Below are 54,067 nucleotides of genomic sequence, written 5' to 3'. Positions count from 1 at the left end.
GAGGCTGTGGCTGAGGCTGTGGCTGAGGCTGAGGCTGAGGCTGTGGCTGAGGCTGAGGCTGAGGCTGTGGCTGTGGCTGAGGCTGTGGCTGTGGCTGTGGCGATGGCTGAGGTGGTCCCAAAAGGCGTCAGGAGCTCCCCGTCTGTCATTACCACTGTAGTCTAAGTTGTTTTAGCTTCTAAACTAAAAGTGGGGTATAGGGTGATGCAGTTGGGAACAAGTCCCCAGAGAATTGAAACCCTCCAGAAAGACTGGGTCTCCTACAGCCTGGGACCAAGAAAGGAGAGCACGCTCTTCATTCTCCTCCTCCCTCCCAGATGTAACCTTGAGTCCTTGGAGCAGTGACAGCAAATGCCACCAGCGCAGAGTCCTGACCTACACCATCCCCATTAGCAACCAGCTAGGCCCCAAGAGCGCCTCTGTGGTGGAGACACAGGTAGGCTTGGGGAGGTGGTTGGCGGGTGGGCTGGCCCCATGGAGCGGCCCTGACCTCTGGCTGTTCCTTCTGTACCCTGCAGACGCTGTTCCGGCGCGGCCCACAGGCGGGCGGGTGCGTGGTGGACTCTGAGGTGCTCACCCAGGGCATCCCGTACCAGGACTACTTCTACACTGCCCACCGATACTGTATCCTGGGTCTGGCCCGGAACAAGGCCCGGCTTCGGTGATCCCGAGTGTGCCCTATCTCTACCTCACCTCAGTGGTCAGGGCTGCCTCCACCCAGCATTGGAAGAGGTCATTGTGAATAGAATAGTTGATGTGCTCAGCTGTTCGTTGAACATCTGAGCACACGCTGAACATAGATATTCTAGGTCTCAGGTACAAAGATTCTCCTGTGAGGGACCTTAAACTTCACTGGGGAAATTCCAGTGAATTAAGTGATTGAAGAATGTTCTTCAGCTCACTACCTCACCTGGCTTTGGAGAAATTCACAAGAGGCTGGAGTGAGAGAGCAGGAGGTTGTACTATGATGATCAAGGGTGGGCCTTCCGAGAAAGGAATATTTCGTAGTAGCCAGAGGAAGGGGCCTCCATTCAGAATGGCCAGTACAGAGGCTCTGAAGAGGGAGAATGGGAGTAGCTGGAGTAGAGAAGCAGGAGCATGGGAGTAGCTGGAGTAGAGAAGCAGGAGCATGGGAGTAGCTGGAGTAGAGAAGCAGGAGCATGGGAGTAGCTGGAGTAGAGAAGCAGGACCATGGGAATAGCTGGAATGGAGAAGTAGGAGTGAGGCACATCCAGGCAGTCAGTCTAAACACAGAGGACCCTGAATGAACTCCACAGACAGGCTGCTTCTGTCCACAAATGGGGACAAGGTGGGAGACCAAGAAGAGCCCTTCCACTCTGCTGTCTAGGTGTAGAGGTAGGAGCTAGGACCAGTTTGGAGTGGCAAAAAGGACAATAGTTGGATTCTGGATAGGTTTTGTCAGGAGCAGGTCCTATAATGTCAGCACTGCAGAGGCCAGGACCAGGGGATCTCAGGTTCAAGGCTGCAGTGAGTTCAAATTTGTAAGACCCTGTTACAGGATCATATATATATATATATAAAAGGACTGGTGTAGAATCCACCGGGGAGGGGCCAAGAGTAGAGTTCAACCATAGAACTCTTGCTTAACAGGTAGGAATTTCAATCCCTAGTACAGCCAAAAACCAAAGGCAGTTATAGATAGACCCCTAAAGTGTGTTTTAAATGTAAATGTGGATGGAGGAAGCCAAAGAGGCCAAGGCCTAGGTTTGAAGTGACAAAGACCCTTCTCTGGATTAGAAGTCTGGGGTTCATAGGTTCCCCCTACAAACCTGACCTAGGTTCTCTCTTGTCCGCCTCCTAGTGTATCCTCAGAGATCCGCTACCGAAAGCAACCGTGGAGCCTCGTGAAGTCTCTCATTGAGAAGAACTCGTGGAGTGGCATCGAAGATTATTTCCACCACTTGGGTAGGGGACTGAAGGCTGGTGGTGTAGGGACGGCTGTGGCCCAGGGGGTACAGACATACGGAACCATCTCTTGTCCCTCAGATCGAGAACTCGCCAAGGCGGAGAAGCTGTCCCTGGAGGAAGGAGGGAAAGACGCTCGTGGCTTACTGTCAGGCCTGCGGAGGAGGAAGCGGCCCCTGAGCTGGAGGGGCCACAGAGATGGGCCTCAGCACCCAGATCCGGACCCCTGCACCCAGACCAGCATGCACACCTCAGGTGCGTTCCCTCGAGATAGGCAGCTGGAGGAGGAGATGGGCCCTGGGGTGCTCCTGGCTCACCCCAAGTTGCTATTTACAGGTTCCCTCAGCTCTCGCTTCTCGGAACCATCCGTGGATCAGGGCCCCGGGGCAGGCATCCCCAGCGCCCTGGTTCTCATCAGCATTGTGTGAGTAAGGAGACAGGCATGGGTTAGCAGCCTGGCTGTGTGATGTGGGTCACGTGGTTGGCCTCTCTGGGCCTCTGCTTGTGTTGGGATGTGGGTTCGACCCTGAGCAAGGATTGCATATGGGGATATGTCCGGCAGAGTTCCCACATGCCCCTCAGTTTAACTTAGAGGAGTCTTTCTTGCTGGGGCAGCAGCTACCCTGGGCCCCAAAGGAGATCAGAGGGGAGAACTGTCTGGAAGAAGGGACAAAGTGCGTGAAGTTAGCCACTCAAAAGAAGTCGGGTTGTGGATACATTGTTTTTCTGCCCCCATTCCTGAGCTGAATGAAGCGGTGACCAAGAGTCCCATGGGAATAGCAGAGAAGTTGGAGAGTTGTTGCCAGATCCGAGGGAGGGGGCTGAGCTGGGATGGGAGGTCGTGGCAGCCAAAGATGAGAAGCCATTACAGAATCGGGGGAGCCAAGGACAGCTCAGTTTCCCAAGATCACCCAGGAAGAACCCTATGGTCTTCAGGCTCAGAGCTAGACGCCCTGGGTGGAGGAGGTCCAGGTACCAGCCCTATCCTGGGCACTTCTCACAACTCTGTCTTCCCCTCACTGCCTCCGCAGGATCTGTGTGAGGTAGGGCATCCTCTCTCTGCCATTCCCCCTATATGGTAGCTCATCCCCCTGCAGCATTCTCTCCCTGTTCAGTGTCCCCGGCTTCTCCAGGGAAGATGGCTTAGTGTGGCCAGCAAGCATGTAGGCATGACAGAGGTCAGAGCACGAACCCTGTCTTTCCTGCTTTTGGGCTGTGTGACCCTAGGCATATCCATCACGCTCTCTGAGCCCCTTTTCTCTGAAAAGGGTGGGTAATCACGGTGCCCTTTAAGGTATGGTTATGCTAGTGTGCTGGGGGGCGGAGGGGGGTGTGTGTGCAGAGCTCCAAGCCTGACTGGAGGGGGCAGCCATTGAGATCGCAGGGGCCTGATTTCAGACTCTGTCCCCAGCCTCATCGTTCTCATCGCCCTCAACGCCCTCCTCTTCTACCGTCTCTGGTCTCTGGAGAGAACGGCCCATACCTTCGAGTCCTGGCACAGCCTAGCACTGGCCAAGGGGTAAGAGAAGAGAGCCTGAGGGCACGGTTTGGGTGCGGGGCTCAAGCACGTTGAGACGCCCAGGACCATTCACTCAGATTCTTCATCTCCACAGAAAGTTCCCCCAGACAGCCACGGAGTGGGCGGAGATCTTGGCTCTGCAGAAGCACTTCCACAGCGTTGAGGTGCACAAGTGGAGGCAGATCCTTCGCGCATCCGTGGAGCTCCTAGATGAGGTGCGCGGCAGCCACGCGGGGCTGTGGGGCCTTGGGTCAGGATGCCATCACTACCAAGAGGTTCAGTTTCCTCCGTCATAAAATGAGGAAGCCGATCCTGGTACTCACCTCTTAGCCTGCTAGGGAAGTCCGTGGAACAGGGAAAAACATCCTTCAGGCATGGCTGGATCCAGCCACTTGGTTGTAGTGAGAATCCCCTCTTTCTGTTCTGCTAGTAGCAGGATGGTTTTGGGGGACATGCAGAGGATAGTCCTCTCTGTCGTTTAGCTGCTGGGGTCACATGTCCATCCTTCCCCAAGCCGAGTAGCCAGGCCATACTAGGCTTGGTTCCCTGCCTGCTAACTTGGGCCTAGGTTAGCTGATAGGAGAATGACTCTCCCAAGGGCATTTGGTTCTCATCTCCAAAAAGGGATTGATGAAGTCACCCGGTGTAGTTCAGGGGACACTCAAGGTCAGACTGCTTTGTGACCTTATGTAAGTGACTGTCATTTGGGCCTTGGCCGTATCTTCTGAACAGTAGAGAGTAATGCCATCCATCCTTCATAAGCGGAGAGTGCACTGACATTTGGAGTAATGCCAAGCACACTGGAAACACTTAATGTTCTTGCTGTTGGTGAGCCTTGCCCAGGCTTATGGTAGGTGCTGAATAAGTACACTGTCACCATATAGTGTTCCTCTCAGATCCCAGAGGACTGCAGCCAGCAGCTGAGGAAGACCAAGGAAAATGTGTGGTACTGGGATGGGTGCCTATGATATGGAGGGCAATGAGGAAAAGACTCCAGCTTTGATCCCTGAGGGTATCCAGACTGAACTGAAGGAATTTATGGAAATACTGTTTAGTGGGACTGGGGGTGAGGGGATGTGGCTCAGTGGTAGAGCCCCTACCTGGAATCCTCCAGTGAGGGCCTGGGGGCGTGGCACAGTGGTAGAGCCCCTGCCTAGAATCCCCCAGTGAGGGGCTAGGGGCATGGCTCAGTGGTAGAGCCCCTGTCTAGAATCCCCCAGTGAGGGGCTGAGGGTGTGACTCAGTGGAGAGTCCCTGCCTAGAATCCCACAGTGAGGGGCTGGGGCGTGGCACATTAATGACAGCAAGAGCCCTTAGCATAGCTGGGCTGTCCTGCCACTAGCCAGAAGTGACTAGTCCTCCAGCCAGCCTTGCAGCAGGAAGCCCTGTGGATTAATTGCTCTTTCTGTGTCCATTGTATGTGGCAGACACAAAGAGGGTGAACTGGTTGATCTTCCTCCTGTAGCAACACTGAGGCCCAACTGAGGGAAGGCTTATTTTGGCTCATGGCTTAGAGATGTAGTCCATAAGGTCACTGGGAAGGGTCTGTCCAAAAGTAGAGATGATACAGAGACAGGAAGAAAGGCCAGGCTATAATCAACAAGACGCATCTGTAGTGGCCTGGGTCTGCCAGCTAGACTCATCCTGTAAGCCCTCCAACCTCCCCCAGACCTGCTGAGGATTAAGTGTTCAAGGGTATGAGAGCAGAGTGGGGGACATTTCACAGTGGAACCTGGAAAGGAGGAAATGTTTATTAGGCTCCTGATGTGCTGGCCATCCTGGGGGGTGTCCTGGGAGCATGAGAAGACCAGCCAACCAGGAAGCAGAGCTAGGGTGGGTGGGCTCTGATCCTCACAGGCCTCTAGTAACCTAAGTCAGTGAGGCACTGTTTCCTGAAGGGGGAGCAGCCTTCCGCTATAGTGCCATCTAGTGGGCACCAGTGACACACCAGCCTGTGGGAGATGGTTCAGATTTAAGTGGTAATGTCTTGTCCCCAGTTTGTGTTTAGTCAGGAAGGTATGTGGGTGGAGGTACTCAGTCAAGGTCCCCTGGTATACTCACTGCAGATCAGGCTCTAGCATCCCTCAAATCTCTGACATAATTCTATGAAGCTGGGATATTAATCAGGTGATTATATTAATCACCTGTATTTCAAGCAAGGAAATAGGTCTATAGCAATAAAGGGATTTCCTCTTATACTGTTAGTAATAGCAAAGTCTGGATTTGAACCCGGACCACCTGAGTCCCACCTTGAGAAGTTACCAGGTGGTGAGGCAGCATGACTGTGCAGAATAGCATGGAGAGTGTGCTCATCCTGCCTCCCCCACCTCTTCCGGCAGATGAAGTTCTCCTTGGAGAAGCTACATCAAGGAATTACTGTCCCGGATCCTCCCCTGGACACTCAGCCACAACCTGATGACAGTTTTCCCTGAGGACTCCTGATTGAAAAGCCACACCCCCTAAATGGACAGAAGGACACGCAGAACCCTGGCAGTCACTGCTGGCACGGTGTGAATGCCGCCAGGAGGTTCCTGCCTGCCCCTCACAGTGGCCCTGCCAAGAGCCACACAGACCTGGGGACCATAGAACCAAGATGCACTTTAGATCTGTGTGAGCGAGTCCAGCTGCCACTGCCTGCTCAGCCAAGGAGCTGGCCTGGTCTTTGGCAGGCTCCCCCTCCAACTAACTTATTTTGCCCAGCTGGGGTCGTGGGGGGCACCTTTTGGGGTACACAAGACCCTCTGGGTTTAATGTATTATATTTATTTGGGAATAACAACCCCAATAAAGGGTTGGAAATGGCTATGGCTGTGCCTATGGGGTCCTGGGAAGAGATGGGGCTTCTCACTCACCCTGCCATCATGATCCAGGTCCTGGAGTCCTGTTCCTGTCACCAAAGCCAGCTCTGCCTTATCCAAGCCCAAAGCAGCTGCCCCAGTGGCCTGCATACCTAGCAACCCCTTAGTGGGAGCACATGAACATGAGAGAGTCACATTGAGAACCTCCATCAAAGAGACTTGAGTCAATCAATACATGTGGCCTTTGGGTATTGGGGATTCAAACTAAGGCCCTCACATTTGCTAGGTAAACACTATACCACTGAGTACCACTCACGCCCAGGCTTTTCACATCTTGTCTTGTTTCTTAATTTAAAATTTTATGTTTGTTTGTTTTGAGTGAAATTCTACTATGAAGGTCCAGCTGTCCTAGAACTCACTATGTTGGCCAGGCAGACCTTGAATTCACAGGGATCACCTACCACTCCCCGGGATGTGGGCCTCCTTGAGTTAGATTTAAGACTTAGATGTCTAATTTCCTTTCTGTTGTGAGATAGGGTTTCACTAAATTGCCTGCTGGCCTCAGGCCTGTACCACCAGGCTCAGCATTTATGTGGCTCCCAATTAGGCTTGGTACAGAGTAAGTCAAAACTACTGCCGGGCAGTGATGGCGCAGGCCTTTAATCCCAGCACTTGGGAAGCAGAGGCAAAAGGACTTCTGGATTCGATCTACAGAGTGAGTTCCAGGACATCCAGGGCTACATAGAGAAACTCTGTCTGGAAACTCGTCCCCCCCCCCAAAAAAAAATATATATATTTACCACAGAAGAAAAAAATGAAACTCGTGTAAAAAGGCGTGCACCACCAAGCCAGGCTCTGTGACAAAATCCGAACACCCTCAAGGCCAGCATCTAGGCATTTCCCCTCCCCCTGACATCTCCAGATTTAACTTTTTGTTTTAGATGTATTATTTGTTCTCTCTGTGTATGAATGAGTGTTTTGCCTGCACTGGTATATGTGCACCATGTCCTCAGAACTGGATCCCCTAGAACTGAAGTTCTGAGTGCTGGGAACCAAACCTGGGTCCTCTGCAAGAGCAGCAAATGCTCTTAACCACTGAGCCATCTTTCTGCCCCCGATGTTCCAGATTTATACACAGGATGCCAAACTAGGTGCCTCCCATCAAACATCTGTGGTGCTGATAGAGCCCAGCCACGTCGGCCTCCAAACCCTGGGCTGAGAAAGAAGTCTGTCTGGGTAGAAAGACCTTTGGAGGGGCACATGCCAAGCTGTGGGGTAGAAGGATTAGGTGGGAGCAGGAACGAGCGAGTGAGCGAGCGAGCAAGTGAGCGAGCGAAGGGCAAAGCCTGCCCCTTCTCCACCGAGGCTGTGTGATTAGGCCGCCATCCATGCTGCCGATTGCTCCTCATACCTGCAAACGGGGCAGAAGGACAGACAGCACCTCAGAGTAAGAAATCAGTTCATTAGAGTAAAAGGCTGCTCTGCCTCTACCACAGCAGGGCTCCTCAGAAAATGGTCTTGTAGGGCTGTGAGGAGGTACCCCTGTGTCCATTACTAAGGTCTGTCCTCCCAGCCCCCACCAGGGCCACTGAAGCTGCGAAAGGGTTATTTTCTGCACAAGGAATCTTGCAGCTTAGGTGCTGGCTTCTGCACAAGGAATCTTGCAGCTTAGGTGCTGGCGCAAAAGCCCAGACCACAAAGGTGTCTGGTGTCCCTGGCTCCTTGCCTCTAGGTCCCGGACCTGCCCCACACTGTGGCTTCACTGGGACTTTATTTCATGCCGAACTGGAAGCTAGGATAAGGCCAGCCAACCCCTGCTAAGAGTCTCTCTCCTACCTTGGTCCTGGTGAGTCAGAGCCCTTGAATGAACCTAGCAGAAGTTAAGGTGCTGGGGACTTGTTTGGGACACAGGACAGTGCCCTCATCCAGGAGGAGAGGCACAGACAACAAACAGACAAATCATATAAAAGAATACAAACGTGGTGCGGTGGTACATACTGAAGCAGGAGACCACCAGTTAGAAGTCAGCATGGTCTACATAAGCGAGATCCTGTCTCCAAAGTTCAACATACAAGACTCACATAGTGAAGAAGAAAGAGGACCCACTCCACCAAGTTGTCCTCTGACCTTCACATGTATGCCTCAGAATTAGTGTGTGGTCTCCCATATACAGAGTAAATAAAATATAATAAAAATCAAAACACACACCCCCGTAATGTTAGGTACTGACTACTGTTCTGACAAAGTAAGAACCCAGATGATCTAGGAAAGAAGCAGATTACTCAAAATGAGCACAGAAAATACTGTGAAGGTGACATTGGAGCCCTGAGTTTCAGCACAATCAGCCCTTCCATCACCTGGGGATAGTAGGCGGGGTTGGGGTGGGGGGTGTCCAGGCAGAATGGAAGTAGGGCAAAAGCCCTGAAGCAGTGATGAGCTGGTATGCTGGGGGTGGAGGAACTGTGGACGATGGAGTGGGAGGAGAGCTGGGAAGATGACGTCAGAGTAGCAGCGGGGGATCGCGGGAACGGCCCCTTTGAAACCCCGAACCTCCGACCCCCAGAGCCGTGGGATGCCAAGGTACCCTTTTGGCTTGGGTAAGGAGTAGAGGTTTCTATATATACCTAGCTTGACCCCTTCACTCCGCCATGCCCTCTTAGGTCCTGGCTCAGAGACCTCCAGTCAGAGGGATCTCAGGTGTCAGAAGTAGGTCTCTGGGATGTCTCAGCCTTATCCCCAAGAACTGGAAAAGGCTGACCTCCATAATTAGGAAGACGGAAATTAGTCCCTTAAACTGTCCTCCAAGTCCTCTTGGGTGTCTGGAGATGACCTTTCTCAGAAGAGGAAGAGGAAAGGGTCCCTCCACCCCAGAGAGTCTGGCGAAGTCGAGTGACCCAGACTACGCAACGGGTGCGCAGAAGCCGCGAAGCCACCTGAGGCCGGTGCCCGGGCGCCTCCCGGGCCGCTGCGGCAAAGGCTGGGCGGCCGCTCCCTCCCCCCGCGGTGATTCATCCCGCCCCCTCCCGCTCCCTCCTCCCTCCTCCGGCTCCCTCCTCCCTCCCGGGCCGCCGCTGCAGTGCGCAGGAGCCCGCGGTCCGCACCCCAGCGCCCGTAGACCGAGCGCAAGCAGCGTCCGGAGCCAGGCAGGGGTCGCCGCTGCCTGGATGCGCCCTGTGGCGCGCGCGCACGCAGCATCCCGAGCCTCCCGCCGCGCGGCGGGGATGCCTGCTCTCCGGGCCCCGGGGCTGGGCCCCCGGCGGTAACCGGAGCGGGGGGGCGCGCCCCCCCAGCAGCAGCTGCCGCGCCAGCGCCCGGGCCAGTCGCCGCCGGGGCCCATCGCGTGTCGCCGCGCTCTGCGCACCCACCGCCTTGCGCGGCCATGGGGACGCTGCTGGCTCTCGTGGTGGGCGCGGCGCTGGGTGAGTGTTGCCGGGGGACACGTGCCATCGGCGCTCGGGACGCCCCCCGCCCGAGTGGCCCGGGCCCCGCCAAGTCCCTGCCTGAGAAGTTGTGCGCGGTGCGAGGTCGTTGGGGTCGCGGGACCCTGGACGACACGGAAGAGTCGTGGAGATGCAGGGGTTTCTTGGTTGTGGGGGGCGGGGGGGGGGAACATTTGGCATAGAGGTGCTGCCGCGGGCGCCGGGCCGGGGGCGAGGAGACGCGGAGTCAGCTGCTCGCAGAGCCCCGCAGGCTGCAATGTGACACCCACAGCCGCGTGAGGGGTGGGGGAAGGCAGCGCCTGGGGACTGGGGACTGGGGCCCGAAACCCAGAGGCATGGATACTGAGTGAGGACTCCGGACAAGCCCTGGATGTAGAGGTAAACTGAGAAACAGACTGAGTCAGACTGGGACATTAGAGGGAGAGAGTTAGGAGCGGGAGCCAGGAACAGAGAAACTTGAGAGCAGCAGAAAGATCTGGAGAGTCCAAGAAGGGATGGACATAGAGAGGCAGTCCCAGGGACAGAATGCCTGCCAGATGGAGTTTAAAACAACAACAGTAATAGTAATGGCAAGACATACAGTGATAGGAAGACGGAGGAATACGGGCTTGCTGGTACCTTCAGAGACCTTTAGGAGGAATAAACATGGGGGAGACCGGGGCCACAGGGAAGGTGAACCAGAAGCCCTGAAGACTAAGAGATCAAGAGGTTTTGGGGGGGACAAGGAAAAGACCCAGAGCTAGAGTTGGAGACATGACTTAATCAGCTAGTGCGTGGTGGGACGCAAGAGGTGGCAGGTAAGAGGGTGAAGGAGGAACCAGAGGCAGCTAACCCCAGTCAGTAGTGACACAAAGACCAGAGGCAACAAAAAGCTTTTAACTTAGAGTGAAGGTCTTGAAGCGAGGGAGTGAGTCTGTTGAAAAGGGGACAGGGCAAGGTGGTGAAGATGGGGAGGGGATGGATTATGCAGAAGCTAGGGGAAGAAGGAAACAGGACTGGAGTGAACCCCTTCACCCAACCTTCCTAGCCCTCAACCCACGGCTGGCTCTGCAGACCTCTTTCATGGTGGGAGTGACAAGTAATGCTAGAGCCACCACTTAGAAGGCTATTGGCTTTTTGAGGACCCCGGGCACTTCAGTGGAGTTACTCACCGCGGTGACATCCTGTTTTTCGGGGCCTCCAGTGTGCATATTCTACCTGGCATCTACCTAGCAACTCCTAGGAATAAAGATAACAAATTCTTCCACCTAACAGGCAGGGGAAAGGCAAGTGGGAAACTGAGGCTTTCAGGAGATGGGTGACTTGTCAAGGTCACACAGCGATCGAGAAGCATGGGCAGGTTTGGCATCCACTGTTTGTAGTACGGGTGGAAAGGAAACAGATGGTTTCCGTGAGGCAGTGAGCCGGCATTGCCTCGGGTGGCAGGTGCCTCACTGACCCGAGCCTACTGTGTCCGCAGTATCCTCAGCCTGGGGGGGTTGCGTGGAGGTGGATTCCGAGACGGAGGCAGTGTATGGGATGACCTTCAAACTCCTGTGCATCTCCTGTAAGCGTCGTAGTGAGACCAACGCCGAGACCTTCACGGAGTGGACCTTCCGCCAGAAGGGGACAGAGGAATTTGTCAAGGTGTGTGGGTGCCTGGGCTGGGCTTGCACCCGGGTGCAGGGTGGGGCCGGCAGCACTGGGTCTCAAGGCTGTTTGTTTGCTTGTGTTTGCTTTTAGTGCTGTTGGGAAAGTGTGTCGTGCAGGGCAGTGGTGGCGCACGCCTTTAATCCCAGCACTTGGGAGGCAGAGGCAGGCGGATTTCTGGGTCCAAGGCCAGCCTGGTATACAAAGTGAGTTCCAGGACAGCCAGGGCTATGCAGAGAAACACTGTCTTGAAAAAAACCAAAGGGGTGGGGGGAGGGTGTTGCTAAATAGCTTGGTCTGGGTTCTAACTCTTGGCAATCCTCTTCCCTCAGCTTCTTGAGTGCTGGGATTACAGGCATGTGATTGGCTTGCTTGAGTGCTTTGCTAATGATGAGGATGTGGATATGGTGGATGACCTGGATTTAGAGCACCACAGACTGATGATCACCTTAGGCAAGTTACTGAGCACATGTCCCCAATGCTGTACCAATGAGGGGCTGTAGTCACTACTCCATATTTCTAGAAAAATTACATGTATTTTTAGTGTGTGTGTGTGTGTGTGTGTGTGTGTGTGTGTATACATGCCATGGCACGTGTGTGGAGGTCAGAGGATAACTTGAAGGAATCCATTCTCTCATTTCACCACAGAGGTTCTAAGGATCAAACTCAGGCTGCCAGCGTGGTGGTAAGCACCTTAACTTGCTAAGCCATCTCGCTGGCTTCAAACCCCTAGATCTGTGTGAGGCCTGAATGAGTTGGTGCAACTGGCATATGGCTTGTAAGGAAAAAAAAAATGCCAAAAAATGTCACTGGAATTATTTGACACCAGCAAAAATGTCTTGGGCAATCATAGAACAAAATCAAAGAGTAAAAGCTTTTGCACTGCGTGCATATTTTGAAATGTGTACGTGGCAGGAGAGGGAGGCTGAGTGATGTGACTGGAGGCTGGGAAAGAAGTGTAGGGAAAGGAGGCTGCAGAAACCAGGCAGGCATCAGCTGGGAAATTGTGTGTATATATGTGTCACAGGGTTAGCAGTCAGGGTCTGCCATGGTCCCAGGCAAGATCTCAACTTCCAAAGTCAAGATGCCTGAGCTTGGGCTGGGGACATGGCTCAATGAAAGAGCCCTTGCCTGAAATCCACCCATAAGAAACTGGGGGCGGGGCTTAGCAATAGAGCCCTTGCCAAAAAATTCAACGTTAAGGAGCTCCGAGTGTGGCTCAGAGTAGAGCCTACTCTACTTTGAGTAGGGTTCTACAGCTCCACTCACCTAAAATCCCCCAGTGAGGGGCTGGGGGCGTGGCTCAGGGGTGGAGCCCCTGCCTAGAATCCCCCAGGGAGGGGCTGGGGGCGTGGCCCAGTGATAAAACACCCAGTAAGGGAATGGGGGTGTGGCTCAATGGCAGGACACCTGCCCCACGTGTACAAAGATTATAATGCCAAAACCACACACACACACACAAAAGAAACCTAAAAACAAAATAAAACAAAAACAAGCTTTAAAAAATGTTGATCCCATATATGCTTCATCTGTCCTTGTGGGGGTCAGGATGGGGAACAGGATGGGAATGGCATATGGAAGACAGGCCCAGAGGGTGACTCATATACCCCACTCATCACTAACCACCCCAAGATCCTACGCTATGAGAATGAGGTGCTGCAGCTGGAGGAAGATGAACGCTTTGAGGGCCGCGTGGTGTGGAACGGTAGTCGGGGCACCAAAGACCTGCAGGACCTGTCCATCTTCATCACCAACGTCACCTACAACCACTCTGGCGACTACGAATGTCACGTCTACCGTCTCCTCTTCTTTGATAATTACGACTACAACACCAGCGTTGTCAAGAAGATCCACCTGGAGGTGGTGGACAAGGGTAAGTCGAGCCTTGTCCCTCTCTAGCAAGCCAGATGGAGGGACAGATGGAAAGAAGGGGACACGCTGGTGCCACACAGAAGCCAGCAAACACCCCGCAGCCATAGGAGGAAGGACACCCCTTTTCTGGCTCGGGAGTCTTTAGCTCTTCAGCCCACAGGAGGTCAGATTAGGCCTTTCCCCTGACAAATGGTATGTGCATCAGACCACACTCATGCTGTGTGCCCTCTGACAGGTGTATTCCTATCTCTGAGCCCCAAGCTTGTACCCAGGGACCAGAGAGAATATTCTATATGACTTAGTGTGTCTCTCAGCTGGGGCCCCATAGTGAAGAGATGGAGGCCTTATTTGGGCCACAGTGGGAATACCAGAGACCTTTGGTATTTCTGAGCAGAGCCAGCATTTTGTTTTCAGCTGCCTTGGACCTCTTCACCAAACCATTTTATTTTTATTTTTTAGTTTTGAGGCAGGGTTTTGCTTTGTAGCCCAGGCTAACCTCCAATTCTTTTTTTTACTTCCCCTTTAATTTATTCATTTTATGTATATGAGTGCTCTATTGGCACATGCCAGAAATGAGCATCAGATCACATTACAGTGATTGTGAGCCACCATGTGATTGCTGGAAATTGAACTCAGGATCTCTGGAAGAGCAGTCAGCGCTCTTTACTGCTGAGCTATCTCTCCAGCCCCTAACCTCCAACTCTTGATCCTCCTGCCTCAGTTTCCCAAGTGCTGGGACTACAGGCATGTCTCACTATCACAGGATAGACCATCTTCTGATCAACATGTACTGGAATTTTCCAGAGTCCTATGTCCTATTGTCTTAGAAAATCAGAGAGCTATTCCAAGCCTGGAGGTAGTGAAGAACTCTGGGAAGTGGGTCACTAGGGGCCGGTGGCAGTGTGCATCTTCCTGAATCTGGTACCTTTACTTCTGGCTTCATTAAAAAAAAAAAAAAAAAGTGCGACCCTCCCACCAGCATCTAAAGGAGGAGCTTCACCACCCCCATCTTATGGACTGAAAGACAAAGACTTAGGGAGTTTAGCTCCTGTGACCAAGTCACCTGACTGGGTTCTGGATTTGAACCCAGCCCTGCCTGGGCTAACACTCCCTCCCCAGTCTGTTTCTCGAGTGTGTCTGTGTTCCGTCAGCCAGAGCATGTGCGATCCTTTTTATAATTAGCTTTTTTATTGTTTCTCATCAAAATGGTACAGAAGGCAAATGAGAGGCACATTCAAGGGAGTCACGGGGACGTCACCAGTGGGCGGTGGCCACAGAAAGTGTTTTGCCTGCATGGACAGGGTTCCACAGAGCTAAGGCCACCCTGATACTGGGCCGCACACACCCCAGCTTGTGAGAGGGGAAGCTGGAGAAAGCAGTCAGTCTCTGTCTCATGGGAGTCCTTGCTCAGAGCATGCCCATGTGCAGAGCAGAGGAGCCAGCTCAGGCCTCCATGACTGTAAAGCCTGCCTTTTATCCACATTCTCTGCCCGGTTATAACTCTCAGAGCCTGCCTGGGCGACTGCGTTCAGAACACAGCCTTTTCTGTTGAGCTCATGTCTCCAGAAGAGTCTCACATTTTCTACTTCTATATTGTAATACTGCTTCTTTACATTTTGTATTACGTTTTCATTTATTTTGTGTGTGTGGGTGGGCATATGGCAGGCACATACCATGGTGCACATGTGGAGTCACACTTCCCTGTGTGAATCCTGGGGATCAAACTCAGGTTGTCAGGCTTGGCGGCCAGTGCCTTAACCTGCTGATCCACCTTAGTGGCAATATCATATCATATTGTAATCATATCATATCATATTCTGGTATTTATTTTCTTACTTATGTGTTTATTTTGAGGCATGTTCTCTATTATGTAGCTCAGACTAACCTCAAATTCACATTCCTGATCCAACAAGTTCTCCTGCCTCAGCCTCCTGAGTTCTGGAACTATATGTGTGAGTTACCACACCTGAAAGGCTAATGTGTATTGTTTTCTCTGAGATAAGGTTTCTCCATGTAGCCCTGACTGTCCTGGAACTCTTTCTGTAGACCAGGCTAGCCTCCAACTCAGAGGCCCACCTGCCTCTGCCTCCCAAGTGCTGGGATTAAAGGCATGCACCACCACTGTCCAGCTGGTCGCGGTTGGGTTTTTTTGTTTTGTTTTTAATTTTATGTATGTGAGTACACTGTCGCTATCTTCAGACACATCAGAAGAGGGCGTCAGAACCCATTACAGATGGTTGCAAGCCACCATGTGGTTACTGGGAATTGAACTCAGGACCTCTGGAAGAGCAATCATTGTCCTTAACCGTTGAGCCATCTCTCCAGCCATCTCTCTCCTTGTTTTGTTTTAAATGTTTTATTTTTTATTTATGTTTTTGAGGGGCTTTCAAAGACAGGGTGTAATGGTATTCTGGCTATATAGCCAAGAATATAGCCAAGGATGACCTTGAACTCTCAATTCTCCTTCCTGTCCCCTCACATGCTAGGATTACAGCTATGTGCCACTTTGCCCATTTTATTGAGTATTGGGATGCAAAGCCAAGGTTTCCTGCATGCTAGGCCAGTAGTCTGTAAACTGAGCCCTTATTTTTGGCTCTTTGATGTAGGTTCTCCCTCTGGGAGGTGTGTGCCATCTTGCCTGGCTCCTACCACATCCAGCTGTTATTCCCACTCTTTCTCTTGCTGTGTTTCTGGCATTGTTCCATCAGCCAATAACCCCGAAACACAATGGAGACTCATCCCAAAGCAGGGTGATGGATGAAGGGCAGAGAAGGCTCCTCCTCAGATAGGACAGGTCTGGAAGGTGGCAGGATGCAACTGGATCACCCAGCAGTGGTGGGGTAGGCAGCTCGGCATCACAGGGAACAGTAGTGCCATGCAGGCAGGCCAGAGGACCTGAACCTCAGAACCTCAGAGATGCTGAGGAATCTGACCCGCAGAGATCTGCGGTGTGTGCCCACAACAGTCTTAGAAGTCCTAGTGCTTTAAGAAGGCAAAGATGGAATCTCTGGTCTGTGATATCAGCTGAGGCTGAGACAGAAACTTGGGCTGTAGAGAGTTCAAGAGTAGCCTGGGAACCATAGCAAACTCCATCATCACATGAAAAACAGTGTAGCTCATTGTGGAGCTCTCGCCCAGCATGTATAAGACGATGTCTGGGTTCAGTCCTCAGGAAAGGGCGGGGATTCAGAGAGCCATCCAGAGGGAGCCATTGACACCCCCACACACACAGTGGGATCTCCTCTGCTTCAACTCCTCCTCTGTAAAGTGGGGAGCCCCACAGACCCTCCTCCTGAGAGGCTTGCTAAAGGCAGCTTGGGTATTTGACAGCTGTTACTGGGGCTTGCCTGGCCACAGGGCTATGGCGGTGCACTGTGAACAGTTATGCTTGGGGTTGAGCCCTAGCTCAGAGCCCATCTTGGCTGTACATGTTTGGCTCAGCACCATGCTGTCTTTGGGTCTTGGAGTCTTTATCTGGAAAGTGGGCTGTAGATATAAAAGACAACCAAACTGAAAATGGTTGTAGTATGCCTTAACTCTCGGCATTTGGAATGCAGAGGCAGGAGGGTTGTGAGTTCAAGGCCAGCTTGGGCTCCATAGAGAGTCCCTTCTCAAACAAAGACTATAATTTAGCACAGAGCCTGAGGAGGGGTCACTCATGGCATGGGTAATCCCTGTTGAATGAATGAATGAATGAATGAATGAATGAATTGGGGAGCGTCCAGCCCTGCATTCTGCCTTCCCTCCTTCCAACTCAGAAACTCACCCTGCACCATCCAGGCAGGGTGGCAAGGCTCATAGGAGGAAGACCTTAGGGACCAGTGGGGGATTGGGGGAATGAGATCCGGGCTCCCATGGGGGCCAGAGGCACAGGGTGGACACCAGCCAAATCCGGCTGAGGACCTGTGCCAAAGTGCCCTTCCCTTCCAGTCCCCTGGCTGGACACGCTCCCTTTACAGTTTAAATTTAGGCCCCATGAAAAGAAGCTGGGGAGGCAGGCCAGCACTGCGGAAGCGGGAGGCTTTCCGCAAACAGCCAATGAAGAGCGAGCAACGCTGGCCGCCAAGCTCTATGTTGTTCTGTAGCCTCTGCCCGGCAACTGGGAGTGTTCTCTCTGACAGAGGGGCTCAGAGACAGAGTCGTTTGCTTGAGCTTGCACAGCTCGTAAGAGCAAAGCCAGTCCAAAGCTCAACAGTAGGCCCAGGGTCCCTGCCTATAGTCATTGTCCTATCTGGCCCCCAACTACCACAGTACTAAGACACCCACTGAGAGTCTGCAGGCTGAGCACTGTCAGGAGAAACTGGTCTTTTGCTTCTTGTTGGTTTTTTTTGTTTGTTTTTTGGCTTTGTTGTTCTTGGTAGTGTTTTGTTTTTGTTTTTTTTTTGTTTGTTGTTTGTTTACTATTTCTGCTGTTGGAGGTAAGGGGGGGAGCACAGAACCTTAGTTATTTTTTCAAAGTCATACAGCTGGCAGAGGTTAGATTTAAACTCAAGGGTTTTGATTTGCAGAATTACAATCTGTAGTTCTCTCTCTCTCTCTCTCTCTCTCTCTCTCTGTGTGTGTGTGTGTGTGTGTGTGTGTGTGTGTGTGTTTGTGTTTCTCCCCTCCCGAATGTGACAGATGCCACATCCGAGGCACTCTCTGGCCCTAGGCCTATCCAAGCACCTTGCCTCTATCAGAGTAACTGTAATACCTCTAGAAACCAACATGGCTACCTTGTTTGTGGCCCAAACTCAGAGGCTGAACCACTTGCCTGAGCTCACACAGCAAGCACACTTCCACACTGGGGGCTTCCCTGTCTTCCTGAGCTAGGTCCTCTGCCACCTCCTTAACCATGCCCGGCCCTGTAGCCAACAGAGATATGGCATCCATCGTGTCGGAGATCATGATGTACGTGCTCATTGTGGTGTTGACCATATGGCTCGTGGCAGAGATGGTGTACTGCTACAAGAAGATTGCTGCTGCCACGGAAGCTGCTGCGCAAGAGAACGCGTGAGTGGGGCTGGTAGGGAGGGCCTAGGTGCCATCTGTCACTCAGAGTATCTGTGTCAGAGGCGAATAGTGTAGTTGCTCACAGATGAGAACAGAAACCCAGAGAACAGGAGGGTGGCACTGCTGCCAGGCAGCAAAGCCGGAGCTTGAACCCAAACCTTCTGGTTGGCAGAGTTACAGCTTGTAGGTCCTGTGCCTCCACAGCTTCCTGAATGTCCCAGAGGTGCCCTGTAGTTAGAGGCCTCTCATTCAAACTCGGGGGAGCCCAGTCCACAGCCCTCTCTAGTCTCAGGAGCCCTGAGTGCCTAAGACAGGGACTCAAGTCTATCCTGTTCTACATTCAGGGTGGGACCCGGAGGGTCACAGTCTGCCTTGCCTTTCCTTGCACAGCTCGGAATACCTGGCCATTACATCCGAGAGCAAAGAAAACTGTACAGGCGTCCAGGTGGCTGAATAGCGCTGGTAAGGTTGATGGACCGACGGGTCTGCGCATCGCCAGCCACGAAGGCTCAGGGACGCACTTAAGTCTCCACTTCTTACCCTGCAGGCTCTGGGCTCCGCCTCAAGGAAGAGCCAGCCCCTGTGGGTACCCTCCCGCCCTGCAGTGGGGACCAGCCCCTGGTGGGTACCCTCCCCCGGCAGTGGGGATCAGCCCTTCGGTCTCCCCAGCCTCACAGTTCTGCAGTGGAGCCACCAGGGTGGGAGCGGGCAGGGACTGATCCCACCTCACCCACCGCCTCCCACCTTCCCTCCCCTCGCCATGCATGATGGGTGAAGCAATATGGCCGCCCCACCCTGCTTTTGCTGCCTGTTTGGGGGAGGGGGCGGTGAGGTGAGGGGGCAGGCCCCGCCCCTTCTTTTTGCTGATTTGCACATAGGCCACTTCCCACAAGCACTGCCAGGCCAGCCGGCCCCACCCCTGCCTGATGGGGTCTGGACAGGGACAGTAGCGGGCAGGAGGTTCTGGGCCTCATCTCCCCTCCGCTTCCTCCGGCTGGACCTGGGGTTCCCTCCCTGTGACACCTCCTAGCCCTGGCCCACCCGCCCTCTCTCACCAGCCTTCAATTGTGGTCTCTTGGGAAGGGCCTCTTCGGCCTCCTCTCTTTACAGAAGTAGTTTTTGTTCATGAAATAAAGATTCTTGGACTCGAGTCTCTATTCTCTCATTAACACCCCCAGCCTCCCACTCTATCCGTCAACCCCAATCACTGGGCCTCATGATGGTGTTTCTTGGTAATCTTCATTCCCAGCAAGCTGTAACGACTCTGCTGCATTTAAGGGTACCTACCACCCGGAGCTGTTGAAGTGGCTTCAAGCTTGGTTAATGCTGTGGACTCTGAGAGTCATTATTTCATGGACTTAAGACTCAGGGCAGGAGTCCAGAAGGTGGCTTTGGGATTCGCAGGGCAGACAACTGGATGTTAGGGTTTCGTGGGTCTTGCTATACTCTGAGAACTGTGAGTACAAGTTTTTTGGGGGGCGGGGTGGAAAGGGCAGTACACTGAGACAGAACAAGGATAGACGGAGGCAGAGAGAAAGAGACAGGAGCAGAGACAGCAAGTGCGAAGGAGACCAAAGAGGAAGAGAAGAGCCAGGCTCCTTGGCCAGGCAGAACCATTGTGACCCCTGCCTGAAAGAGGTCCATGGCTGGAGGAAGCACAGGGACGGACAGAGAGGGCAAGCGGTGGCCTGCTGTGTAGGGACAGCTGTTGTGACTCAGATGCCAGCAGGGCCACAGGCAGGTGTAGATGGCCTTCGGGGCTGTTTATCTGGCTCAGGTCTGGGGTCTGACGCTAATGGCCCTTGGCTTCTGGTGGGACCGGATGCACTGGCGTCTAGCCGCTTCCGGCCACTTGGCCGGGGCCTGGGCCTGGGCAACCAGTGTTGCATTTTCAGGGCCGAGCCCCCATCCCCCTTTCAGGACTTTCCGGGCTCCAGAGGTCACTGGGCAGGCAGCACAGCGGCTGCCAAAACAAACCACCCCCGTGACTTGTAGGAAAGTGGCTGGGGGAGGGGCTGAGCCCCGCTAGGGACAGGAAGGGCTAGAGGCCCATGGCGGTATGAACTGGATCAGAGGAGGGCAGGGGACTGGCATGCAAGAAAATTCGAATGGAGGACCATATGGCTACAAGCGCGGTGGACCGGGGTAGGGGGGACAGCCAGAACTTTCCACCTCACTCCTCCAGTTTGGAATCTTAGCCTTAGGGCCACCGAGTGCCCCCAAGTTTGTCACAGACACACACCTGAGTCTCAGTGGAGGTGGGAGGCCTGGCTGGTAGCAGAGCCTGCCTGGTCCAACCCCTGCGGGCCCCGCCCCATCAGCCAGGTGGCCTCTGGGGTAGCCTGTCCTGGGGTCCGCCCTTCCCCGCCCTGTCCCCGCCTCCCACCCAGCCCCCTCCTCCTCAGGTGAGGCCGCAGGCTCGGCAGGCCCCACGCTGCCTGCCGCTGCTGCCACCCTTGCCTTTCGGGCTGCCCGCTGCTGTGGGGACACCATGCCTCTACCCAGGCCCGGAGACTAACCCCAAACCTGCACCATCTCCGGCGAACCCCAGGGTAAGGCACAGAATGCGAAGCCCCTCATCCCGCACCAGTCTGAAGCCCAGAAGCCCGTATAAGAGATCCCAGAAACCCCCAGACTACTCCAGTCTGCTTTCCCTGCTAACTCAGAAATCCGAGGACTCCCCCAAGTCCTCCCTCAAAACCCTCAAGTCCCCTGGAAGTTCAACCTCGGCCACCTGGCTCTGCCTCGCCACTCCAGGTGTCCCCCTGGTGGCTGGTCACACATTGCCACCATTGACCCCGGCCCAACCTCTGTCTTTGCATGCTCTGGCCCCAGCCCAGGGCCAGCTGCTCCCTGGATGAGAGCCTGGGACTGGGGGCGCCAGGACCGAGACAGGCCAGGCTCCCCCAGGCCATGCCTCCTTGTTCCTGTCCCTAGGTTCCGCCCCAGCCCAACAGGTCAACCTGGGAATCATTAACAAGAGTCCCTGACATGGCGAAGGAGGGTGAGTCCCCCCGTCCCTGAACCCCAGCTTCAGCCCTACCTGGCACCCCTCTTCTGGTTTGCCTCCCAGCCTGTACTCAGACCCCTATCTTGGTGTCCTGTCAGACTTAAGACCACCTGCCCCAAATCCTCGTCTTATCCGATTAACTATTAACTGGCCCTTCTGTGTGGCCGTGTGTCCCCACTACCCCATACGTCCTTCCTAGTGCCTTGCCTCAGTTTCCCCTTACTTCTCAGGGATTTCTCAGCTAACCAACATGTCGTCTTCTGGGGGTTGAGGTGGGTGCCGCTGCTGTTGTCATCCCCGTTAAGGATGCAGAGCTAGTTAGGTTGCTTCTGCTGTCTTTTACTGTGTGATCCTGGGCAGGTGACTTCATGTCTCTGGGCTTCAGTCCTCCTTTCCTAGAAGTCAAGTATGGATGGATACTAATATTCCCTCCGTGAGGTGATTGGGTTCATGGAACACACAGGCAACAGCTTGGGCCTTGGGGCGTAAGATACGTGTTGTAACCCAGAGGTGTTCTAATGGAGGTCACTCACTGTGGGAGCCCAAGAACAAAGGATCCAAGACCCCCTCCGATTCCAGGCATAGTCCTTCTATCTCTTGGCTTTGTGGGCAAAAGAGCAGAAGGGGGGACTTTGGACTTGACCTGGACGGATAGAGGAGAGAGACAGAAAAGCCACCCCAGGGGTGACTGAGACAGCTGCTCACACTGGCCGCCAGCCTCCTTCCCACCTTGTCTATACTTGGGGACCAAATGGCTAATCAGGGACAGTCCCCACCACACCCCGCTGCAATCCCCATCCTTGACTGTCCTCTAAGAGTCAGGCTAGTTGAATTCAGTCCTGGGCACTTTCTAGCTGTGTGGCTTTGGACGTGCCTTATTCTCTTTGGCCATCTATTTCCTTCGTTAAATGGAGATGGTCACTGTGTGGTATGGCGGGGAGGGTCTCGATGGGAAGCAGCTAAGGTGTGGGCCTGGTGATAAGCACCGGTGTGAGGCACTCAGACTCCAGAAATGGGCTGTGGGCCTCTGCGAACCAGGCTCCCCTCGACTTGTGCTGAGTGATCAGCTGATGGGCAGAGCCTGGCCCCTTTGGGACCTTTTTTTTCCCCTAGAGATGATTGAAGGGAGGTATCAGGGCTTGGGTCTATGAGGCAGGGAAGGGAGGGAGTGCCTGGATGGAGAGGGATGGAGAAGGCACAGAGCATGTTCCCTGCATCCTCAGGCGGCTCTCTGTGCTGCAAGAGGGCAGCCCTGGTAAAGGTGATGGGTCGAAGATGACAGCTTCGGCCGTGTCAACTGTGGTGTGGATTGAAGGAATTCAAAGGACAGTGAAGTGGGTGTTGGGAGATCCCAAGAGCTTCTGCAGCAGCTGCTGCTGATGTTTGTGAGACCCTGATGGCCGTGGAAGTGTGCACTGCTCTGGGCTCCCTTACTGCTGCTGGGGCCCTGGAATTAGAAGGAGTGATCAGGGAAGAAGGAAGGAGGCCATGCCAGGCAGGAGAAGATGGGGCAGGGTGCTCAGGGTGGATGTTGGATGGAGATGGTGGCCGACCAACCTCAGAAGGGTCCTTGGCAAAGTGGGATCTCTTCACAAGGTAGTACTAGAGGTTGCTCTAAACCTTGTTCTTTTTCTTTTACTCCTGAAATAATGAGGACCAAAGCCAGGCCCTTATACATGCTAGGCAGGGGCTCTACCACTGAGCCACACACCCAACCCCTCATTGGGGGATTCTAGGCAGGAACTCTCCCACTGAGCCACACCCCCAGCCCCTCACTAGGGGATTCTAGGCAAGAGCTCTACCACTGAGCCACACCCCAGCCCCTCACTAGGGATTCTAGGCAAGAGCTCTACCACTGAGCCACACCCCAGCCCCTCACTAGGGATTCTAGGCAGGGGCTCTACCACTGAGTCATGACCCCCAGTTCCAAAGTGGGGGATTCTCGGCAAGTACTCTACCACTGAGCCACACTCTCACCCCCTCACTGGGGGATTCAAGGCAGGGGCTCTACCACTGAGCCATGTCCTTAGCCTCCTTTTCTTCTTTTTTCTTCCTTTTGTTTTGATACTTACTCTCACTATGAAGCCCAGGCTGTCCTCAAATTTAACAATTCTTCTGCCTCAGCCTTCTGAAAAGCTGGAATGACAGGCTTCTAATCAGCTCTTTGTGAATTTTGTGGTTTGGGATAATCTGTGGAAGTTGTTTTAGGTGTTTAATAATGACCAATGTATATCTGAGAATTTGAAGACACCTATCTGGTCTCTAAAAGTTATGCTTATTTTGATGAGGGCTGGAAATGCTGGGTCTGGACATCACAGGCCTAGGGAATGTTCTTCATAGAGAAGGGACAGTTTGGGTTCACATTTCCATTTCCCAGGTTTCTGTGTAGAGGGGCCACCAGGGAGATGAGCCAATCTGGTATTAAGTACACACAATGCATGGCAGGGCTTAGAGCTGGTGAGCTGGAGCAGGAAGTGATCAGCAGATAAAGGGAGGTCCTGGGTTGAAGGCTTCTGAGACAGCTGCCTCTGTGTGGAGGAGTGGAAGTCCTAGGATGAGGGCTTCTGGGGCCAGGGCAAGAAAACCTAGGAATGAGAGAGATGAAGCAGAACTGCTGTGGGGAGCGGAGGAGGGCCTGGGGATGAGGGCCTGGGGATGAGGGGGATTAGGTAGAACTGCTGTGGGGAGAGGAGGAGGGCCTGGGGATGAGGGGTTGACACCAGACTCCTGTGGGGAGGGGAGGAGGGCCTGGGGATGAGGGGGATGAGATGGACTGCTGTGGGGAGGCGGGGAGGATCTGGGGATGAGACAGGGCTGCTACAGGAAGAAGAGGCGGACCTGGGATGAGGGGCTGACACAGGACTGCTATGGGGAGGGGGGAAGGAGAAACAGGCTTGGGACAGCAAGAGATGCAGTGAATGCAAAGGGAGAAGTGTGTAGAGGCTGCAGGAGCCCTAGGGCCCAGTGTAGTGCTCCGTGTTCTGTGCTAAGGTATCAGGAGTGCCCAGTTCTCATGCTACTGAGCTATTTTCCTCTGTAAGTGACACCTTGTCTTAAACCACTAACAGGAACTGCCCTAGCAAGATCCTGAACCACTCCCTGCTCTCTTTCTAATGCTGGTTTGGCACCGTGACCATTAGCCATGCCCCGAGGGATGTGCGTGAGAGGGCAGGGGCTCTTGCAGCCTCTGGGGTACTTTGCAGAAGGTTGGGGTCAGTGCAAGGCTTTCTTAGCAGTTGTATTCAGGCTCTAGGATCTCTAGTCCACTGGGGTGGATGTCCCCTTCTCTCTAAGCTCCTCCTGCTAAGCCTCCCATGGCCTCCCCCAGGCCATGGCACTCTCACTGTTTGGTCTTACAGCCCTCTAATGGAGCATCCTCAGTCTTGCCTGCTAGTCTTAGCCTGTGCAGTCCCTCAGACATGTGGCTCTGTCCTTTCTTATCTCTGTTTGCAGCTCTTAGATAATCTCTTCCTGGCGAATTTCCCCTTCCTTCAGAAGCCCCGTTTGATGCCCAACCACCCTACATTGCTTAACAGACAGACAGATGTCATAGAGCTTTATCATACTGACACACTGAGGCTCCCAGAGACAGTGACAGTTGCCCATAGTCACACAGCAAGAAGGACTGTTTATTGAGGACCTGCTGTAAACCAGGCACAATGGCACAGAAGAGGAGGTTTGGTTTCTTGGGGAACTACTTTGGAACCTGGATGTTGGTGTGCCCAGGGTTCAGGACAAGGCTGCAGGCTGAGTCACTGGAGATTTGTGACTCGATCTCTCAGGGCTGTGAGAAAGAGAACCATGATATGAGTCAGAAATAGAGACAATGCTGGGCACGTGGCAGGTGGCAGCTGGGGCTTGGGTATGAGGATGTATTTAAAGAACTTTAAAGTCATTTAAAAAGTGAGTGCTAGGTGCATGCTCATTTAACAGATGAGGAACCTGGGGCTCACAGAGGAGGTTCCACTTGTCCAAGATCCCAGCCTGGAAAGGGTAAGGCCGCTATTTTATATTTTATCCTTTCTTTTATATATTTTTATTTTCTGTGTGTGTGTGTGTGTGTGTACATGTGCACATGTGTATGTATATGTGTGTGTATGTGGGTGTGTGTGCATGCACATGTGTGTATGAATATGTGTGTATATATGTTTGTACATGCACATGTATGAGTATATATGTGTATATACATGTGGACATGCATATTCATATGTGTATGTGCATGGATGTGTTGTGCATGAACATGTGTGTATATGAATGTGTGTGTGTGTGTGTGTGTGTGTGTGTGTGTGTGTGTGTGTACCTGTGTACACATTGGGGATGGCACAGAGGAGAACCTTGTGTGTCCTGCCTTACACTCTCTGTTTAAGTCCCCTGAGCTGGGGGTCTCTCACTGAGCCTGCAACTAGGCTGCTGGCCAGCGAACCCCAGTGACCCTCTTGTCTGCCCACCCCAACAATGCAGGGCTTATAGATGTGTTCCACCACACCTGGCCTTTTAGGAACCTGTCTCTGGATCCCAAGCTTGCCCAGCAAGTGCTCTTACCCATGGAGCCATCCCTCCAAGGCCAGAGTGGGGTTGCCAGACATAGTTCCATGCCTGGAATCATAGCACTCAGGAAGCAGAGGCTAGCCTGAGTATCGTGGGGAGATGTTGTCTAAGCAAACCATAGTTAGTGGTGGTGCACGCCTTTAATCCCAGCACTTGGGAGGCAGAGGCAGGTGGATTTCTGAGTTCTGAGGCCAGCCTGGTCTACAGAGTGAGTTCCAGGACAGCCAGAGCTACACAGAGAAACCCTGTCTCGAAAAACAAAACGAAATGAAACAAAACCAAAACATGGGCAGATATGGTGACATATAGCTGCCATCCCAGCACTAAGGGAGGCAGGCGGGCAAACTCTCACTGGTTTGATGCCAGCATTGCTATGTAGCAAGACCTCACCTTAAAATACAAACCAGACAACAACAACAACAACAACAAATCCAAAATGAGTTCAGCTAAGTTTCAAAACTTGGTTTTGGGTTTGGGTTTGGGTTCTCAAACTCCCAGGGACAAATTTGATCTTGGAACTGGGTCTTGTGAGAAAGAGGTCTGGCTTTAGGGTTACCAAGAAAGAGGGTAAAGTTCAGAGGTCACAGGCACCTTAAAGTTGTAAGAACTTCTGGAAAAGTTGTCAGGAGAGAGGATCTAGGGACAGGCTGGCAGGAAGCAACAAGAGAAATCTCCAGAAGTGCCTTGTCATTGGAAAGGAGTAGCCACCAGTCCCCGGAGCGGGGAGCAGGAGGCCCTGCCATGCCTCCTCCCAGCTGGAACCCTTGGGGAGCCAGACACCTGGCTGTCCACACGACAGGAGAGAGACAGCCCTGCCAGCTGCCCAGCCTTGGGAAATGAGGCTTGTGGTACCACAGGCCTAGGCCTGATAAGGTATCCTGCATTCCCTGGCAGGGGACTGGCCTGGTGCCCAACCCTCGCTGTGCTGAGGACCGAACTGGCAGTGGCCCCAGCTTGGTGTCTGTTGCAGGTGGCCGGACTACATCATGCTGTTCCAGACCCAAGGTGGCAGCTCTCACTGTGGGTACCCTGCTGTTCCTGACAGGCATTGGGGCCGCATCCTGGGCCATTGGTGAGAAAACACCCCTCCCTCCCCAAGCTCCCGAGGCCTCCCCTACCCCAAGGGTTACAACCTGCCTGTTCTCCCCTCTCTCCTCTCCACAGTGACCATCCTACTCCAGAGTAACCAGGAGCCACTGTACCAAGGTGAGTAGAGCGGGCCTGGATCCCTAGGGTGTCCAGAAGCAAAAGCACGATGAAGAACTCAAAGCGTTCTTGGGACTGATAGCTGGGTTTCGACTCAGTGTCTCTCATGCTGTCTGAACCAGGATTTTGTCTGCAGCTCAGGCTGGCTTAGGAACTCACCCAGGCTGGCCTCAGATTTGTGGCAAACCTCCTGCCTCAGCTTCCAAGTGATAGGACTGCAGGCATGAAGCAACGTGTCCAAGTGAGAGGCTGTAGTCTAAGTGACTCAGGAGAGTCCCATCCAAGAAGTATAGACGTAACGTGGCTTAGCTTTTGAAGTCTACCGCTGAAGGGTATGATTATTATCCAAGTCCTAAACAAGTCAGCAACGAGTATCGTGTGTGTGTGTGTGTGTGTGTGTGTGTGTGTGTGTGTGTGTGTGTGTATGTGTTCAGTTTTATTTTTAAGATAAGGTCTCATGCAACGCAGGCTGGCTTCAAACTTACTATGGAGGACTCTGAACCTCTTGATCCTCCAACCTCCACCTTCCAAGTGCATCACCACACCTGCTGAAACACACATATAGACATACATATACACATACATGTATGTACATATGTACGTACACATACATATATAATATACATGTGTATACATATATACACACACACACATAATATATCTTGGGATGTGGTCAAATACATTCCAGAGGGTCAGGATGAACTCCCAGCTCCTAGTGGCTTCTATCTGCCCTTTATATCGATGTGGGACATGAAGACCAGAGAATCCGTGGCCCATAGTGACGGAGCCAGGAACAGCTCTCAGAGTTGTAGACACGTTTGCAGCACGTGGAGACGCAGCCACAGGAACATAGAGGCAGGGATCACATGTGAAATGAAGCACTGAAGCTTCCCCAGTGCCACTCCAAGCCGCTTCTCTATGACCCTGGGCAACAGAAGGGGGTGGTGATGGAGGGGTGGAGCGTGCTTTTTCGAAGAAACAGGATTACAGATTTGAAACAGTTGGCATTGGACTCAGTCATCCAGACTGAACTTAGAAACGCTGACCTCTGGCCAGGGACCAGCCTCGAGACTTGACGGTATTGGTACATTAAGTCCTACAACAGCCTGTTTTCATGTAGCGTGAAGCCACGGATGGGACAAGGGTCAGCATGGTAGCATACACCTCTTCATTCTCAGGAGACTGAGGTAGGAAGATTCTGAGTTTGAAGATAGCCTGGGCTATGTCTCAGGCTTAGCTGCAGGCTAAGCCTGTTATCATCTCAGTGTATGTAACAGGGGAAACTGAGGCTCTGTGAAGTAGACTGACTTGCCCAGGATCACAGATCAGTAAATGACAGAGCAAGGAGATCCGTAGGCTCTGTCACTCCACGCAGTGCCACAAAGGAGTCCCAACCCTAAAGACTCTTAGGATAGGGTCCTGTCTGACTGACGGTTCACCTTGGCTTGCAGATCTGTCTCTCCGGACTCTAGTCTCAGGGCTTCTGCCTGCTCCCTAATACACTGTCTTCAGCACCTCACCTTCATCCTCACCCTTTGTAGTACTGATGATAGAACGCAGCATCTTACAAATGCTTAGCTGCCTAGCAGGTATCCTACAGCTGAGCCACACCTCCAGCCCCTCACTGGAGGATTCTAGGCAGGGGCTCTACCACCTAACCATACCCACCCTTAGCCCCTCAGTGCCTGTACCCTGTCAGCTGAACTTTCTGGAATGCTGAGATAGGATGGTGCAGACAAGAAAACAACCCTGACTGTATCCCGACTTTATTTTGTTCTGGGAATGGCATACCTCTAAATATATCTGACAGTTTGGTGGGCACACCTGGTGGCATCCAGCACACCAGAAGAAAGGCTTTTAAAGTGGCAAAAAAACAGCACAGAATGTGGCTTTCAGACAAAGTGGGCCTGAGGGTGCACAGTGGGGACAGGCAGCTACTTGGAAAGGTGAGGCAAGAAAGGTGTAAGTTCCAGTCCTAAGAAACAGAAGGAAGGAAAGAAGGAAAGGAAGGAAGGGAGGGAGGGAGGGAGGGAGAAAGGAAGGAAGAAAGAGAGGAAGGAAGGAAGAGAGGAAGGAAGGAAGAAAGGAAGGGAGGGAGGGAGAGAGGGAGAGAGAGAAAGAAAGGGGGCAAGGGGAGGGAGGGAGGGAAGGAAAAGAAGGAAAGAAGGAAGGGAGGAAGGAAGGAAGGAAAAGGAGGAAAGAAGGAAGGAAGGAAAAGGAGAAAGAAGGGAGGAAGGAAGAAAGGAAGGGAGGGAGGGAGGAAGGAAGCAAGCATTTGATGCCTCCTCCCACTTCCAGTATCTTCCCAATACCCCGCCCCCCAAATTCCTAATATGTTGGAAATCTCTTAAGCAGTTAGGAATGCTGCCTGCTGACTCCAAGTTGCTGTTCTTGTCTTGATCTTGGGCGTTCAGGGGATGGTGAGCACCACTCAGTGAGAGGTTTCAAGCGGCTCTTGATAAAACCCTGGATGGGTTGGAGGCCGTTTATTACAGCAAGCTGCCTAGCAGCTTTTAGTCTTACTGTGGATGAGTTTATGCTGGCCAAAGAAAGGACAGAATTCTCCACAAACCTAAGCAGAGAATGTGGAAGTCAGCAGGCAGTCTTAGTTCAAATTCCGGTTGGCCGATTGTTAGCTGTCTGAACTGAACAGGTGTATCCTTTGATGTTTAGTTCACCATCTGTGAGATGTGCATTTCATTTTATTTTTTAAATTGGAGCTAGGGATTGGACCAAAGGTCTTATATGCATGCAGGCAGGCGCTCTACCACTGAGCCACACCCCAAGCCCCTCAAGGGAGAATTCTAGGCAGAGGCGCCACCATTGAACCATGCCCCCAGCCCCCCTCCATGGGGGATTCTAGGCAGGGGCTCCACCACTGAGCCACGCCCCCAGCCCCTCACTGGGCGATTCTAGGCAGATGATCTACTGTTGTGCAAAGATGCCAACCAGCCCCCCCCCTTTTATTTACATTTCACTGTGAGACCCTTTTCTCCGAGTTACTTAGGCTGGTCTTGAACTCACTCCAAACTGGACTTGGGCTTGTGGTCTGCTAGCCTCAGCTTCCTAAGTCGGTGAGAAGATAGGCCAGTGCCACTGGACCTAGTGTTCTCCCTACAAAATATTCCCAGAATCCAGTTTTCTTCCCCGTGCTGCCCCCTGCTGGCCCAGCCTCAGTCCCTGTCACATTGTGGTCATAGTTTGGACTCTAGTTCTTGCCCTACAGTCTGCCCCTACCAGCAGCCAGAAGGAATTCATACACCCTCCAATCAGGTCAGTGTGTGACTCCTTCCCCTGAGCTGAGTCCTGGTCCAGCTGCATGGCTGCACACTGGTCCAGCTGCAAGCCAGCTCTGCCAACCTCTCTCTGCCTTCTCACCCAACTCCCTGCCTCAGCCCTCAGATCTCCACTGCCTGTTCCTTAGTTCCCCTGGCCTACTTCTCGGTCCCCTCTCAGATCTCAGCATCCTTCTCACCTTCATCTCTTTTTCCTCGCTGCTCATGTGGCATCTTCCCAGAGAAGCTGTCCCTGCCTGCCTACTTACAGCAAAGTGCATTGCCACCCCCACCTACCAGCTCCCCCTCCCTTCTGTCAGCCTCCGTGTCTCCATGGCCCCTTCTGCTGCAGCACAGGACACGCTTCCGTTATTTGTCCTGCTCATTATCTGTCTCCCCTCCTGGGCTTTGCACTCCACACAAGAAGAAATGTTGTGATTTTTGTCTGCAGCCTAAAATAGGAGCCAGCATGTTCAAAGTTAGTTGGTAAATAGAAAGAAATGCCCCTATGGGCTTTGCCCTGACTCAGGTGTGAATGGGGCTTCTCTAACCTTATGGAGACAGATGGAGGACCAGGGAGCATTGGCCAACCACACAGACTGCCCCAGACATCCTCAGACAGAACCACTGCTCTGAGCTAGCCTTCCGATACAGCCCAGTCCTGCATTATTCTCCCTCCCTCCCTCCCTCCCTCCTCCCCCCCCCCACCGCCTCTCTCTCTCTCTCCCGCCCTCCATTCCATGCTTCTGTCCTGAGACATAATGCAGCCTTGATTGACCTCATTCTCATGAGCCTCCTGCCTCAGTCTCCTGAATGTTGGGATGTTTTCATACCTGACTCTTGTCAGTTTCTTAATGATGCATTGGCTGGGTGACTTTTGTTTTGATTTTTGAAACAGAGTCTTGTAGCCTTGGCTGGCTTGGAATTAGATATAAAGCCCACACTGGCCTCAAACCTGCAGCATCTTTTCTGCCTTGGCCTCCCAAGTGCTGGGATGGTAGAAGCCACCCCAGCTAAGGTGACTCTGGAATCTGGAATCACTGTCTGGACTCCCAGGTTCTGCTTTGGTGATAGAAGAGCCTGGGTTCCTCCTTTTCCTCCTCTCCATTATTATTACTATTATTATTATTATTAATTATTATTATTAATTGAGACAGAGTTTCTCTTTGTAGCTCTGGCCGTTCTGGAACTCGTTCTGTAGACCAGGCTAACCTTGAACTCACAGAGATCTGCTTGCCTCCACCTCCTGAGTGATGGAATTAAAGCTGTGCACACCACCATCGCCAGGCTAAAATGTGTAGGCCAGGAGAGTCACAAACTCATGATTCTTCTGCCACTGCCTCCTTTGGCAAATTCTAGGCACATGTGCCAGGACAACCCGCCCTCCTCCTCTTTGTTATTATTGTTGTTGTTGTTTTTTATTTGTTTTTTGAGACACGGTTTCTCTGTATATCCCTGGCTGTCCTGGAACTCACTCTGTAGACCAGGCTGGCCTCGAACTCAGAAATCCGCCTGCCTCTGCCTCCCAAGTGCTGGGATTAAAGGCATGCGCCACCACTGCCCAGCTCCTCCTCCTCGTTTTGATAGGGAGCTTGAACTGTTCTTGAACTCGTGATTCTGTCTTCATCCTCTAAGCACTAGGATTATGTCCATTTTTTCCTGCCACACCCCTTCTAACCTTTCTTTTCTCCAGGTCATACTTATTTAAATGTTTTAGTGACCTGGTGGTGAATTAGCTAAGGGTTTCTGACCTCTCCTGGTTGTTCCCCAAGCCTGAATTCATCCACAATGAATTCCCTGCGCAGGCTCACTCTCCCAAGTCAGATGAAGTCATTTGCCTGCCTCCTGGTGTCCAAGTCACGGTCCTGCAGCTTGGCTATCCCAGTGGGGGAGACACGCCCACTAGTATAATCCAACCTAGTAGTGGATGCAGATGCCACCTCTGGGCCATGAAGGTTGCAAGACCAGAGCCCTCGGGGCCTCAGGCGGCCAGGGAAGCTGGTGACCCGCTGCCCATAGAACCCAGGCCTGGCTTTGTCACCCTGCAGTGCAGCTCAGTCCCGGGGACTCACGGCTTGCAGTGTTCGACAAGACGGAGGGAACTTGGAGGCTGCTATGCTCCTCACGCTCCAACGCCAGGGTGGCAGGTCTTGGCTGTGAGGAGATGGGCTTCCTCAGGTACCAGGATGGCCCTCGGGGGTAGGGAAGGGGATGGAATCGGGCCAGAGGTGGCTCTGACCCGAGCCCTGCGCAGGGCTCTGGCGCACTCGGAGCTGGATGTGCGAACTGCGGGCGCCAACGGCACATCGGGCTTCTTTTGCGTGGACGAGGGCGGTCTGCCTCTGGCTCAGAGGTTGCTGGATGTCATCTCTGTATGGTGAGCAGGGCGGCTGCGGGTGGCACTGGCAGGTCTCCAAATATCGTTCTAACGGGTCCCCTGTTTGGTCTCTCTGTCCCCATCCCTGTCCTGTGTCTTCTCATAGCGACTGTCCTAGAGGCCGATTCCTGACTGCCACCTGCCAAGGTGAGAGGGTCGTGGTGGACACAGGGGGCACTGGGGAGGACACAGATCCTTCTCTACATGTAGCCCAAGACTGGAGTCCTGGGGCCGCAGGGTGGAGTGTATCCCACAAACTGCCCAGGTTCTCCACATGTCATATCCCCTTGAACAACCCCAAGCTTGGGGGAGAGCCTTGTTCCCACAAACTGCTGGATCAGGGCTGGGTCTCCTCCCATCCCTGAAGCTGGGCTATGTCCTGGAACTCAGATCCCTTCCATTCCCAACCTTCCTTGTCACCTCACCACAGACTGTGGCCGCAGGAAGCTGCCGGTGGACCGCATTGTGGGGGGCCAGGACAGCAGCCTGGGAAGGTGGCCGTGGCAGGTCAGCCTGCGCTATGACGGGACGCACCTCTGCGGGGGGTCCCTGCTGTCTGGGGACTGGGTGCTGACCGCTGCACATTGCTTCCCAGAGTGAGTGTTCCCCCACAGTGCCACCTGGGGTAGGGCAGGAAAGAGGTCTGCAGAGGCCGGGCCCAGGGACTTGTCCCTTCTGTCCCTGGCAGGCGGAACCGGGTCCTGTCTCGGTGGCGAGTATTTGCTGGTGCTGTAGCCCGGACCTCACCCCATGCTGTGCAACTGGGGGTTCAGGCTGTGATCTATCATGGGGGCTACCTTCCCTTTCGAGACCCTACTATCGACGAAAACAGCAATGACATTGCCCTGGTCCACCTCTCTAGCTCCCTGCCTCTCACAGGTAAGTCTGGAAGTCTAGCCTCAGCATAAGGACTCCAGAGCCTTAGGGATCAAAGAAGAGGCCTATGAAGCAAAGTAAATCCATCTTCAGGTTTCCATAGCGATGGCGATAACAAACCCACCATTATTAGGGAGCACAGACTGGATTTTAGCCATGAATGCTAGATAGCATGGCTGGCAGTCACACAAAACCCTCTGAGCCTTCTTAAAGGGGTCGGTCAGTCACTGTATGATCCAGCGATTCCTTTCCTGTCGATGAGAGAAGGGATACAGATGGTCACATGGAAAACCAGTGCTCAGATGCTCTTAATAGAACATTTAGTCATAGTAACCTGGACATGAAGCCTAGAATCCCAGCACTCAGGGGGAGGAAGAGGCAGGAGGAGCGGGTTCAAGGCTAGCCTTGACCACATAATAAGTTTGAGGCTAACCTAGGCTACACAAGATACTTTTAAGTAAATAAGCAAATAACCCCCTCACATATGAGAGGAGTTAGGAGTGGAGATGTTGCAAACACGTAAAGAATCTGAAGTTTCTTCTGGGGAGAGAGAATGTTCTACAGTGGAACACCGTGACGGTCGTGCCAGTCTGGGGACGTGACAGAGCCGCAAGTTCATGCATATGCTTTAACATGGAGAATTATAAGACATGAGTTACAGTGGTGTGAAGCTGCAGTCATATACCTCAGTAAGGCTGTCCCCCTCCAAAACCATGCAGAAGAGAGACTGGAGAGATGTCTCAGCGGTTAACAGTGCTTCCTATCCTTACAGAGGGCCCTCGTTCAGTCGTAGCATCCACATCAAGTCGCTCACAACTATCTCTAATTCCAGCTCCAGAGAATCCAGTGCTCCTTTCTGGACTTCACAGGCAGGCGCACAGGCAGGCGTGTGTGCATGCACACATACACACACACATACGTGTGAATAAAAATAAATGTTAAGGTGTCCTTCCAGAGGACCCAGGTTCAATTCGTAGCACCCATGTGGCAGCTCAGTCCCGAGGGATCCAACTCCCTTACACAGACATACATGTGGCAAAAACAATGAGTGCACATGAAATAAAAATAACTAAATCAGTTTTTAAAAAGGTATGGAGAGCCAGGTGTGGCACATGCCTGTCATCTGAGCATTGAGGGAGGTTGACGTAGGAAGACCCTGAGGCCACCCTGGGCTGTGTTGAAAGACCCTTTTCTCAAAACACCCAAAATAAATAACTACATAAATAATAGTAAAGACACAAGAACAGTGGTGTGCCGAGCTTACGTATGTGCTACATGAAACCATTTTGGTCAAAGAGAATCTATGCGACTGTGGTCCCTATGAGACAAGATGGCCTTGTGACATCAGAATCTTAATTTGCATGAAGGACACTCTTAGGACCTGCAGGCAACAATGAATCATCCGAGGACACATTTCTCAGAGCGTCTGCTCGTTGCTAAGTGACCGTGCGTTTTCGCCGGCCTTGGTGTGTCCTGTGTCTGGACTCACCTCGTCTTCCCACAAGGGTGGCCGTGGCCTCTCTCGCTGATTATCCTCATTATTCCCTTAAGTGCTTCCTGCTCTCAACAGCACATCCGTTTCTTACCAAGGCTTCTGCAGGGAAGTTATTTTGTGTGTACACTTTGTTTTCTTTTGATGCTGGGGACCAACCCTGGGACCTTGTGTACTGAAGGCAAGCACTCCACCGCTGAGCTATGGGACCTCGTGTACTGAGGGCAAGCACTCCGCCGCTGAGCTATAACCCCAGCTTGCAGCATGGTTATTGTTTTGCACTGGGGTTGTATGGAGGGTGAGGTGACATTTTGCAACACGGTGCTGAGGCACAGGGAGATAGCAGTGAGGGGCTACCAGGACTGCCTGCTCTGCTCTGCTCCAGGACACTCCATCTCAGCAGGCGCCTGTGTTTATTATTATTGTGTTGTTTTGTTTTTTGGTTTTGCTTTTTTTTTTTTGAGACAGGGTTTCTCTGTATAGCCTTGGCTGTCCTGGAACTCACTCTGTAGAACAGGCTGGCCTCGAATTCAGAAATCGACCTGCCTCTGCCTCCCAAGTGCTGGGATTAAAGGCATGTGCCACCACACCCTTATTATTTTTTTAAAGATTTATTTATTATTATATGTAAATATACTGTAGCTGTCTTCAGATGCACCAGAAGAGGGCATCAGATCTCATGACGGGTGGTTGTGAGCCACCATGTGGTGGAATTTGAACTCAGGACCTTCAGAAGAGCAGTCGGTGCTCTTAACCGCTGAGCCATCTCTCCAGTCCCCCTTATTATTTTTAATATAATGATTTTATATTTAATAGAATTAATTTATTTTATGTGCATTGGTGTTCTGCTTGGATGTATGTCTGTATGAGGGGATCTGATCCTGGAGTTATGGATAGCTACGAGCTGTCACGTGGGTGCTAGGACTGGAACCTGGGTCACCTGGAAGAACAGCCAGTGCTCTTAAGGGGCCGAGCCGTCTCTCCAGCCCTCTGTGTGTTTATTATTGCAGTTTTCTGACAGGTAGAAATCAAGGGACTCGAGAGCAGGGTGTGCTTTCCTGTTTCCTGCCTCTGGGCTGAAGATAGCCCCATCCATGGTCATGGTTAGGAGCCCAAACTTGGGGAATTAAGCTAACTTAGGTTCCAATTCCAATTATGCCATTGTGTCTACGAAACAAGTTGACTTGGTCTCTTGTCCCTCCTGATGCAAAGGTCAGTCCCAGTTCTCTAGGATGATTGGGGATGGAAAAAAAAAAAAAAGATTTGGGAAAGTAGTGTACACACTGGAAGATGAAGGTTCCATCCAGGTAGTGATAGGGTATGCTGGGGTTGTGCGGAGGGTGAGGTGGCTGGATAGCTGTGTCCCATGAAGAATAGACTGGCTAGTGGGGGCCAAACCGTATGCTCTCTCTCACAGAATACATCCAGCCGGTGTGTCTTCCTGCTGCGGGACAGGCCCTGGTGGATGGCAAGGTCTGTACTGTGACCGGCTGGGGTAACACACAGTTCTATGGTGAGTTCCAAGCAATACCAGCCAACACCACTAGGAGGGGCTGAATCTGCTCTGGGGGAAGCTCAGTGAACCTCAAAGAGACCATGGAGTGGGAACCAGCAGAGAGGGTTTGATTCCTAATTCTGGTCACCTTATCCATGTCCCCTTAGGCCAACAGGCTATGGTGCTCCAAGAGGCCCGGGTTCCCATCATAAGCAATGAAGTTTGCAACAGCCCCGACTTCTATGGGAATCAGATCAAACCCAAGATGTTCTGTGCTGGCTATCCTGAGGGTGGCATTGATGCATGCCAGGTGAGGGACACAGTGGGCAGCCCCCAGGCCTAACACTATAGAGAAGGAGGCAGGGTAATGGGGACAAGGGCTCCCCACTTGAGTCCTGGTGGTCTCTAGTCAGGTGTCCCATCCCCCCACCACCAGGGTGACAGTGGAGGCCCCTTTGTGTGTGAGGACAGCATCTCTGGGACATCAAGGTGGCGGCTATGCGGCATTGTTAGCTGGGGTACGGGCTGTGCTTTGGCCCGGAAGCCAGGAGTGTACACCAAAGTCACTGACTTCCGGGAGTGGATCTTCAAAGCCATAAAGGTGAGTTGCTATGGTGGGGGACTATCTGGGACCCTAATAAGGAAGAAGAAAGAGGGCACTCCGGAGAACAGGTGGATTCCCATAGGCTTCTGGGGATGAGACACTAGGTATAGTGTTGAGAGAAGCATCTGAGACCTTGGAAGTCCATGGCTCTTTCCCTAGACTCACTCTGAAGCCAGTGGCATGGTGACTCAGCCCTGATCCCGCTTCATCTTGCTGCTCCGCGCTGCACCAGCATCCAGAGTCAGAGTTGGTCTGGTGGCTCCAGCCCCACGAGGTAGGCTCTGCACTGGGCCTCACATGGAATGGTTTTCTGCTTGGATCCAGTCCACAGGTCCCAGGACTTCTCTTCCACAGTGGCCGGCCCACTCGATCCCAGGGCCATTGGCCTCACCCTCCCACCCCATGTAAATATTACTCTGTCCTCTGGGGGTTGCTTCCTAGGCACCCCTTGTGCAGATGCTCTTTAAATAATAAAGGTGGTTTTGATTAATGGGTCTCTGCATTTACAAACTCAAGCAGCAGTGTGGACATTTTGAGAGTAGCAGAGAGAACTGAGGGCCTACCACAAATCAAGAAGGGATTTTGATCCTCCCAGTTCCTACCCACTTGAGAAAACATTTAAGCTGGTCCTGATGGCTGACTCCTGTAATTCCAACACTTGGGGGGATCTTCACAAGCTTAAAAGTTAGCCTGGGTTACATAGTAAGTTCTAGGCCAGCCTTGGCTACACTGTGAAATCCTATCTCAAATAATAAAAAGGATTGGTGGATCGGGGCAGGGCTAAAATGGCGGAGAGAATCTGACTTTAGGAATTGCTCAATCCAACCAGGCAGTGGTGGCACATGCCTTTAATCCCAGCACTTGGGAGGCAGAGGCAGGCAGATTTCTGAGTTCGAGGCCAGCCTGATCTACAAAGTGAGTTCCAGGACAGCCAGAGCTATACAGAGAAACCCTGTCTTGAAAAACAAACAAACACACAAAAAAGAAATGCTTAATCCAACAACTCTCAAATCTCCTTCACTCTGCCGGCTTTCTGCAGACTTTCCCAAAACCAGAAGAAATGCATTCCATTTCTACATAAGCGAGGGTATGTGTAGTGGACCAAGTTCAAGCACGCACGCGCGCACACACACTTCTTTAATGAGAACACCAGCAAGAAAAGAAAAAGAAAAAAATAGTCCCCGGGAGGCCCAGCTCTGGGTCAGAATTGGGTCGTGTGAACTTATTGGATTTCCCTGTACCCGAAGTGGTGCCTGGGCCTGGGGGTAGGGGCTGGGGGGTGGGTCTTCAGGATCCACATAGCTGTGTGTGGGAGACTCTTCAAAAGAAAATGAGGAGCTGTTTCCGGAGAACGTGGACACCAATGTCCGAGGAGCAATAAATATGTCTGCTCATGGACAACAGAGATCAAAACCTTGTGGAGCAGAGAGGGGTGAGTGTCAAGCCATGAAAGTGCAGCTTGAAGGGCAAGGCCCCTCAGGGTCCCACGCCTTCCTGCCTTGGGACTGGGTCCTCCCCTTCCCCTGCCTGCATGTGCAGAGCTCTGTGGCGAGCAGATGGCCACCAGGGGGAGCTGTAGCCCTGGCGCTTGAGAACACAGGCTGAAAGGGGCTGGCTCAGCAGGAGAAAATGTTCAACCTATGCTGCCTCTCAAGATTTTAAACACTTCTAAATTTATTTTTGCTGGGGGTTTTTTTCCTTGCTTTTGGGGCCTTTTTTTTTTGAGACAGAGTCTCACTATGTAGCCCCGGCTTTCCTGGAACTTGCTGTGAAGATCAAGCTTCCTTTGAACTCACAGACATCTGTTTGATTCTGCCTCCTGAGTGCTGGGATTAAGGGCTTTGCCACCTGCATCCAGCCTGTTGGGGGCATTTCTCCGGTAGGAACCATAACTGGTCTGGAACTCTATGTCACCCAGGCTGGCCTTCAGTGTGTGACAATCCTGCATCCGCTTTGCCAGTGTGGGTTCTCAGCCTTGCCACTGCCAGCTTAAGATCTTAACTGATAAATGTTAGAATGCCACACAGCCAGCTAGACTCAAATAGAAACTTCTTAAAAATCACCCAAGAGGGACTCACAATCCATTTGTCTTGGAAACGTTGTAGCCATCAGCATCCCCCACAGCCTTAGTAAGGTCACCTCTGTGTTGCCAGCAAAGAGCCTCCCAGCCCCACGTGTCACTCACAGAACACGGATCCACCATGGCTCCTCAGGGGTCTTCCAAAAGTTGTCTTGTCAGTGGCATTTTGGAGGGTCAGTCAATGTTGGCGTGCCAGAAATGCACATGACTTCCCTAGCATGCTCAAAGCCCTGAGTTTGAAACCCAACAGTGCACACACAACTGTATACAGAGTTGGAGGGCGGTGGCTATAAATATCCCTTTGTAATTAATTGTCAGACGCATGAGGCCTCTCCAGGTATGTGGTGCCCCGTGGAGGGTTTGAACGGGTGTGTTTTGGAGGAAGGCGAATGTTTGTGCAAAGGGGACACGTGGAGAGGGCGTGGCCTTGCCCTGAGAGGAGGGGATTGTGGCCCTATTCTAAGGGACCTGGTAGAAACTTAGGCATGTATTTATTTCTTTTCCATTGCTATAGTGAGACACCCAAGGGTAAATACATTATTCAGAAATGAGGTTTAAGGGCTTGGAGAGATTGTTCAGTGGTAAGAATCCTTGGTGTTCTTCCAAAGGACCTGAGTTCAGTTCCCAGTACTCAGACTGCTCAGAAACACCTGTAACTCCAGCTCCAGGGGATACAGCGCCCTCTTCTGGTTCTAAGAACACATGCGCTCATGTACACACAGAGAGAGACAGAGACAGAGACAGAGACAGAGAGAGAGAGAGACAGAGACAGAGAGACAGAGACAGAGAGAGAGAGAGAGAGAGAGAGAGAGAGAGAGAGAGAGAGAGAGAGAGAAAGAGAAACAAAATTTAAGAGGTATAAGCAGGGTGCAGCCCTCAGGGTATTAAAGTAGGAGGATCAAGAGTTTGAGGCCAGCCTGGGATACACAGAACCTGTCCCAAAACAGAGGGGGAAGAGAAGACTGTCTTCCGGCACACAGTTTGAGAGGCTGGAAGTCCAGTAGCAATGAAGCCCGTGAGCACCCACAGTGACCAGTAACTGTGACTGTGGAAGGGCCTGTGGGGGAAAGATCACAGGAGTAGACTGCACTCGGCAAGGGCTAGCCTTGCCCTTTCTGGAATAAGCACTCTCTTGGGCCCCCTCAGAATGTATTGATCCTGCTTCTGCTGGCTAGTGCTATGTCAGCTTCACACAGGTTAGGGTCATTTGGGATGTGGGAAACTCAACTGAGAAAATGCCCTTATCAGACTGACCTGTGGGCAAGTCTGCAGCTCACTGTAGGCCTGGCCCACTGTAGGCCGTACCATCCCTGGACAGGTCATCCTGGGTGGTGTAAGAACAAAGACTGGGCAAGACAGGAAGAGCAAGCCCCTAAGTAGCATTGCTTCAGTTCCCGTCTCCAGGTTCCTGCCCTGACTCCCTCAGGGATGGAGTATGAGCTGAGTGTTGTAAGCTGAAACAAACCCTTTTCTCTCCAAGTTGCTTTTGCGCATGGTGCTCTACTGCAGCAATAGGAACCCTAACTAAGACACCTTTCTTCCAAGCACCAGAGCACCCAAACCCTTGCTCTAGGCTCTGCCTTTTTGTTAGTTTGTTCTTGTTTCTTTGAGACAGGATCTCACTGGGTAGCCTTTGCTGTCCTGGAACTCACTCTTTAGACCAGGTTAGCCTCAAACTCACAGAGCTCCACCTGCCTCTATCTCCCAAGGGCTGGGATTAAAAAAAAAAATTAAGATGTATTTATTTTACGTATGTGAGTATGCTGTAGCTGTCTTCAGACACATCGGAAGGTCTCAGATCCCATTATAGATGGTGGTGTTTGCTCAGGACCTCTAGAAGAGCAGTCATTGCTCTCAGCCATCTCGCCATTTCGCCAACCCCAAATGCTAGGATTAAAAGCATATGCCACCAGCTAGAAAAGAAGCTGCTGGCCATCAGTCACCGTAAGTCAGCTGTCCTGGCACAGCTCTGACACTTGTGCCCCCAGCAGCTCAGCTTCAATGTACCTTTCATCTGATTCTCACAAAGAAGCAGGCAGGCTCCCTGGTTTGCAAGAAGAGATGGAGCCTAGCTGACAGCCAGGGCCAGAGACCTCTTGGATGTAGCCCCGGCCTCTGAGAGTGACACCTAGGTACTGAGCAGGGACACCATCCAACACTCACCTTGCCAGGCCTTCCAGCTCAGGCTTCTTGATATGAAGCCACATCATGCCAACGACAGCCAAGGCTCCACACAGCCAGGTGAAGAGGCTGAAGAAGTTGATGATGCAGGCTCACGGTGGCGCTGCATCTTAAAGGATCTTCCTTTTAACCCTTGGTGACCAAACTTCTAAGGGACCACAAAGGACCGCACAGGGTGTAAAAGGCAGAGGAAGACCAGGCCCAGGACTGTGTGGCAGGGGACTGTAATCCAGGGTCTTCCACTCTGGGTTCCCCCAGCGCTTTTACTCTCCATTGCTACAAAAGACCCCAATGGGCTCAACTAGCAGGAGAGGGGTTCCCTGTCTGGCCCTCTTGGCCTCCAGGAAACTTTTCTCCCTTTACTCCTTTGTTCTCATTGTTTAGAAAACAGACAATCCAGGGTCCCATGTAGCAGAGGCTAGCTCAAACTCCCTAGGTAGCTGAGGATGGCCTTAGCTTTTTTCTGCCCGTCTCAGCCTCCTGAGGTCTGGAGCGACAGACATAAACCCACCGCTGTCCTTTCTGTTAGATAGAATCCCTCTGCTTTTGTGAGTTGCTTTTCTCACAGCTGTGACAAAATCCCTGCTATAATTTATGGGAAGGTTTATTCTGGCTCATGGTTTGCGGGGGAGAGGGAGCTTAGAGGATACAGTCTCTTATGGAGAAGACATTGTTGGCCAGGACAGTCAATCACAGTGTGGGAGCCAGAACTCAAAGCTCTTGATATCTTGTGGGATCAGGATGAGCACAGACAAGCACACCGGAAGCAGCCATCATCCCCCAGTGGCCTCTTCTCCAGCTATGCTTCCTAACCCAGTGTCCTACAGCTCCTGGCAACAGTCTCACCAACTGGGAACCCGCCTATTCAGACACAGGAGACTGTGGGGGGCATTTGCGATCAAACCTTGACTGTAACTCAGGCTGGCCTAGAATTTACTATCCTCCTGCCTGGGCTTCTGGGATTACAGGCCTGCACCTCCACACACAGCTGGAACAGCGGGCTCGGAGCGGCTTGATTGTTAACATCCGCACAGTCAAGCAGAGAGTAATGTGCGGTTTCTTTCTCATGCTAGCTCTTTCTCAAGTGCAGAGGCTGCCATGATTAGAGAGGGCTGTGACGGCCATTAATTTTACATTCAGAAGTAATTGCTGGGAAGGTTCAAATAGTGCTGTGTGCGTAGGGAGACGGATTTTTGGTTTCTGCATAAAATGCGATGTTATTACAATAATGCGAGTTAGTCAAGGACCTGCTGTGCTGCCCTACACCAAACAAACCACAAACCGCCCAAACCCAGCAGGGAGTCATAACCCTCCTATCAGGCTCACTGGATGCGTGTGGCACGGAAGGTCGGACGGGGATAGTTGTGTCTGTGCTCCCTGATGCTTTGCCCTTGGTTAGCAACAAAAAGAGCTTGGCAAGCAGGGACTGTAGAGGCTTCTTGACCCGAGATCTGTGTCTAGGCTCATAGGCTGGCCTCCACTCTTCTGTCTCAGTAGCTCTTGCTCTTTCCCATCATGGCTGCCTCAGGATATGTGCACTTTTTAAAAGGTAGCCCAAGGTTCCAGAGTGAGTATTTCTTCGGAAGTCTCTGCCTTTGACATTCTAGCCCTGCTTTTGTTTTTCTGTCAGCCAGTGCAGTTGCCAATCTACCTGAACTCTAAAAGTGGGGTCAAAGATCCGGCCTTTCAATGTGGAAGACATCAAAAAGTCGGGGGCCATTGTTTTAGAACAGCCGTTGGATCCAGTTGGCAACTGACAGAGCCCGAGAGTCTCTTGAAAGGTCCAGCCTGAGAAAACTGCCTGCTGTGGCCCAGAGATGGTCTGGCAGAAGGAACAGCTGTCACACAAGTGTGAGGCCCTCAGTTCCAGCCCCAGAACACACCTGACAAGCTGGGCACAGCCATGTCCAGCTGGAACCTCAGTGCTGAGAAAGGGGAGAGAAGGGTCTTGGGGGATCACTGTCAGACAGTCTAACCCAATCCATGCATTTCTGCGAGAAACCCTGTCTCAAAAAGTATGGTGGAGGTCAGCAGAGGACTCTCTCCTGTGCCTCTTGGTCCCCCTGTAACCATTGCAATGTCTGTTACAGCACCCTGTTCCCATCATCCTCTGCAGATGCCCAGTGCCTGGCCCTGGGCAGCATGCAGCCATGTATCCCTCCATCTGTCACAGCGGCTGGGCGCTTGCCCTGTCCTATGTGTAGACGTCAGACCTGTTTCAGGACTTGGAATATCTCAGGTATACCTCTGGGGCACCCAAGCACCCCAAATTGATGGGGGAGCCAGAAGGCTGTTAGTGGAGTATTTAGGGGAAACAATGTATCCTAGACCACTCTGATCTGAGTCAACCACAGCCAGCTGAAGGACTGACAACGTTGGCATGCTGGGGTGCTTGGTGACTGCTCTACCTTACAACCTGAGGGGCGGGCCCTGAGAGGGTCAGGGTGGAACAGAGTTGGACTGGTGTACACAGGGACCTGGGAAGCTCCCGTGAACTGCTATTCCCACCCAGTCTGGCTGTTGCTGGACTTGATGTGGACAGGAGAGGTAAAAGAAGGAGGAAGGAAGGAGACAGTGAGTGTGTGTGTGTGTGTGTGTGTGTGTGTGTGTGTGTGTGTGTGTGTGTGTCTGTGTCTGTGTGTCTGTGTGTGTGTGTGCCCTGATAGGGCTTGCTCAATAGGCAGCACTATCACAGGCACCCAGGACAGAGAAAGTGGTCAGATCCCTACACACAGGACCATGCAGGAGTCCAGCTGTTGTTACAGATGGAGAAACTGAGGTGTCCCATATTGTTTACATCACGGAGGTCATGGGGATCCTGCTCTCAGGTTCAAGCACACTCAGCAGATCCTGAAGGGTGTTTCCATGGTGTCAATCCATTCAAGTTGACAACGAAGGTGAACTACCACTGTCAAATGCAAGGCTCTGTGTTCAATTCCCAGTACTGAACAAAACAAAACAAGTACCCATGAGATGGCTTGGCAGGTAGAGGGGCTTGCACCAAGCCTGATGACCTGAGTTTTATCCCAGGACTTACACAATGGAAGGAGAGAGCCAACTCCCTTCCTGTAAGATGTTTTCTGATCTCCACATGTGCACCATGATGCACACACACACACACACAATGTAATAAAATATAAAATGATTTTAAAAGACTAAGCATCATAGTGGATATGTGGCAATGATTGAGGAGGGTCATCAAACCCTTGTGAGACCCTCCCTTAAGATGTCAGTCACCACCCCCTCCTGCTGATGATGTTAGAGAAGAGGTGGAAATGCACACCACGGAGCTGCCCCGGTGTCCTTCTGGGTTGGTGTTAGCCAGCCCTAGAAAGCCGGATAACCACAGAACTTAGTTATTTGTCTAGCTTGTGGTGAGACACCAGGATCAAAGCAAGTTATGAAAGAAAACGTTTAATCCATGGCCCACAGTTTCAGAAGGTTAGAGTTCTTGACCATCTTGGTGGGGAGCATGGCAGCAGGCAGGCAGGCAGGCATAACACTGAAGCGGAAGGTGAGAGCTTACATTCTGATCCAAAAGCAGGAAGCAGAGAGAGCTAACTGGAAAAGCAGGGTGCATTTTTCTTTTCTTTTTCAAGATTCATTTTATTTTTATGTGTGTATGTTTGTGCATATGTATGCAGTGCCTGAAAAGGCCAGAAGAGGCCACTGGATCCCTTGGAGTTGAAGTTGTAGGCAGTCATTCACCGCCCAATGTGGGTGCTGGGAATTCTGGTTCTTTGCAAAAGCAATCCCCTTCCTTTTCCTTTGAGTCTCACTGTGTGGTATAAGCTGGCCTGGCATGTGCCGTCGCGATGGGGGTTGCGGGAGCGGGAGGTCGGCATACTAGGGATGAGATCTGAGACTTTGTGTGTAACTAGGCAAGCAAGTGCTTTACCACAGAACTACACTCCCAACCAAAAGCTTTCTTGACAAGGTTCCTGGTGTCCTTCTGGGTTGGTGCTAGCCAGCCCTAGAAAGCCGGACACACACAAGTAAAGCTGGTCTGGGGTGTGGCATCCATCTAAAGAAGGCAGGGTCCCATCCCAAAGGTTCTAGGGGAGTGTGGTGGTTTGAATGAAAAGTCCCCAATTCTTGGGCCTCAGAATGCTTGATCACCAGTTGATAGTTTGGGTAGATTTAGAAGGTGTAGACTTGCTGGAGGAAGTATGTCACTGTGGGGCAGGCTTTGAGGTTTCAAAAACGACTTCCTATTTCCTGTATGTGGCCTGTTTACAGTGTAAGATCTGAGCTGTTGCCCAAGCCACCATTCTGACCCCTGCTGTCGTGCTGTCCACAACATTATGGACCCTAACACTTTAGAACCCTGAGGCCCAAATTAATCCTGTCTTTTATAAATTGCCTTGGTCGTGGTGTTTTATCACAGCTTAGAGAGTCTCGGGTCCAGTCCCAGGAGTCTGATAAGGGCACAACCCTATCCTCTACCTTGGATTGGTGGCTGTGGTGGGATGAATAGGTTTGGCCCCCATAGATTCATGTACTTGAATGCTTGGCCATAGGGAGTGGCCTTGTTGGAGGAGGTGTGACCTGTTGGAGGAAGTGTGTCACTGTAGGGGCGGGTTTAGAAGTCTCCTATGCTCAAGCTAATCCCACAGTGTGGAACAGTCTTCTCCTGCTGCCTGCAGATCATGAGGTAGAACTCTCAGCTCCTTCTCCAGCACCATATCTGCCTGCATGCTGCCATGCTTCCCTCCATGATGATAATGGACTAAACCTCCATTTCCACCGTAAGCCAGCCCCAATTAAATGTTTTCCTTTTTTAGATTTGTCTTGGTCCTGGTGTCTCTTTACAGCAATAAAACCCTAACTAAGATAGTGGCCTTGAGGAGAGTGTTGCAGACTGATGCTGGCTTTCTAGTCCTCTGTGACTATTGTCACTCCATATCTGCCACAAAATATGACACCTATGTTCATGTCCAGTTTTTCCTGGGTAGGGACATGGGGGATGCCCTCTGCTCCCATACTCGCTGTCTCTATCACATACAGCTCCAATACCCCAGCTTTCCCAGCCAGTTGCTCGCACAACCTAATCCTCTGAGTCTACAAGGAGGAGGATGTGTACCACTGCCTGCCTTACCCAGGCTTGCCATTGAGCTGGCTGGTACGTCGGTCCACACGGCACCCTGTATCTGTGACCTCTGTGTGCATCCCTCTGTTGGGGGTAGTGTGCTGGTAGAGATTCTGGGCATGCCCAGTGGGGCCAGTGCACGGCCTCTGCATGCAGCCTAGGAGGCACCCGGCAGCCTGTGGCAAGTGACACTTGCTCTGGATTCCACCATGCCCACCGCCTCCTCCCACCTGTCAGCTTGCTCATAGGGTTGACTCCCCTCATGGATGCTGGTGGCATTCCAGTCCTGGTTCCTTCAAGGGCTCCAACTGTACCATCGGCTGCCTCGGTGGCTCTGGACTGCTTCCCACCCTGTTGGCTCCTCCTTCAAACAAAATCTCCCAGAACTGCTTGGCAGATGCTCTGTTTCTGCCCAGCAAGAGAAGAGTCCTGAAGAAGCCCAGACATCCGTTCACAGTGCCCTGGCTGTTTTGATTGGTTCCTTCTCAAATCTGTCCTGTGGTCTGGGAACAGGAGTCTCCAACTGGTATCTGCCTGCAGCAGGCTTGGCCTCTGGGGAGATGGCCTGGCAGAGGTTGGGATGAGGTTAGCGGTGGCAATAGGTACTGGCCAGTACCCAAAGGACAACCGTCCACTTCCTGTGTTCTTGTCTTGCTGCCAGGCCATCTTTGTCGGAGCATTAAGCAGTCTCAGCAGGCATTGTGACCACAATCTCCACTTGCAAGGATTAAAGCAGGGCTATGTGCGTATAAAACCAGACCTCTACCACTGAGCTATGTCCCAGCCCCTCACTGGGGGAGAGAAGATACCAAAACACAGGACCGCAGGCAGCAGGGAAAAGCCTGTCTGAAATGCTCCTCTCTGTCACCACTGCCCACAGCTGGATCCTGCCACAATGAAGCAAGGGTCACTCTTTAAAGCGAAGTGGAAGCGCGGGGGTTGGGGAGAGGGGTGAAGGCCTGTTCGTCTAGCCTTTGGAAGGTGGAGACAGGAGTTGAGTTGAGTCTAGGCTACATAACCCTTGAGGAAACACAAAAACTTGAACGTGGAATAACTTCAGGAAGCATGTGGTTTCTCAGCCCCTGAGGCCACAGGGCTGCCCTGGCTACTGGGGTCGAATGGCCACAATGTCTGTCCCAAGGCACACCCTGGGAGACCTGACTAGGTGGCTGAGCAGAGAATTGAAGCCAAACAAGCAGACTGCAGAACCTAGGATCTAATGGATGGGTACTCACGCTGGGACAGGATAAAAACTGTTTAGGACTCGGACCTAAGGTTCTTAACTGTTTCCAAAAGGGCACGGAGTCCTGCAGTGAGAGCCAGGACAGAGAGGCAGGCAAGCAGGCCGGGAGATAGCCCTGCTGAGAGTCCGAGTGATCTCCCAGCTGCTGGCAAGATGCGTGGAGTCTTCCAGGTACAGGCCCCACACGATGCAGCCCCACAGAGTTCCTGTTTGTCTGTCTGTCTATCTGTTCATCTGTCTGTCTGTCTGTCTGTTTCTTTTAATTGTGACAACAGGTGCTGCTTTGTTCATTTACTTTTACATTACTGAGGACTGAATCCAGACCTCCTGCATGTTAAGTGAGAGAGCTACTGCTGAGCCCGCGCCTGCAGCCCTGAAGAGTTCTAACAAATAGCCTTGGACCCTTTGTCAGAGCCCCTGGCACAAGAACCCTGAGGCCATCAGCACCACTGTACCCATCACCACGGTTACAACCATCATCATCACCTAAAACAACCCTCATCCCTATCACCACCATCATTGACATCACTATCATCATAATCACCACCACTACCACCATCACCTTCTCCACCACCATCACCTTCTCCACCACCATCACCTTCTCCACCACCATCACCTCCACCATAACCTCCTCCAATGCCTCCACTCTCAGCAGCAGCATCATGGCCACCACACCTTCACACCAGTCCCTCTGCTGCCCTCAGCCCTTTCAACCCCTCTCTGTTCCTGTGGTCCTTTTCTGGTTGGAACTGCCTCCAGCAGAGCCTGCTCACAGAGGCCCATAGCCTCAGCTGGCATCCTCCAGAGCTAACCTGTTCTTCCCACGGCCATTGTCAGCTCTGGGATTCGTGTTCCGGTTTCTGTGAACACATCCTTTGATAGGTGTCTGGCACCATAGCAGGACAGCCATCAGTGTGACTTGTGCTTTTTCTAAGTGGCTCGGTCCAGCATGGCTGCCCCATGGGAACAAGTCTACATGCCCACGGACACCTACTGGCAGTGTGTGAGCCACTCTGCCCCTGTGGGCCTTCTGCCGGTACTTGCCACAGCACTTGTCCTCTAGCAGACCAGGGTAGAGGTGTAGAACTCCCAAGGGCACCTCCTAGTGCCACACACCCTCTCTTGGGACCTGTCATACAACCAGGTGCTCCCACCTCACCATATTGGCAGGAGGATACTTGAATCCTGGGCCCTGCAAAGCTGCCTTTGTCTCATGGCTCCTCTTGCTTGCTGTGCTTTAAGGACGAGCATGTCAGACACTCCACGGTGTTCTGCATTGGTGGGACCCCATCTGTCTGTTGAGAGAAGGAACTCTGACTCCCTTGGGAAGATTGCGGGTCCACAGAACCCCTCATATACCAATTTGGTTCGGGGGGGGGGTACAAGTAGCTCTAAATATCATTAAAACGAAACCAAATGAGTCAAAATTTTAGATCTGGTAGCTGAAAATTCCAGATCAGGAATCAGGCATGGTTTGATCAAGGTACTAACTTGGTTTCTCAGCTTTTGTCTTGGTCTGTGGCCTTCAGTAATATGAGATTCATTCTCAGGTTGGTAGACAGTGTCTTCCTCTCCCCCAAACCAGAATTTCTTGTTACAGTCTTCAAAGAATGTAAACACCCCAGTAAACCTCGCTAAGACCTGGGACTTTTGTCCAGGACCCACAGGGCTGGCTGTTTTCCTCCCTGCAGGGCCCTGCCCACAAGGGTTTCTTTGTTAACTGTTGAAAACCCCTACAGCCCCACCCCTCCCACTCCACCCCCTTCCAGGAAGGGAACCAGCTTCCAGAATTAGTCACGCTGTCTGTATCCCACACAACGGCCCCATTGAAGCCAAAGGGCAGCCCTGCAGGGAACTGGCTATTATTATCCCAGATGCACAGAAGGGGAAACTGAGGACCGGAGTGAGCAGCTGTGCCTACATGATGAGAAAGTGTCAGAGCTGCCTGGCTGTGAGTCCCTTCCCTCTCCACCTCTCCAAGGTGCCTGGCTTCTGGAAGACGGGAGACTTGAGTCATGTGCTGTGAGTCTGGGACACAGTAATTCACAAGTGTGGTTCTCGGCTGCCCAGGAAATCATTTCTGAGCCTTGTCAAACATCTATGCTCCCTATGAGGCAGGTGGCAGCTCATGAGACAGCCAAACACTTCCTCAGCCCCTTCCAGAAGGGAGAGAGATGCAGTTAACACAGCCAGATACTAAAGTGTGTGCCAGGAAGTGATGTCTTAAGCAGGAACTTAAAGACCTGGGAGAGATGGTTCCATTATGGGAATCAGAGTTCCGACTTCAGCACTCATATTTAGAAAAACAGACTAACAGGGGCTAGAGAGATGGCTCAGTGGTTAAGAGCACTGACTGCTCTTCCAGAGGTCCTGAGTTCAATTCCCAGCAACCACATGGTGGCTCACAACCGTCTGTAATGGGATCTGATGCCCTCTTCTGCTGTGTCTGAAGACAGCTGCACTGTACTCATATATATAAAATAAATTAATTAAATTTTTAAAACTAAAAACAATAACAAAAAAACAGGCATGGAGCTGGAGGGATGGCTCAGTGGTTAAGAACACATACTGTTCTTCCAGAGGTCCTGGAGCCTGTGTCAGGTGACTCACAATAGTTGTAACTCCATTTCCTGGGGATCTGAAACCTCTGGCCCCCATGGGCACTTGCACTCACACACACACACACACACACACACACTCACGCACACTCACACACACCCCACACTGTGATTGAGTGAGTGGCCTCACTGGGAAGGCAGTACCTGAGTGGAGTTCAGGAGATGAAAATGAGGGAGGCATAGAATGAGTAGACTTATAAGAGGGATGCTTCCCCGATGGACATGCAAAGGGCAGGGGACCTGGCTGGTCAGGTGTGAGGAACAGCGGAACGCCAGAACAGCCTAGTGTACCAGAGCTGAGTTGCTTAGCGGAAATCACAGATCCAGAGGTGACCAAGGGTTCAATGCAGCACTTGTATGTGGTCACACTAAAGCCTCGGCGTTAAGCTGGAAGGAGCTGCCTTTGGGGCAGACCCGTTGGACCTGACTCAGCAGTACAGGCTTCTTCTGAGATTAGAGTACCCGGACTACAGGCAGGAGTGGGGTACCAGGCAAAGGCTGTCAGTGGGCCACTGGGGTTGGGGTTGGGGTAAGAGGCTGGGTCTGGGTGACCCCGGTTGTTGGTGCTGGAGGCAAGAACCTGCTTCTGGAACAATTTCCTCCCCCACCCCCACCCCACCCCCCAGCGTGGCCCCTTCTCTGACCCAGCTGTCTGAGGGATGGCGTTCAGGGTTAAATGACACTCTGTTGCCCTCTGTCTTCTCACTGCTTATACAGAAGACTTGGGTCTCTCCCTCCCTTCATGGTGGGACTTGGCCCTAAGTGACAAGTCACTGAGCCAGTCACAGCTAGCCCCAGAGCCACAGTGACTGGGGACAATCCCTTGAAAAATGCCAAACTAGTCAACAACAACAGGGTGTGCCTCACTCTGGCGAGCTCAGAGCTCAGGATTAGCCTCTGAGGTCAGTATGGGAGGCTCAGAGTGACTGAGGGGGCTGAGGTGGGGCCCAGGCTGCCAAGAAGCAGCATCAGCCAAGCCCCATGAGCTGCACGGTCAAGGTCCCCCGCAGCCTCAGGCGCTGGCCACACATGCAAGAGGTTAAGTCAGGACAGGGAGAGCTTCTAGCCAGGGGTCACTGGCCGGGAGCTGATCCCTGAGCAGACCACGAGACACAGTGGGAGAGCAGGAGAGAACAAAGGCTTTTACCTAGGGAGAAATCAATACATAAGATATTTAATATAGAGAAATATATTTAATATATAGATCATATAAATATGATCTCTTATTCTCAATTAAACCCTGTTTAACTTTTGGGTTATTCTAGTCTTCTTTTAAAAATGCCTTTACATTACTTTGTCTGTCTGTCTATCTGTCTGTCTGTCTGTCTGTCTGTCTCTCTCTCTCTCTCTCTCTCTCTCTCTCTGTGTGTGTGTGTGTGTGTGTGTGTGTGTGTGTGTGTGTGTGTGTCCTGTGGAAATCAGAGGACAACTTATAGTAGTTACTTCTTTCTTTCCACCATGTGGGGCTGGGGATTGAACTCTGATCTTCAGGCTTGGCAGCAATCACCCTCTCTCTGGGGAACCATCTCACTGGCCCAGGTTACTCCAGCCTAAATGTCTTCTTTGTTTTCACACAGTGTGGTTAACACTGGACTCAGTCTTGTGGTTAGTTGTTTTGTGGTAAGGATGGGCCACCTCCTCCTTCTTTTCTTCTTCTTCTTCCTCCCCTTCTTCCTCTTCCTCCTCCCCTTCTTCCTCTTCTCCTCCTCCTCATCTTCCTCTTCTTCCTAAAGACTCTCCTGATGAGGACACTGCCTGTTCAGCAGAAAGCAGCTGGGGCCGCAGCTGCATGCCCCTGCACCTACCTAACAGAACGGAATTAAGACATCCAGGCCACACCACTTTGGAAAGCATCCCCCCCCCTTGTTACTTTAACAGTGACAATCCCCCCAAACTAAAGAAACTTGTTTTTATACCCTCCCTTGGGAGACGGGGTTACCCTGGAGTTTGCTGTGTAGACCAGGCTCACTTCAAACTTACAGAGATCCACCAGCCTCTGCCTCCTGAGTGCTGGCATGACAGCCTCTGGTTTCCAAAATGCTTGCCTTTTTGTGCTGTGGTTTTGGGTAATGGCTGATGTGACAGGTGTTCATCAGATATCTAGAATTCCATAATTCACCACATACCGCTTTTCTCTACCTACACCTAGCAATGGCCAACTGAAGGCTAAAGAGAGAAATGCCTGGTTCCCTTCCCCACCTCACTTTCTAGCTATCCCCAGCCTATAAGTGGGTGACTGGCTTTGGTTTTTATACCAGGGACCCCTCCCCCCAGGTACCCCCTATAAAGTCTTTGTAGTTATCACTCTTCCCTTTGTCTGTCTGTCCTTCTTGTTGCCTTTATGTGAAGATTTGATTGTGTGTTTATATATATATAATATATATATATATAAATATGCATATTATTTGTGTGTGTGTGTGCTACACTGCACACATAGAGACCAGAGAACACCTTGAAATCTGTTTTCATCTTTCACCATGTGGGGCCTAGGATTTGAACTCAGGTCATCAGGCTTGGCAGCAAGCACTTCTACTTAGGAAACCTTCTTGCCTGACCTGTTTGATTTTGGGGGGTGGGGCGGGGCATGGTCTCACTATGTAGCCCAGGCCGGTCTTGAACTCTCCATCTTTCTGTCTCAGCCTCCCCAGGGCTGAGAAAATAGCCTATGCAGACCATGTCCAGCCCTAGGCATTTTTGTCAGTTAACTTCCCAAGGCCTTTAGAAGCGGGGAGGAAACCCATATTATTTCCTTTTTTTCTTTGCACTGTGAGCAGACATGTCCTGTTTTCCAGGGCTCCAGTGACATCCTGTGGGGGTGCTGGCTGCACAGACATCCCTGAAGATGCACCTGGGGTCAGGAGCCAGCCTGGAACTGGAACAATCCTCCATGAATACCCAGGACAGATGGGACCCGGCCACCCTGGGGAGATAAGCCTCATTCCAACCATCGCCAGGCCAAGCTTGGGTCTATCCCAGGCTTTCCAGGAGAAAAACAGCTTGCTGTGTTGAAATAGCCTAGAATGTTACCAAATGTCCTCCTCCATTTTCTGCTGTCCTAACAGAATCCCTGAAGTTAAAGGCTGGGGAGTTCAAGAGTGTGTGCCAGCCTCTGGTGAGACCTTTCTAATCTCATTGCCCCATGGCAGAAGATGGAAGGCATTTAAAGCCACACTCGGGAGGCAGAGGCATTCTGGGATCTCTGAGTTCAAGGCCAACCTGGTCCACAGAGTTCCAGGACAGCCAAGGCTACACAGTGAAGCCCTGTCTTGAAAAAGAAAGCAAACGAAAAAGAAAGCCTACTTGTCAGACTAGTGAGCTGGAGAGAACTAGCAGTAGCCGTAGCCACACATTAACTCATCCTTCAAGCCCTGAGGCCCTGCCTGCCTCTCACTGCCTTACACCAGGAAGCACATTTCCAACAGGTGAACAACCAGCCACATCAGCAACTTTTTTTTGTTTGTTTTGTTTTGTTTTGTTTTGTAACAGCTTCTTGGGAAATCTGGAGACATCATCATAAAAAATACACTTTTCGGAGCTGGCAAGGTGGCTCAGATGGGAAGGGTACTCACGTAAACACGAGGGCCTGAGGTCTCCTTTCCTGGTCTTCTTAGACTCATTAATAAAAGAATTTGAAGACAGACTCAAAAGAAAGTTTGAGGGCAATGTTATTAGAGGTTAAGCAGCAAGCATCGGGACAGGGGAGCTGCAGATCTCAGCTGCTGTCTGAAGAAGGAGATGGGGAGGACGACGAGGAGGATGAGGAGGAGGAGGAGGAAGAGGAGGAGGAGAAGGAGGAGG

The 54,067-nt window shown here is 52.1% G+C and overlaps 3 protein-coding genes across 9 annotated transcripts in view; all 3 read left to right on the top strand.

Moving 5' to 3' along the window:
* Gramd1a (GRAM domain containing 1A) overlaps positions 1–6,247 on the top strand; it is a 25,100-nt gene extending 18,853 nt beyond the window's left edge. For 4 of the 7 annotated variants that reach the window (XM_031386155.1, XM_031386153.1, XM_031386157.1 and 1 more), the window contains 9 exons: positions 318–436; positions 519–661; positions 1,823–1,926; positions 2,008–2,181; positions 2,263–2,350; positions 2,958–2,969; positions 3,338–3,445; positions 3,540–3,660; positions 5,785–6,247. In XM_031386155.1, the coding sequence (XP_031242015.1) occupies positions 318–436; positions 519–661; positions 1,823–1,926; positions 2,008–2,181; positions 2,263–2,350; positions 2,958–2,969; positions 3,338–3,445; positions 3,540–3,660; positions 5,785–5,877 (962 nt within the window). In that variant the 3' untranslated portion in view covers positions 5,878–6,247. Of the gene's footprint in view, positions 1–317; positions 437–518; positions 662–1,822; positions 1,927–2,007; positions 2,182–2,262; positions 2,351–2,957; positions 2,970–3,337; positions 3,446–3,522; positions 3,661–5,784 lie in introns of all 7 variants that reach the window. The other 3 variants (XM_031386154.1, XM_031386158.1, XM_031386156.1) reach the window with 2 other exon arrangements.
* Positions 6,248–9,307: 3,060 nt separating this feature from the next.
* Scn1b (sodium voltage-gated channel beta subunit 1) lies at positions 9,308–19,325 on the top strand. The gene is made up of 6 exons (XM_031386152.1): positions 9,308–9,661; positions 11,142–11,308; positions 12,944–13,184; positions 18,034–18,175; positions 18,566–18,637; positions 18,723–19,325. The coding sequence occupies exons 1-5, from the start codon at positions 9,622–9,624 to the stop codon at positions 18,630–18,632; spliced, it is 657 nt and encodes a 218-aa protein (XP_031242012.1). The 5' UTR covers positions 9,308–9,621; the 3' UTR covers positions 18,633–18,637; positions 18,723–19,325.
* A 901-nt stretch (positions 19,326–20,226) lies between these two features.
* On the top strand, positions 20,227–37,552 carry Hpn (hepsin). The gene is made up of 13 exons (XM_031384846.1): positions 20,227–20,232; positions 20,581–20,727; positions 26,628–26,805; positions 26,898–26,939; positions 32,263–32,392; positions 32,469–32,591; positions 32,698–32,738; positions 33,022–33,187; positions 33,280–33,470; positions 36,377–36,472; positions 36,622–36,764; positions 36,891–37,055; positions 37,218–37,552. The coding sequence occupies exons 1-13, from the start codon at positions 20,227–20,229 to the stop codon at positions 37,254–37,256; spliced, it is 1,467 nt and encodes a 488-aa protein (XP_031240706.1). The 3' UTR covers positions 37,257–37,552.
* Positions 37,553–54,067: the final 16,515 nt, after the last annotated feature.

The sequence above is a fragment of the Mastomys coucha genome, unplaced genomic scaffold (assembly GCF_008632895.1).
Source record: "Mastomys coucha isolate ucsf_1 unplaced genomic scaffold, UCSF_Mcou_1 pScaffold21, whole genome shotgun sequence".
In the NCBI taxonomy this organism is placed as follows: Eukaryota; Metazoa; Chordata; class Mammalia; order Rodentia; family Muridae; genus Mastomys; species Mastomys coucha.
Note: the sequence above shows the minus strand (reverse complement) of the source record. Positions and strands in the feature narration are given on the sequence as shown.

Bases quoted from the DNA above. Each gene is read 5' to 3' on its own strand.
- Hpn (XM_031384846.1), top strand. The intron at 33,188-33,279 runs GTGAGTGTTCCC...TGTCCCTGGCAG, and splicing joins GCTGCACATTGCTTCCCAGA to GCGGAACCGGGTCCTGTCTC. The intron at 36,473-36,621 runs GTGAGTTCCAAG...ATGTCCCCTTAG, and splicing joins GGGTAACACACAGTTCTATG to GCCAACAGGCTATGGTGCTC.
- Scn1b (XM_031386152.1), top strand. From the start codon at position 9,622: ATGGGGACGCTGCTGGCTCTCGTGGTGGGCGCGGCGCTGG. The intron at 9,662-11,141 runs GTGAGTGTTGCC...CTGTGTCCGCAG, and splicing joins CGTGGTGGGCGCGGCGCTGG to TATCCTCAGCCTGGGGGGGT. The intron at 13,185-18,033 runs GTAAGTCGAGCC...CCGGCCCTGTAG, and splicing joins CCTGGAGGTGGTGGACAAGG to CCAACAGAGATATGGCATCC.